Below are 72089 nucleotides of genomic sequence, written 5' to 3'. Positions count from 1 at the left end.
GGGCCCATTTGGGTCGAGAATAGGCTTTAGGCCCATTCGTATTGTTATCTATGTTTAGAATACTTTAGTTTACCAATTACTGAAATGCCCTCGACTTGTAAAATTACCAAAGTACTCCCGATTTACAGAATTACCGTTTTACCCTCAATTTATAGAATTACCAAAATACCCTTGGTTTATAAAATCACCAAAATACCCCGGTTTGTAAAATTACTAAAATACCCTTTGTTTATAAAATTACCAAAATACCAATGGTTTGAAAATTACTAAAATACCCCAGAGGGTAAAATTCTGAAATACCCTTGTGGGGTAAAATTACCATTTGCCCCTAGGGTGTTAATGACTATTTTGCCCTTGTGGGCAAGTGTTGACTTGGACTGTGTGATATAGACAACTTTGGAGGAGCAATGAGGCTTGGAGTATCGACTTGGATAAGCTTGAATCGTATTATTGGACCTGTGAAGGTAAGCAACTTATGGTCAATAAGGGTTCTTTGGTAGAATAAGGTAGGGTGGATTTTGAGTTTGTTAAGCATAACTTGTATGCTAAAATGGTGATGAATAATTGTAGGACATCGTAAGGGATCTCAAGAGCGATCGTCATGAAGCAGTGTGTCTAGAACACCCTTCTTTAGTTCAATTGGCAAAAGTCGAATGCCAAATTCGGCATTTCATAGGCTTGTGAGTATGCGAATGCTCTCAAGACATAGAGTAATTATTAGATCTAGCACCGCAAAGTGGTAAGTAAGTTTGTGTGACGTATCAACGTACTCCGGGAAAAGGGCCTCGATGGGCCAAAATTGGGCCCAATGGGCTTACGGCCCAATATGGGCAAGAGGTGGGCAAAGTAGCCTGTCAGTTAGATGGGAGAATCAAATTGCATAAAACTGATAAAAATTACTGAATTAGCTTGTGTAGTAGCGTAGATCACGAAATTACCCCTGAATTAGCTTGTGTAGTAGCGTAGATCACGAAATTACCCCTAAAGAGCAAAATTACTGAAATTACCCCTAAAGAGCAAAATTACCGAAATTACCCCTAAATAGCAAAATTACCAATATACCCCTAGGGTTTAAATTGGCTGAACTGCATGATTGATTACTACTGTATTTTGTATGATATGCATTTATTAATATCTGTTGCATGGGATTGGGGTATTAATGGAGGAAGTACTGAAAGTGGTTCAACCACGTACTGGAGGCTTTGCCTCAATCGACTGAATTTGAGTGCGTTCTTTGCAACTGTGGTGTGTGAAATTTGGGTGGGTTGAGATATTCCCACATGGTGTGTAGGGCTAGTGCAGGGGTGTAGCGGTTGGTGGGTTGAGTAGTCTCCCGGATGGGCTTGCATTCATTATTTCATTGATACTCATGTTATCGAACGGGCCTATGGGCCGCATGTTATGTAAAAAGGGCTAAGGCCTTGCTATCTGATTCGAAAAGGGCTTGACCTCTGTAATCTGTTATCTGAATAGGGCTTAGGCCCAATGGGCTCGAGCTGAATTGGGCTTTGGATGGGTTTCAGATACACCGAGTTTTCCAAACTCACCCCTTCCTCTTCCCTCCTTGCGGGTGAGCCCTAGTTGGTGGACTTGGAGTCAAGGATTCAGAGTGGCCATGAAGATGGATTGCCAATTTTAAATAAGTTTAGCATTTAATTTGGATTATTTTATTTTTATTATGTTTAAAGTTGTAATAAGGCCGCTCTTTTTAATTATTTTTATTTTGGGGATTATTAAACTGGTTAGCACTAGGGTTCGTTTTATAAAACTACTTGATTTTTAAAAGATCACGATGACGCATAAAGTTTCCATAAAGTAAATTTTTTCCAAGGAAATAAATATTTTAAACAAACGTTTTCAACTTAAACATTTTCTTAAGACGGACATAATCAAACGATTTTCTCAAAATTATACGAGATGTTAGAGTGTGGCAATGGTGGTGTGCATGTCTAGGATTGGATCCGGAAGAGCTTGGTACTTAAGCAATCCGACGGACTCACCTCCTCTTTTTCCGGTTTCCTACCGGTGCATGCTTCTATTCACTTTAACCTACCTTTAAAAGTGTCTTTACAACACCAACTCAGCTTTTCCAAACTAAGTAATGAGAATGTTTTGAACGCATCAATGTGGCGATCGATCCGGTCATAACGTCCGGCCGGGTTTGGGGTGTTATAGAGTACGCACACACAAGGCTTAATACTCGATTTCGCACACTTAGTGCCATGCGATTTAAGCCCGCACACATAGTGCCATACCCTTGAGCTCGCACACCCAAGGTCAGATATTTCCAGCATGCACACTTAGTGCCATATATTTCCAGCATGCACACTTAGTGCCATATATTTCCAAAGACGCACACTTAGTGCCAATCTAAATCACCGTACACACGTATTGTTCAAGACACTTAGTGCCGAAAGCAAACTTTCTACACATTTCACTATTTCTTTTACATTCAACAATTGTCATCACTCCATACACATACATTTTTATTTACACATCAACTCATTTAAACACACTTGCATAGATTTTACAATCATTTAAGCAATATCAAACATATGTGCTTAATGACTTACCTTGTTTTGGGTAGAACGGTTCCAATTCGGCTACTCGTTTGCTTTCTCCTTTCCTTTGTCCGATTTTGTTCCCCTTTGCTCTTGAGCTAAATCAAACAATTTACCTCTCCATCAAACACAAACATACGGCATTCACATACATTATTATGATTATTGCCGAATACTTAACACAACTAAGCTGAAAATTTACTCAATCTCATCTTAATTTATTGCTACCTATTTATCAAAATTTCCAATACAAGGTATTTAACACCTATGCCCATTTATACCCCATATGGCCGAATGTATGTATATATGTATATATATATACAATGTCAACTATAACATCTTTTAAACACCTAATTTCACCTTATGAACACTTAATCAATTTTTTTCCTAATCTAGCATATATTTTCACATCCATTGTATCATCATGTAAAATCACATATAACTCATATAGGTGCAAGGCCGAATTTCAAGGTGTCCATAACCATCCAAAACACAAAATTTAACTATCGTGCAAGAAGCATAAACCATGCTCATGAGCATGCCATGGCCGAATACATCACACACCATACTCCTTATAATTTTGGTCATGGTTAAACAAAGGACTCAATGCCCTACTCAAGAATACTAAAAAGAAATTTTCAAGAGTAGTCAATCCATCATTGCATGCATCATTAGCAAGCTTCACACTTAGCATGCAATGGCTTCAACACAATATCAACCTTGGCCAAATACCATTTCTATGGCATAACAAGGATTTGAACCATGGCTAATCATGAACATCAAGTTAGCAACTATAACATACATGAATCTCATGACACAACCTCATACATACCTTAATCTTGATGCATGTATAGCCAAATCTCCTTCTAGATCTCTTCTAAACCAAAAATGGAGCAAAAATCCTATCTTCTTCCTTAGTATTTTCGGCCAAAAAGGAAAGAACAAGGATGAACAAATTTTTTTCTTTGCTTTTCTTTCACTCATGGCACAAGGGGGGGAAAGGATGAGCAAATTTTTGATTTTTTTGTTTCTCTTCCTACATGCTTAATTTTTTTATCATTTCTCTCATCATCCATTAACAAAACATGTTTCAACATATTTTCTTTGCCCATAAACCATGTCATGGCCGGCCACTAAGCTTCCTTTGGGGAAATTTGACATGCAAATCCTTTATTTTTACATGCATTATCAACTAGTCATCACACATTTCCCCATCATACTTTCAAAGTTTACTACTAGGTCCCTTCTAGTGAAATTCACATTTATAACTCTTAATCGAAACATAAAAAAAAATGTCACACATGAATTAACACATATCATAGGCATCAAAATAAATTTTAAATTATTTTTATGCCTCGGTTTTGTGGTCCCGAAACCACATCCCGTCTAGGGTCAATTTTGGGCTGTCACACGCATGAACGACTCTGCTTAATTATGACAAATGTACTCTTAGACAAGGTCTATTCCTCCTCTGAATAAGAGCTTATCTTAAATCAGTATCATGGGATATCAAAACAAGAATTAAGAACACATAATTAAGAACAAGTTAAATATTTATCATACAATTCAGAAAATAATAACAAGATTCGTCTTAGGTTTCATCCCCCTTAGGTATTTAGGGGATTTAGTTCATAACTAAAAAGAAAAACATCTCTGAAGAATAACGAATACAAAACGTAAAGAAAACCCAAAACTCCTGAAGGGAAATTGAGGGGAGATCTTCAGTCTTGATGATGATCAATCGACTTCCTTTGAGTAATTCCATCCTTCTTCTCCGTGTGTCCCTCTTACTTTCCTCCTCTAGGGTGTATTTATAGGCTTTAGAATGCCTAGAAACCCTCAAAATTGGCCTTTTTCGAATTGGACTCAACTTGGGCATGGTAGGGACACACCCGTGTGAGTCGTGCTTCGAATCTACCAAATTGACACGGCAGTGTGGTCTGCCCGTGTGAGGAGGTCCAGGTTGTGTTGAATTCGTACTTTGGCCCATTTTTCTCTGTTTTTGGCCTATTTCTCGTTCCTTTTGCTCTCTTATGCTCTCCTAAGTATAAAACATGAAATTAAAGCATTAAGAGCATCGAATTCACCAATTCTAATGGGAAATCATCCATAAAATATGTTAAACATGGGGTAAAAATTTGTATAAATTACGGTTTATCAAAACTCATAAAGGTAAGAGAAAAATTTCAGAATGTTGTGTTGTTAATGAATGTTATTTATGTGTATATATGAGAGTCAAATTTAGAGGCTTTACAATCTCCACCCCCTCACCCTCAAAGTCTTATACAACGAAATTTACAAGATTTACGTTGATTAAGTCTGCCAAAGAGAAGCTATAGAATTCAATGATTGAATTAGTAATAATGTGGTTCAGAGTTGAGAAGGGGTTAGCAAGTAAAGAGAGTTCTAGAAAAGATATCATATCTTTTTTTCTAAAAATCATTCGGGATATGCAACGCCACTATTAAAGAAGAGGTTAATCACAAGTATTCAACTTATTCAAGTATGGTATCTAATGAATGAATTAACCGGAATTTCTTCTAAATTGATTTTTTTAGTGAATGGGATAATGTGGGATCCTTGATGATTTTAGTAGTCAGTGAGTTAGTGTCTGAATTGCAAATATATTTGAATGCAGCTGTTATAGTCAAGTATCTTACGAAGATCTCTTCTGGGTAGTCTATATGTTCTTTTATCCTCATAGGCATATGCAATTGTTTATCTTTAGATGTGATTCGATTCATATGAGAATAATGGCTAACTATAACATTAGACAAAGGTATTGTTAGTCTAGTTGATTAATGATCAACATTGCTCTATTTTACTTTGGCATTCTATTCTATTATGTTCGGTAGAAGACTCGACGATAAGACTTATATAAAGCTATTTTTCTACTTCTACTAATTGTTGCAACTGATGTTGTCTCTGTCACAACTGATTTCAATACATATGAGTGATATTCTTCTTCTGGATTTTATTTGAGGTATCATTGATCTCTTTATCATTCAATACGAGTTGTATTCTCAGAAATTTAGTATAGCTTCACATCTTGGATTTCATTATTTTGGTTTTCTTATCAGTCTTATTGTTTAATCTATTAAACATGGTTCATCTGTAAAGGATATTCATTGGCCAAAGGTAATCACATCTATTACAATTATAATTTTTGGTTCGATCATGGGAGCACGATGATTCAAATCTCAGGTTTTGTGAGCTTGTGTTTCTACACTGGCTGGTTTTCGTAACACCCTTAACCCCTCTCCATCATCAAATTAGGGTCACAGGCATTACTAATACTTCATACAATTAATCAATCATAATTACACATTTACACATATACATACTAGCAATTAACAATATAATATACAGGATCAGGTTAGAAACTGTCAAATCATATCATACTAGAATATTATACAATCGAATAATGATTCATGCTATACAATGCTAATCTTGGTCTTCTACTATCTATACTCTTGTCATTATTTATACATTACTAAACTTAGTCTTCCCCTGTCTACACTCAGATCACTATTTATCCCTCCTTGAATGTCAAAATTTGGATATATACAAGACTATTCCAATTATTAGCATCACAGTATTGGTTCATACTCTATCTACAATTATCTTTTTTATTTATCTTCGATGATGTTAGTGGAATGCACTTAATTTAGGTTTGCTAATTCCCCCCAATTCAGAGTAAAAGTTACCCTTACAGCCTCTATTATGAGTCTATGAGACCCTAAAATAGTTTAAAAATAGACAGGGACTAATTTGAAATAATTCTAGAAGTTTACGAAATAATTATAAAAATTTTGATTTCAGGGGTCACAACCCGTGTGGCCAGGCTGTATAACTTTTTGACTTAGGTCACACACTCATGTGTGTTTTCCGTGTGTGACACCCACTAGTGTGGCTAGGCCGTGTGCACCTAAAAGTACCCTCATTAGTACTACATTTTATATGTTCAAATACATCTACAACACATCAAACATTCAAGACTTTCGTTCATATCACATTTACCATAATTAGACTATCACTTAGCTATTTAAGCTACTAAACTTTAATCTAACACATACCAAATATAAACTAGGCTAACATAACAACATAGCCTCAACAACAACCATATACATATTTAAGCATCATTTCACTAGTAACTAAGATAACCAGACTTATAGACAATATCAACAAAAGACTCCCTAGGTACATGCCATTACAAAATGAAATATCACCACACTTGAGCTCAGGATTTGTGATTTGATGCTAAGTCAGCAATAAATAGAACAGTACCTAGCCTACGCACGAAAAACAAACCCGTACGCTGAGTAAAACTCAGTGGTATTTCTATAATCCAAATAAACATAAACTTGATATAAGTATTTAAAATGCAACAATTAAGCTATGTTCATATGTTTCAATTTAATAGTATAATTTTTTCTCATTCCTTATTCACATCTACTAATATTTTCACATGTTCAAATATATAAGTATATAACAATGGCAGTTCATTTAACATTTGAATACATCATCTCATGCAATGGCATGATTCATATCTTTGGTCAATACTTGAATTCATTCAAGTTTCACATCTCAATTCATCATTTCATATTTCATTTCTCATCTAATAATCATTTCTCATATTTGCCATTTCAATATTTTCTAATCTCATATTCATTTCTCATCTTTGTCATTTCAATATCAATCACATAAATTATTATTTTACTTTCCCCTATTAACATGACATGAGCTCGGATCCAACCAACACACCATTTTGGCACCCAATGCCTCATCGGATAAATCTGAAGTAATAACTACACCCAGCGCTATATAAATTAACACCTAGTGTCTCATTGGTTAAATCAAAGCAAATTGGCACCCAGTGTCGCATCGACTCGAGGTCGAAGTAATCCTTGAACTCTTCTTATCCTATGGCATGCCATCTATGTTCGACTCAGCCCGATACAGTTAATAGGGATTCATTTCACTTTTCAATACAACCAATGTCACAATTTCATGAATGTATATCAGCACATATGAGCATATATTCAATTTGATAGTAATCACATTTTTTTCTCAATACACATATATTCATAATCAATATATTTCATAATATACAAAATCAATCCATTTCATTTCAATTATGAATTTAATCCAATCCCAAAGTACCAAAGCACTCACCTCAAATGCGTAGCATATGCAAACAATTATATATGCAATAATCTACTATTTAATTTAGATTATAGAAACACAAACTGTGAATTTCGAGCTATTCGATATCGATTTTATCCTCCCCTTTTTAATCGAGGATTCTGGTATGATGTTAGCTATGGAATAAAACAATTAAATCACATTAATATTACACATTTCAATTTCACATTAAATTTCAATTTTCGCATTATATTTTGCTTATTCTTCAATTTAGTCCCTAAACTGAGACTAATTTTAATAATCACATTTATTTTCATATTTTAAGACTAATTTCACTCTAGACCACATTTAGCTTTCTCTTTTCCAATTTGACCCCTTAAATTTTGAACTTTTCACAATTTAGTCACTATTGCTCAAAATCAACAATTAATTCCACAATTTAGTCATTTTCCATTTCTAACTTAAAAATATATCTATTTAATCCCTAATACTTAAATTATTCAATAATATCAACATCTAAAATCTTGACTAATACTAAAAATTACAATATGGGTTGGGTAGCCCTAACTACTGGGATTCCAAAAATATAAAAATTACAAGTGTAGGGACTAAATTGTACTAACCAAATTAGATCTAAACTTCAAACCCCCAAGTGTCATGAGCTTGTTATCCTTTTCTTTCTTTTCTTTTCTTTTTATTTCTATTCTAATTTGCATGCATACATTTTCATCTATTTTTCTTTCTTTTATTATATCTTTCATTTTAATTATTATAATATATATATACATTACAGTTAACATATATTAAATATATATATATTCATGCATTTTGCTAAGCCTATGTTCGGCCACCTATTTACTAACATTAATTAAGTGGCATAATTGCTACTTTAGCCTATTTAATTTATTTCATTCTATAATTCAACTTTTAACTCTTACTCCCTGTACCTTATTGACTCCTAATTTCATGAAATTCAAAATTTTAATTAGCTACACAATTGACTTCGTAAATATTTAATTAAATATTTATGAGTCCGGTTTACTAAAATGGAGTCCCAAAAATACAATTTCCGACACCCCTGACTACTAGGTCATTACAGTTTTCCTCTTTTATTTCAGAGTGCACTATTGATGGTTGGGGTAGTGTTTTATCTATACGGTTGTAAGGTCGATCTTGTTAAAGTGCTATGGTTTTAATTCATCTGATGGTTATGGCTTCGATATTAATTAAAATAGTTTCATTATATATCCGATTTCTAACTTTCAAGAAAGGGATAGGTAATGGCAAAAGTATAGATGGTGGAAGATCAAGCTTAAACTTGTATATTGGTTCTCATCCCTCAGGTAATCTCGATTTATGTCAACAAGTTAAAACGGGATATTATGTTTTATTTGAATTAATGCAGTTGTAGAGGTCTTTGATTAGTATTCTGAGGGAATTATGATAGACTGTATATTTGAATTATCTCGACAACAAGAAGAAGGAATAATTCTGAAATGTTATTATTTGATTAATAGATCAACTCAATTATGCTATTCAGAAATAGGTTATTCATTTGAAAAGTTAGGTAAATTTTTTATATTCGAGTTTATTTCTCAATTTGGAAATAAATTTTACAAATTCATGGGTAAATTGACTGCCAGTCAGAATGAGGGATTCATATTCTAGAAGACATGATGCAGGCATATATCTATCAGATCGGTTATAATCGGGAAATGCTATTATGGATTACAATTGTCTTGACAGAAACAGTTAATACACTTATATTCAGATGGGATTGTTTGAAGTTTTTCATGAAATGGAATGTTTACCAGTTGAAAGTTATAGATGCAGATGTGTCAAAAACATCAATTTGGGCCTATTGTGAAAATCATGTACTTTAGCTAAATGCCATGAACTATCTAATGTGCCTGGAATCTGATAATATGGGTTTCCTTTCAATTATATTTCATCAGATGATTGCTGGAAATTTCTCGGTAGTTATACTACTAATGATAAAGTTATGACAAGAGAACATCATAGTTGTTCAGTTAAGTTTTGATATAGTATCAAGTTTTATTATGAGTTCTTATACGAGTTCTAAATCGAGATGAGTTATAAATGATTTATCTATGGATTACCATTAAAAAGATGATAGAAATATTTGATGTGCTGACTTTTATCAGGAGAGAAATTTCGAGGACGAAATTTTCGTAAGGGGGGAGAGTTGTAACAGCCCGTTTTTCAGTAAAGTCAGAAACAGTGGTTTTGGGGCCACCAAATCCAATGAGTAAATTCATAAATATTATTATTCAATATTTACAAGTCAAATATGGTTTCAAAAAAGTTTTTTGATTTGATAATTTATGCTATTCAAATAATTAGTTAAGCTCAAATGATAAGACTCTAAGGTCAAATAGATTTAGGAAATGAGGTATCGGGACCTCGTTTCTTTAAAATGAGCCGTAAATATTTTTATAAATATTTATGAAGTGTCATTAAGGTGGTATTAAATTTTTTTTGAAAAATTTTAACGTTTCGGTAGTTAATTAATTAAAAAGGACTAAATCGTAAAAGATATAAAATTTGATCACTATTTGATTTGAGAGATTAAATGGCTTATGGAATAAAGGAAAATGGACTTAAATGGTAATTAAACCATTCAAGGAGTTAGTGGACAATTATGAGCATGAAATTGGTGTTTTATTTATTTACTAACAAGGTTAAAATGGTAATTTGATAATTAATTAAACTAAATTAAACATAAGTAAAAGATAATCGTTGTCATCTTCCTTTCTCATTTTTGTTTTAACTAAAATTCATGGCTATAGAGAAGCTAGGTTTGGCCATGTTTCATTTCATGCATGGTAAGTCATTTGTCACCCGTTTTTAATAATTTTGTGTTTTTTAGATCGTTGCAACTAGGTCCAGCTAGTCCGTACCTTCGATTTTGGAACTGTTAAATATTTTTAAAGTTTTCATTGATGAATCTATGTGATTTTAGTTATTAAATGATGAGTTTGAAATGTTGTTTGATAATTAAAATGCATTTTGTTAAGTGATTTTGATGAATTTTCTTATTAGGGACTAAATTGTTAAAATAGAAAAAGTATAACAATTTGATGTGAAATTATTTCAAATGTGCACTATTTTGTGTGCCATGAATATTCAACTAATGTGAACTGGCATTAAAAATGGTTAATTTGCATGTTTTAGTCCCAGAAACTAAATTGATTAAAAGTAAAATTTTAGGGGTAATTTTGTAAAAATGTCAAAAGTGACTAATTTGCATAAAATACATTTTTTTACTGTCTAAATTAATAAATTGAATGAAATTATTAATTTGGATCAAGATCGAGTGGAAAATAGAGGAGAATGGAAAATTACCAAAAATGCCCTTGTACTTTGTCATTTCTACAATTTAGCCAGGTAAGTTTCGTACATTTAAATGGTGTTCTAAATTGTTGTTTTAAATGCTATTATGTTATGTTATCATATCATGCCTCAACAGAAAAATCAAACGAAGTATCGACGAGCATCGATTAATGAAAATGGATAGTTTCGACTATCGACTATGAAAAGGGATGGTGATGACCATCAACTATGAGAAGGGGTGTGACGACCATCAAATATGAAAAGGGATGATTTCTACTATCAACTATGAAAAGGGATGGTGATGACCATCGACTATGAAAAAGGATGGTGACGACCATCAACTATGAAAAAGGATGCTGACGACCATCAATTAATGAAAAGGGATAGTTTCGACCATCGAATATGAAAATGGTTGGTGACAACCATTGAATACGAAAAGGGATGGTTACGACCATCATGCAGCACACTTGTGTGAGCTCCAGTAAGAGTTTCGATTGACTTCACTACGACAAATATGGAAAAGTATGATATACGAATGATTAAAGTATGAATATTCACAATTATGAAAGGTATGATGTAAGTGATGCTATGTTTACGTAACATATCTTACCATGTAATGATATTGCTAAGTTATGTGTTTAATCACTAGCTTATGACTACGGTAAATGTTATGTTTATATCTTTTGTGTTATGAAAATGAAATGGTAAGTGCTCAATATGAACCAAGACATGTGTGTATGAAACTTATTGAAATGATGATACATGGAAAACATGATATGTTATGATGAATGATAAATCCAATTCGATCATGCTCAAGTGTAATGGCTATCTATGTTAAGTTCACATGAATTACATTCGGTTATGCTAACATGTGTTGTTGGTGGTGCTTAGGCTTGTGCCAAGTTTATGATTGAATTATATCATGTTTAATCTTAATGAAATACAAGGAAATGATAAGTACTCAATTGGTAACATGCTTATGTCCATGAAAAGGTGGAATAAATCAAAGTATGTAATTTCTTATGCAATGGTTAATTATGTAGTTGATTCCAAAAGAGCTATGTTTAAATGCACTTGCTTGTAGTCATGGTTGATGTTATGCTTATAACTTGTGTGTTATGCATATGAAATGGATAAGGAAAGGTAATGAAATGGTAAATTCATAGTTGAAATGAAATTTGATGAAATGGAAATGATCAGTTTGAATGATGTATATGTAAGAAATTTACATATACCATGCAGCAATATACTTATATCATGGATAAATACACCAAGTCGAGAATTGATAATGTTGTTTAGGCTTAGGATAAGCATTGGGAAAGGAATAGAAAGAAAGTAAATTAAAAAGTGTCAATATTATAGAAAGGTTGATGATTATCTATTAAGTTCTATAAAATCCTATCATGTGATAAATGATAAATATATGTGATATTAATGAATTTACTCATTTGTGTGTAGATGATCATATAGATTTATGAATCTTATGGCATTGGAATAGGTTTATGTTTATTCTAAAGTTTATTATTGAAATGGAATGTTACGTTTAAAGTTAATATGAGCTTACTAAGCATTTATTACTTACGTAGATATTTTTCTTGTACTTTACAGATTATTGGAAGCTCGATCGGGCTGGAAGCTAGTCAGAGATCCATCACACTATTCATCAATTTTATTGGTAGATCTTAATGCTTTTTTTGTGGTTATAATGGCATGTATAGGTGGACTATGTCTAATGTTTAGTTGATGATATTGGCATATAATATTGCTTTGAATTGTGAAATTTATGTTATTTTGATTCCTTGATGGTTGGTATGCTTTTGGCACTTTGGTGTTTAATGGTTAGTGTTTATAGGATCAAATTGATGCATGGTTTTTGTGGTCAAAATGCTAAGTGTTGGCATGTTTGCAAAATGATCATTTCAGGCATGATTTGGTAAAAAATTTAGTGAAGTATAATTGGTTGAATTATGACCCATTTGGTATGTTTGAATGTGAATTTGGTTTGTTGTCAATTATGGTATAATATGGTATAGAATAAAGCTCCATATATATGGATGAAATATGGTCAAATATATATAAGTTAGATATATGTGTATTTGGGATGGATGAAAACAATGATTCAAATGATAAGTTATAATGACATGGTATAAGCTAAATATGATATGTTTTTAAATGGTAGCAATGTGATTAATTATACATATGTGTTTTTAAGTTGAGTGATTGCTTTTGAAGTGTCTTTTGGGCATATTGGTTGTATAGATAGATACCATATTGATCTAGCTTTATTATGAATGTTTTAGGTACATTTTTGAATGCTTGAAATAGGTGCAAATGACTTGTATGTATGAACATGTTTTGGGTGAGAGAAATGGCTTCAAAATGACCCATTTCTTGTCCACACGACTTGAGACACGGGAGTGTGTCTCAGTTGTGTGTGACACATGGACATGCGACATAGTCGTGTGTCCCCTATAGGTTTTTAAATGTTAGATTTCGAGAGTTGCACGGCCTAGCACACGGCATGTGGCTTGGCCGTGTGACCTAAGTCTGAGAGTTGCACAGGCATGGACACGGGCCAGGACACAACCGTGTGTCCCTACTTCGAATGCCCATACAGCCTGAGACACAGGTGTATGTCTTAGCCGTGTGAGTCACACGGTCTGGCTACATGGTCGTGTGACCCCTGCAGTGTGAATATTTCCATCTTTTTCCATAAAGTTTTAAATGTTTCTAATTTAGTCCCGAATCATTTTTAAAGTGTTTCTAAGTCCTCGAGGTCTTAAATTAGGAACATTATGCATGTGTTTGGTTGGATTTCGAAATGATTATGAAATGTTTGGAATGAATGATTTGAGTGACATTTTTTATGGTAATGCTCTATAACCCTATTCTGGAGATGAATACGGGTTAGAAGTGTTACAAAAGCCAACATGTAACACCGCAAACCCGGCCCAGACGTTATGGCCCGATCTGACGTGTCACATGGACTTACGACTTAGTATGCATTCACTGGTTTAAGTGATTGGGGTGGTCTTTGTAAAAACAGCGGTTGAATGAAAAGTCGGTTTATCAATCTTTAGGCTATCCATTTGTTGTGCTTGTTGAGTCTTGAAAATGTTCATTAATTTTGAAAACCCGCACAGCCTAACACTAGCAGTTTCGTCATAGTATAAATATAATCAGAAAATAAAACCATAGCGGAAAAAAGAAATTTAAATAGTGGCCTTATTACAAATTAAAACCCAAAATTAAATCAGAATATAAAAATAATAAAAATAAGCTAACTTAGAAAAACTAACTTTGCAGATGATGTGGCCACTCCGAATCCCTCACAGCTCTAAGCCCACTATGGTTGGGGATTTCCTGCAGAGATGAAAATAAAGGGTGAGTTTGGTAAACTCAGTGTGTAACATAACCCAACCATAGCCCAAAACAGATTAAACCTTAGAGTTAGACTTATCTGGGCCTTGGCCCAAGATGTAAATCGAATGAAACCCATAGGCCCATAGCAGATACAGAACAAATATATCATGAATGCAGAAATCCCAACCCAGAGCCATCCATAACACCCCCGTACCAGCCTTACACCATGTGGGGAGACTACTCAACCCACCCAACCGCTACACACCACAGAAATTGCAACGAGGCTGCCAGATATTGTGACGAAGTCACCAGATACAAATATTGTGGCTAGGCCACTAGAACATATATATATATATGTGGTGAAGCCACCAGATTACAGCGAGGCTGCCAGATATTGTGACGAAGTCACCAGAATAGATATATGTGGCGAGGCCACAGATTGCAAATGAGGTCGCTGTAACGCTTCCTCCATCAATATAAACCTATGTCCCATGCAATGAAATAATATGTCATGGCATACGATACGTAAATGTAACATCATGCTTTTTAAAAAAAATAACCCTAGGGGTAAAATCGTAATTTTCCATGCATAAGGGTATTTCAGTAATTATTACCTATTGCTAAGGTTTCATGCTCATTCTAACGTTTACCAAGTAATCAGAAGTACTTACCTCGTCTTTTTACCAAAGTGGGGTCGTTGGCTCTTTGGCCTTCTTTTGGCCCATTAAGCCCAAAAATACCGTTGTGCACGAAAATGCACACTCTACACTCTAATCATCCAAATGCACCATATTCGTTAACAATTGTCTCACGAGCGCTCGCACGCTCGTGAGTTCACAAAATACCAACATAAATTCTAGGAGATATCGTAGGATTATCACGTAGGAGATATCGTCATCAATCATCATCAAGTAGGTGTGTAAACGACACCCTCCCTTAGACTTATGAATTAACGATAACTAACATAAATCCACATCAACTAACCCAATCATCACACAAGTTAGTCATTTACGCATGAGGGGCAAAATAGTCATTTTACCCTCCAGGGGTAAATCGGTAGTCTTACCCTACAAGGGTATTTTAGTAATTCTACAACTTATCCACTTGGGCCTACGGACCTATTGGGACCACATGGCCCATTTCAGCCCATCGTGGCCCGAAATAGCCGTCCTACTGCTAGAGTAATGAGAAATACACACCTGTTAGTAGACTACAGTTAATCCGCGCTCCAAACACTCTTAGCTGACGCCCAACCCAAACGAGCACATCACAAAGCGAAAGGGATCAGCCAAGAAGGGTATGCCTACTCTCCTCATGGTTTGCTCTATTTAAATCCAGCTCTCCATCTACTCTTATGATAGCTTCCCGATGTGGGATCCCTCCATCACCAGAGTTTAAAACCAGCACCAACTCTTACCGTCCCAACATAGTAAAATAATCAACCTTTGCGTGCCAAGGGATTCGAACCAAAGTCCTCTCACATGCCAACTCACGCCACCACCACTAGGCCATCAACTCATTTGTGTCATAAATCCAACACATTAAACTTTAAAGCGCACCTACTTGCTTCCAGATTTATTGAAAAGAAAAACTAAAATATATTGCAAGAGCCAAGACTTGAACCTTGGACCCTTGCTTCCTCTATGACGTCACTTCCTTGTCCCTAAGTGGCGCCACCTTGCCACTACACCACACTCCTTTTGTGTCATCTTTACCCTTTACTCTTAAAAGCCCAAACGCCAATTGCATCACCTGTTCATAAAATTAAAATTCCAAAGGCCCACTAACCTACTAAAATATATATTTTAACCAACCAGAACACATACAAATTTTAAAAATCACAGAAACACAGAAAACCCAAAAATTGGGACGTTACAACTCTACCCTCCTTAAAGAAATTTCGTCCTTGAAATTTTACCTGAATCAAACAGATGAGGATATTATTGATGCATCGCCACTTCTGGCTCCCAAGTAGCTTCCTCTCTGCCATGATTACGCCACAGCACCTTTACTAGCGGAACTAATTTCCTCCTCAAAATCTTAACATCTCAACCCAAAATCTGCACAGGCTCTTCCTCAAAAGTCAAGTCTGTTTGGACCTTGATCTATGCAACCGGTACAACATGAGTAGGTTCAGAACGGTACCGCCTTAACGTGGAGACGTAAAAGACATCATGAATCCTATTCAACTCTGGAGGTAGCTCCAACTAATAAGCCACTGGACCCACTCGCTTAAGAATCCGATAAGGCCCAATGAACCGCGGACTTAACTTGCATTTCCTCCCAAACCTTAATATTTTCTTCCAAGGTGAAACCTTCAAGAAGACTATATCACCCATAAGTAGTCAATTTCCTTGCACTTCAAATATGCATATGACTTCTGTTTATCAGATGCTTCCTTCAACCGGTCTCTAATCAACTTGACCTATCCTCAGTATCTGCCACCAACTCAGGTCCAAAAACCTGTCGTTCACCCAACTTGGTCCAACAACTAGGTGTACGACATCTTCGCCTATACAGTGCCTCATAAGGAGCCATTCGAATACTTGTCTGATAACTGTTGTTGTATGTAAACTTTTCCAACGGTAAGTAATCCTACCAACTGCCTTGAAAGTCGATAACGCATCCCCTTAACATGTCTTCCAGAATCTGAATAACCCTTTCCGACTGACCATCAGTCTGAGGATGAAAGGCTGTACTAAAGTTCAACCGCATACCCAACGCCTCATGCAACTTTTGCCAAAACCGAGATGTGAATCTAGGATCTTGATCAGAAATAATCGACATTGGCACTCCGTGAAGTCGCACTATTTCCGCCACATACAATTTGGCTAACTTCTGAAGTGAATAATCAGTGCGGACAGGTATGAAATGAGCAGATTTAGTCAACCTATCCACAATTACCCAAATCAAGTCCTTCTTCGACGGTGTCAAGGGTAACCCACTCACAAAATCCATGGTTACCCTCTCCCACTTCCAAAGTGGTACTTTCACTGGCTGCAAAAGTCTGGAAGGTAATTGATGTTCAACTTTCACTTGCGACAAGTCGACATTTTCCCACAACTTCGTACCTCTCGCTTCAATCCAGCCACCAATACAACTCCTTTAAGTCGCGATACATTTTACTCCCTCCAGATGCATAGCACACAGACCTCCATGAGCTTCTTTCGTAATTGCTTGCCTCAAGTCAGAGTCCTTCAGAATACAAACTCTACCTCGGTAACACAAAACTCCCTCATCGTTCAATGAACTCGAAGTATCCCCATTCTTAACCTCATCGAAATCGAGAAACCAGGATTCATCCTCATCGTTTTTCCTTAATCTCATCCACCCAAGTCGGCCTAACTTGCGCTCGCTAATGAGTACCATCATCATATGAGACTCAAACGAGCAAACATGGCTCTCGGATCGACATAGCTGATTTACGACTTAGGGCATCAGCCACCATATTAGCTTTGCCTGGGTGATACTTAATCGCGCAGTCATAATCCTTAAGCAACTCTATCCAATAACTCTTGAATTTGGGCTTTCAGCTCCACCAACTCCTTCGGTGCCATCCTACAAGGTGCAATGGACACCAGTGCCGTTCCAGGAAACAAATCGATTCCAAACTCAACCTCTCGGTTCTGGGGCAAACCCGAAAGCTCCTCTGGAAAAACATCTTGAAAATCCTTGATGCTTCTAACTTTATCCACTGTCAGATCCTCAATTTCCGATTGGCTTACAAATGCCAGATAAGCCTCACATCCCTTTCAAATCCACTTCTCGACTTTCAATGTCGACACCACATTAGACAGATAATCTCTACACTCGCCTATCACCAAAACCTCCTCATCTTTTATGGTCTTTAACATTATTCGCTTAGTAGCACAATCCAGAGTAGCCCTATGCTTAACAAGCCAATCCATTCCCAAAATGAGATCGAATTCTCCGAAAGGTAGCTCCATCAGATCTCTAGAGAAAACTTTTCTTTGAGTTTCTACAGGCACATCTATATACAGTTTATCTACCCTAACCGAGTGACCCAAAGGACTTAGTACAGATACCCCACTCACGGTCTCCTCAGAGTGCACACCCAGCGACCCAGATATAGCACATGCAACATATGAATGGGTAGATCCAACATCTATCAACGTAGTGTATGGCATACTAGAAATCAAAAACGTACCAGTTATGACGTCAGGTGCATCACCCTCCTCTCAGCGACGAGCTGCATACACCAACACCGGTTGACGAGCCTCAACAAATCCACCACCCCTTCCAGGCGCTCCTCTTCCTCGACTATTTCCATTACCACCTCTGCCTTGCCCACGCCCTCTTGGAAACTATGCTCCAGCCCTTACTGGTTGAGCACCCTCTACTCTAAAACTTGAACCTGATCTGGTTCCTGGGGACAATCCTTAACCCTATGCTCCATAGATCCGCATCAGAAGCAAGCACCAGAACGTTTCTGACACTCGCCTATATGCATCTTCCCACAATTCCTACAACCCTGCGGTCTAACAACATTCATCCAGTCGCTTTCGAATCGGCTCCATTACCCTTGCTCTCTTAACATTCCTATTCATACCACCGAAAGTCTTGAATCTCTCCTAAAACGGTTCCGATCTTTCTCACGATTCGTCTTTTCAGATGCTTCACTTCCTCACTATCTTAGCTTTCTCCACTAAAGCGGTGAAGTTACGCCCCTCCGTGGAGCAATCAAGACCCTAAGTTCATCTCTCAGACCATCCTCGGCGACGCTATGCTCATACTCAGAGCGACAATCCCGAAGCATACCGGCTCAGTCTCAAAACTCAGACTCATACTCAACCACTGACTTACTCCCTTGGACCAAGTTCAAAAATTCTTTCCGGCGAGTGTCCACGTAACTAGCCCCAACATACTTTCCTTTGAAGGCTGTCTTAAACTGCTCCCAAGTCACACTGTCAGCAGGAGTTCTATCTCTCACCGTGAGCCACCACTGATAAGCCTCATCCCTGAGTAACGATATGGCTCCCTTCAGCTTCTACTCCACAGAGCAGTCCAGATCATCCATAATCCGCTCTGTGGCTTCTAACCAATACTCAGCCACATTCGGAGCTACACCAGATACGCCCCTAAATATCTCTGCTCCATTGGCCCAGAGCCGCTCAGAAATAGACCCTCAAATTTCGTTTCCCGTACTTGCCCCAGCAACCCTTTCCAAAACTCGAAGCATTGCCTGGGACAGAACATCGCCTCCGGCACCTTGATCATGAGACTCTACCTCCGTTGCCGGTGGTACCGGTGTATCTACTACCGGTACATGTCCTGAAGACGAAGATTTAGCCTGAACATTACCTTGGCCACGTCCACGGCCTCTTCCACGAGCTGCTCATGTACTCATTTCGTATTATCTGATTGAGAATTTTATGAATCAGTTTAATATTTCAATGTTTATTATAGATGTCTTATGAATAACAATAATTCAGAGTTTGAGTTTGTTTCCTTTTGCGATAGCCTAGCTCCAGTCTCAGTCTACTTATTAGAGTTTCTATAGTTCCAGTGTTACCCTAACTAAAGTACCATGATAAGGTTTTATACAAGCATATAACTGATATTTGAAACAATCGTAAAGGCTCGTAAAACTTACAGACTTGGGTAGGAGATTGTGTGCCACCTTCTAAAAAACCTAATTTTAGAAAATCGATTTTAATCTTTAAAATCATCTATTTGTAAAGAGAAAATATTGGAAACATTCTCAAAAACAATTTATAATCAAGTTCCAAAAAAAATGATTTTCGAAAACCTTTATTCAGTGTTTCTTTACAAACTCTCGTTTTTAAACCCGTTCTACAGCCGAGTTGTTGCAACTTGGCTCTGATACCACTAAGTGAAACACCCCAAACCCAGCCCAGACATTATGGCCCGATTTGACGTGTCACATGGACTTACGACTTAGTATGCATTCACTGGTTTAAGTGATTGGGGTGGTTTTTGTAAAAACAAAGGTTGAATGAAAAGCCGGTTTATCAATCTTTAGGCTATCCATTTGTTGTGCTTGTTGAGTCTTGAAAATGTTCATTAATTTTGAAAACCCGTGCAGCCTAACACTAGCAGTTTCGTCATAGTATAAATATAATCAGAAAATAAAACCATAGCGGAAAAAAATTTAAATAGCGGCCTTATTACAACTTAAAACCCAAAATTAAATCAGAATATAAAAATAATAATAAACTAACTTAGAAGAGCCAACTTTGCAGATGATGTGGCCACTCCGAATCCCTCACAACTCGAAGCCTACTATGGTTGGGGATTTCCTGCAGAGATGAAAATAAAGGGTGAGTTTGGTAAACTCAGTGTGTAACATAACCCAACCATAGCCCAAAATAGATCAAACCTCAGAGTCAGACTTATCTGGCCCTTGGCCCAGTACAGAAATCAGAATGAAACCCATAGGCCCATAGCAGACACAGAACAAATATATCATGAATGCAGAATATGGTGACCTTAAGGACTGAGTGAGGCCTAAAGGTGAGCTAACGTATTTAGTAAGTGTAAAGGAGACCATTGAAAGGCATATGAGCTCAAAGCTAGTCGTTGTGTTCTAACACAGGTAGCTAGATGTGGTAACATAGAGAGCAGAATGCTAAAATTGTTATACTTCATTGAGTGTCGCAACATAGCCAAGGTATGTCACGACACACCCCTGATACTACCCTTGAACCATACAGATTTCCTTCAATGTCGCGACACAAGGACTAAAGTGTCGCGACATCAATCTTGTACAGGAAGTGCTTACGAGCCAGGGGCAGTTTGGTCTACACAATGGAAATTAAAACAAGAGAACAATAGCTGACCTAGGGTTGAGGATGACAACAACCCTAACACTATAAATAGGCCTCAAAACTCTTGTTGAATGACAACTTTTTTAGACTTTAAGTTTTTATCTATAATTTTAGTTTGTAGTTTTAGGCTTAGGTTTATTTTTAGTTTTTTTCTTTTTTTTCGGAGAACGTGGTTTGTAAATGCGATCAAACGATAGTGGATTTTCTATGCTTCATCTTGAAAATACAAAATAGGATTCTCTAAACTCTACTCTTGATTTGTTATTTATGTTCATCTTTATATTCAAGTTTATTGTGTTCATGAGATCCATGAGGAACTAATCCTCTTATAGGGGGATTAGCGAGTGGAGGTGTGATTAATTGATTCTTATGTAGGGTTTTCCTAACATATCAGCTATTTGGGAGAGGAAGAACTTAAACCCTAGGCTTGACGACCCTCGGAAGTCATTTAGATGGGAATTAACCCAAGATTGGTATGGTCTATCCGTAAACACCTTAGCTCCAAACCGATCTGGATTGTGAGGTCGAAAGATAAGTAGTTCTTACCGACTCATTAGTTTAGTGGAAGATCGAGAGATCTTGCTAGGGTAATGACTAGTTGATTGAGTAGAAACCCGAAATAGGAATTAGTTATGACCACCAAAGCAAGCTAATCACCCATGCCTATAATTGATCAAAGTCTATAAATTAGGTTTTCCGAAGTTATTTATGTTTAAGTTTTTGCTATTTCTATTTTTATTTATAAAAAAAATTAAAAATATTTTATTTTATGTTTCATTGTACTATAATTCATTCAAATTACTAAGTAGATCTATTTGTTCTTAGGTTAGAATTAATTTAGTGATAGCCTCCATTGGGTACTATAATAGCCTTGTTATTGCTAAATCAGAATAGTGTTTTCAGAACCACAAATCCAAGGTCGTAAAATTATTTTAATATTATTTTTGGTGTTTATAGCATGTGATTATATATGTGTGAAAATTTTGTGAGCTAATTTTATCGTTTAAGTGGTTAATTCGAGAAAATGACTAAATCGTGTAAAATGCAAAAGTTGCATTCTATTTTATTAAGGTGTCTATTTGCTATGGCTTATTGAATGAAAGGTCCTTATGTTGATATATGACTATTGATAGTGGAAATTGACATAAATGGGCATTAAATGGATGATATTAAATGTTTTACATTAAGGTTAAAATGGTAATTAGTATATTAAGTTAATATTAACTAAAAGAAAGTGAAAATCAGCAAAACGAAATAGGTTTGAGCTTTTATCTATTTGGCTAGCTTGTTCTTTGATTAAAGTATGTATTTTACTCAGTTTTTGATGATTTTTATGTTTTTGTGATCGTTGCTTTGAGTACTGGCTAGCTCGTGCTTTGATTTTTAAAATTGTTGATGATTTTGTTAAGTGCCATTGATAAATGCTTGAGTTATTGAATGTTTGATGATGGAAAATGAGTATTTGTTTATAGATTATGATGTTTTGTAAAGTGATTTTTACTGAAATTGCATAAAAGGGACTAATTTGTGAAAAGATGAAAATGTGTGGTTAAATGTGTGAAATAAATGAAAATATGGGCTATTATGGAGCCTATAGAAATTTGGCTAGCTTTGGTTAAATTTAAATTGTTGTAAATTGTGTTTTTATGAAATAAGGATTAAATTGAATAAATGTGAAACTTTAAGGGCCAAAGTGTAAAAATATCCAAATATGTAGTTGTGGATTAAATTGAATGATTTGGTAATTAAAATGGTTTAATTTTGAATACATTTAGATTAAGAAAGGAGGAATTCGGATCTAAATCAGGGGAAAACTAAAGTTATCAACTAAACGATTCGATTCGTCGTTTTAGTATCCGGGGTAAGTTCGTATGTGATAATTTCATTATAAATGAATGTTATATGCTTTGATATCACATAAACTGTGATTATGAGATTTTGGATAATGATGAATAGTGAAAATGACTACAAATATATTCGATGATATATATACAAAAGGTGTGAAAGCTCGGTTGAACCTTAGGTATAGAATTGGATAGTTATGAAATGTTATAAGTTGATATACCAATTTGGCTTCAGGCCATGCTTATCGGATGAGTTGGCTTCAAGCCATGATATCAGCACTTCGGGTGCGAATAATACCTTGATTTGGCTACGGGCCATGGTATAGGTATTCAGAGAGGAGTTACCTTGATTTGGCTACAGGCCATGGTATAGGTACTCCAGGATAATTTACCTTGATTTTGCTATGGTCATGGTATAAATACTTATCGATTGAGATCTTGAGTATTCGACTTCTATTCCAAATGAATGATGTAGTTGAGAAAGAGGTTAGTATGAGGTGGTACAGGTATGTACGGAACCTATTTGAATATTACATTGAGAAAGTTCAATGAGATTATATTGGATCATATTTGAGACATGAGAAAGGTTTGTAGTTAATGTGATTTTGATTTGGTAAGGTGAAAATGGTTGAATTATATTATTTGATGAATACTTACGAGCTTACTAAGCTACGAGGCTTACTGTGTTTTAATTATCTATGTTTTATAGATTATCGAAGCTATCTTGGATTCGAGGATCGTCAGGAAACGTCATCACACTATCGATCAACTTGTTGGTACTTTTGAAGCTTTGTATATATGGTATATGGCATGTATAGGCTAGTGCCATTTTGGTATGTTTTGAGTTATGATATTAGCCATGAGATTTGGCTTGTAAATGATGATGTATATAATGTCTTATATGTTGGCTTATTTTGGTATGTTTGCCATAGTTGTGGATATAGTTAAATGGTTGTTCATTTGGTTAGTTGTTAATGCTTGAAAGATGATATGTTGTGGCTTGATTAAGATGTTGTGATGGAATGTTTTGTGATGTTAAAATAGGTGATAAAATGCTAAGGAAATGCATAGAGAAGATAAATGTAATAGTTGGTTTTGACATAATGTTTCAATATGATTTTGGTCATGGTTTTGAGTATTGAATTGGTTGTGAATAAGATGACATGTTTTGTGTATTAAATGTCATGTCTTGGTTGCCTTTGAATGTATATAAATGATGCAAGTTGTTGTGGCTTAGGTGTGCTTGAGAAGGGTGGCAAATTGGCTTTCCAAATGGCCTATTTTTGTCCATACGGGCAGAAACACGGGCGTGTGTCTCAACCGTGTGTGACACACGGTTATGTTATATGGTCGTGTGTCCCCTAGGGTACCCTTTCTAATCAATGTAGTATACCCTACAGTTTTGACACGGATTAGACACACGAGCATTTCTACTAGCTGTGTATGGTACATGGACTGGCACATGGGCGTGTGGTCGGCCGTGTGATCCAAGTCAGTAACCCCTCCAGTTTTCCCACGGCCATGGCACACCGGCGTGTCTTCATCCGTGTGGTACAAGTCAGTATGTATGCCCTGTTTTCACACGGTCTGTGACATAGGTGTGTGTGGTGGCCATGTGAGGCACACGGCCTGTTCACACGGGCGTGTGACCTTTAATTGCAAGAAAATTTTCTATGTTTCTCAAAGTTTGTTAATATTATCGGTTTAGTCCCGAACCTCTTTTAAGAATGTTTTAAGGTCTCGTAAGGCCTTATAATGGACAATATGAATGTGTTGAATGGACTTTGATTATGAATGTTTGAATGGACAATATTATCGGTTTATCCTGTAATGCCTCGTAACCCTATTCTGGCGACAGATACGAGTTAGGGGTGTTACTGGTATGATCCTCAGAGTGCTTACCTACTTCGTTGTAACTATATTACAACCTGACACGTATACTTACGGATACCGATTATTTCATATATTTTGTGCAGGATTCTTACTTTGGACATTGGTACGTCTGGAGGTGGGCATGGGTACTTCTTTCATTGTGCTAGATTCTTACTATTGCGAATTACTTTAATTTGAGTAATGTTGTAACTATTGCGGATTCTTACTTATGTTGTTGAAGTTTACAAACTACAATGCACATATAATGTTTGGAAATCAAATTCTCACCTGTCCCATATGAAAGCATGTGGCCGCCTACCTCGAACGCTCCTTTCGAGTTGGTATCAGATATTAACTTGCAACGAAATATAAAAGGTCAGCCAAACTCAACTCAGATTAGAGACAATATGGATATTCAGGAGTGGACAGGCCAACCGAGGTTATCCAGTTATGACTGCCTCCAAACGTGCAAACGTTTAAAGTAAAAATCATGCAAATAAAATATGTAAAATTAAGTGTAATATCTGCAAGCGAACTAGTCAAATTGTAATATAGATTTGTGTTACAACGGAACATTGATAACTATTCTAAGGATCGTACCCAAGGGATTGCAGATTAGAGAAATCTATTATTAAATTAATTACAAAAAATAATTACTAATCTAATTGGTTTACAAGTTAGTAATGCAAATTCAATAAAATATTAATTAAACTAATTATATTAATTATCTTAAATTAACATAATTAAATTAATTAATCAAAAAAATTAATGGAATTTCTTATTCCTGGTGTCAAATATGCAAGTTCCCAACCTATTTCCGATTAAATCGCTAATTATCAATTAAGTTGCTAATTACCCTCGATTGAGTTATTTATCATCATTAGCTAAGAATATCCTCTCGATCTCATCTTCACTAAGGATTACCACCTAAATCACCTTTTTGGACTCTTCCTAGGCATACATATATCATCTCGGTCTCACCGCATGGCACAAGTTATACTTGACAAGATAGTCTGTCGGTCTCACCTGTCTAGTTATTCTATTAAGGTCGTCACTCCCTAATATACTAAGCACTATTGAATAAAAACTCAATTTTAGATAAATAATTACTTAATTAATAAATCAGATCCATAATTGAAAGATACCAGATATGAAATAAACACAAGATTTATTTTAATATTCATACACATGTTAATTGGCAAGAGAAATAGAATATAAATAAAAGAATAAAATATAAATAAAGAAATTGTTCATTGATAATTAATTGAAGCGTAGTTCTGGAGCAATCCCCGCTCACAATCGTCTTCACATTGAAACATAAAGAATTTTGACTAAGAAAGCTTAAATAAATTACAAATAAAATAAAATGTAACACCCTATTCCTGGTTTGGTCACCCGACCCGAGCTATAAGGCGTTTTGACAATAAACTTTGAACATCTTTCATAATTTCTATTAATAACAACCAAATAATTCATTAACAATCATTCTAATCAATCAATTTGGAACCTAATTCAAGCTTACGGAACATTTAAAACAAACCGAGATCAATTCTGGGTTAAGTTGAAACTTTTACAAAATTTTAAGTAAACTGTGTAAATAGGGGTCACATGGCCGTGTGACCAAGCCGTGTGATAGAGCTCAACCTTTGTGGCACCTAAACATGGTCGTTTGGCCAAACATGTAATAATTTTTTCTTGTGTAACTCAGGGTTACATAGTGTGTCGCCAGGCTGTGTAACTCTCTAAAACTATGTGAACAATCCTGCACCAAAAATTAAAGAGGCCACATGGTAATGTTATACAACTGTGTGGGGCACATGACTGTGTGGTAGACCGTGTCAAAGGTGTAACGCGTAGGTTTGTGCAAGTGTACACAATTGTTATTAAGTAATAAGTAAGTATCAAGTTATCGTCTCCACAGGGATTGTATTTGTGCTAAGTCACCTAATTTGTAAAGTTATATTAACAATTTGGTAAATAAAAACACAATATAGTTGAGAAGTGATGATTAAAATATATTAAACTAAATGCAATGATCCCTAATGAAAATTATCCTAAATATTCAAACTATATGAATGAAATAGATTTTAGAAAAAATGAACACAATTTGCAACAATTATAACATAAATAAACTAGGACAATTACTTTAATTAAATTCAATTTATTATCAACATGCTTAATAACATTCAGAAAAACATTCCATGGCAACTCAATCTTTCATGAGTTTGGAAACCACATTAGGTCCTTTTGAAATCCTTTACTTATTAAATACGCATATTATTGATCCTTATTTACTAAGGGTTTCTTAACATTCGTGTGAGGTAATAGGGACGTGTTAGCTTTGAAACAGTTTGATCACACAAATCTAAAAACTATGCAGATAACAGAGCTTGGTTAGAGTTGTTATGCAACATGCAATTTAATCGAGTCAGGATCTAAATTGAGCATGCACATTTAAATTATGTGTCCACTAGCCGTCGTCTGGTTAGGATCACTAAGCTAATTCAGGTGCATTTCAATCACGTATGAACGAAATACAGACTTGATTTTAATTGGAAACATGATCGATTGAGGCACAAACATTATAAGCATGAATCAAATAAATATTATTTAATCAAAGCAATCATCCTAGCTTAAATAAAATTAAGCTAACATTGTTGTAAACAAGAACAAAGAACACATAACAAACATTTTTAGATTAAATTAAAGAAAGGAAAGATTAAACCCAAATCAAAGTGGCTATCACCCAAGACTCTAACTGACTAGGCTCATTCGTTTCTTTGCTTTGCTCCTTTGCTTATGGCTCTCCAAGGTGGCTGACCAAGGGCTCTTTAAGAGGATTTAATTGCTAAAATCTCTGTAAAGAGATAATGCTAGGCGTGGGAAATGGAAAAGGCTAAGAGAATTTGGAGAGAAGAGGGAATGATGAATGATAAGAGATGATTTGAGGGGATAAAGGGGTCATATTTATAGGTGAAGGGAGGAGGATAGTTTGCTAAAAATAGGAGGTTTCATCTCTTCAAGCATCTTCAATAGGTGGTCGGCCATGAATTGAGGAAATTGAGCTGATTTTTGCTTTATTTTTGCTTAATTTAAATGCCACAACAACTCAGGACTGAGACTCAGTCAAGTGCAAATCTTCAGGCAAATCTCTGATTTCTTCAACATTGCAAGGACCTTATGCAATTAAAAACAAAAAGTGGTTCATATGGACAGCAAAGTGTAGCCGAAAATTGGGTTGACTTGATCTCCAATTTGGACAGTTTTGTAATCCAACAAAGCTATCAAACCTGTCCAAAATAAATCAATAAATTAGAGGACCAAAGACTAAAATTTATCCAATTTAATTAATTAATTAATTAAAATCCAAATTATTAATGAAATATTTTAAAATGAATTATTAAATATAATTTTATATTTTATTAATTAATTTAATCATGCATGGCTCATTTTATGTCTTAAAAATATAATATGCTCAAATCAATAAAAAAATAAGCTATTTTATGCATGAAAACTATATAATAAAGCATAAAATCACATTTTAATAATTTCTATGTCCTAATTTCATATTTTCACATATTTCATTAATTTATTAAACAATTACTTAGTTTTAACAATGGATTTAAGTAAAAGGTGATAAATTATATAGGAAAAATCTTATATATTTTTAGTTTACACACCCCCAAACTTAAATCATTGCTCGTCCTCAATAATGTTTATGCACAGCAAAAGGTCTTGCTAAGGCAAAATTGCTAATTGTGTAAGAAGCATCAATCTTTGTCCCATAATCATGCATTAATAACTTCATGCTCATCAATCTTTTTTATTAACAAGTAATTCATATGCAAACATTTTGAGAATTTTATACTAAGTTTCAAAATATGCCAACATGAATCATAGTTTGTATGTATGTCACAGCCACAGATAACATTCTGCATTCAACATAATTTCTTATCAATCAAGCAAACAATCATAAGGCTTATTTATGATCTTCATATGTTGAACTTGGGACTTCCTCTCCACTAATGTAGATAATCATAAAATCAATAGGTCTTTTATAAGGTTGTAATGGGGCTCGGTTAAAGGTAGGGATTTTAAGAGATGGGACATTTTGGTTTTAAAAATCTTAACCTTTAAAATTGTCTTGGTTTTCTCGTAATACAACCTTTCTCTTTAAGTGAACCTTTGGAATGCCTCCAAACTTATTTTAAACTCAAGATCATATATTTTTCCTTTTTGGAGACTGAGCAAACTTTTCTTTGCTTTTTTTTTTTAGCATAAGCACATACATCTTTTTGAAAATTTCCTCAAATGTTGATTACCAAGACAACTTTAGTTAAGATGGGTGCACAAAATTAGGATAACTCTAAAATATGGTAATATGGCTTATAATGTAGGTTCATTGCAATAAAATTGCCTTTAAGCTCAAAATTACAGTTTCAAGGGTCTAATATCATAAGGTTGGCTTGAAAAGGCTCAAACGATCCAAAGAAATAGTGCCTATATCATTTTAGATTTTTATGTCCCCTAGGATTTCGCCTCAAGAAAGTTACTAAGTCAATTCTAAACATATAAACTTTTATGCATGTCTAATCTCAAGAGAAACTAAGTTTTCATGGCAAATTTTACTAAGGCTAAGATCATACAAGCATTCCATTCTTCATGATACTTTCACTCAGGTGAAATCATCATTCATACTTGCATACAAAATATCTCATTAACAAAAATATCTCTAAACATTCATTTATTAAAACATACTTATGAAAGAAATGATTGAACATACTTAAAAAAATTTTGAAAATTAGAGCAATTTATTTGCCTTACCCTCCTTTAAAAAGAAGCAATGTCCTCACTGCAAGAACAAAGTAATGAATGAAAATTGAACACCAGGTAGGGTTGTAAAGAAAGAGAGGTGAGCCATTAAAATTGCTTAAATACCAAGTCTTTCCTAAAAATTGTAACACCCCTTACCCATATTTGACACCAAACAGGGTACGAGGCGTTACTGGACTCAAACATAAGCAAGCAGGTTAAAACCGAGATATAATCTCCATCCAATTTAAAACTTTTTACATACATTCTTATCATCCTTGTAACAGGCCTACAAGCCCAAAACATGCATCGGGGGTGATTTAGGGCTAAACCGTGATTTTTGGAAAATTTTTCATTTAACAGGGTCACACACGTGTCCCTTTGGCATGCCCATATCCCTAGGCCATGTAAATCTCTGTTTATGATGTCAGGATCAATTTAAGATCACACGGCCAAGTCACACACCCATGTGCTAGGCCTTGTGGCGAATTTAATTTTCGCATTTAAGGTGCAAACTTCATACGGCCTGGGCACATGCCCATGTCCTAAGGCCATGTCCTCTATACAGCTGAGATACACAGCCGTGTCTCTACCCGTGTGTTTACTACCATGCATACTGACTTGAACAATTTGGGTGCAGGGGACACACGATAGGACAACACGCCCATGGGGCTGGTCGTGTGTGAGACACACGTTCGTGCATCTACTCGTGTGGACAACTTTGAGGCTATTTTCCAAGCCCTTTTGTCACCCTCAACAACCTATACACACACTCATGTGACAATGGTGATTATCATGGCATAAATGGACTACTTAGACATCCATAACCTGTTAGGTTCATTCAATCCCACTCTTTTCCTTTATTCATATTATGACCATGCCAATTAACACCCTTTATCCATCAAGCATAAATTCCACATTTCATTATCCATTGTTAACAACCAACTAGGCACACACCACAAGAATAATAGCACATTTCATGCATGTATCAATATTTAGGGATTTCAACCCCATAATCAATATGAGCCATATTTCTTGGCCATATAAAAAATGGAATAATATACCAAAATGATCCATCACTTTGGCTAACAAATATGACACATATAAAAAAATACTAAGTCCTCTATACATGCCATACTTAAATGTATCAAGTCAAATATACCCCAAAAGAGTCATTGATAGTATGACTTGAACTCTGACGTCCACGATCCACGAGCTAGCTTGGCGATGCTATAAGAAAGAGGAAAAGAGAGAAGGGTAAGCATATAGCTTAGTAAATCGTGTGCAAATAATAAACATCTTAGGTCATGAAACTTATGGATTACACATACTATCAATTACCACCATATTATTATATTACACATAATGAACATAATGAGAATTGATAATAAATGTATTTGAACATCATGCTTATCTTACTCTTTCATACCCGTACCAAATTTCCTAACATGAATCGAGTCCAAAACTTATGAGGTTTATGTAGATACTCGTACCATGCATTATTACTCATTCTACCCCACATTCTTAATCATAATCTTGAATGGTCCGTTGAATTACTCAGAATACTAAAGGACGTTTGGAATCATCACACACCACATGAAATGCCAAAGCCATGTCCCTGACATGGTCTTACATAGGTCTACATATCGATACCATATCCCAAATATGGTCTTATACGAAGCATCATGTTGGTGCCGATGCCATGTCCCAGACATGGTCTTATACGGAACCTCATATCGATGCCATGTCCAAGACATGGTCTTACATGAAATCTCATATCAACGCCATATCCTAGATATGGTCTTACATGAAATCACATACCGGTGCCGATGCCATATCCCAGATATGGTCTTACACTGGCACACATATCAACACCGATGCCATGTCTCAAACATGGTCTTACACTGGCACACATATCAATGCTGATGCAATGTCCCAGACATGGTCTTACACTAGCACACATATCAACGCCGATGCCATGTCCCAGACATGGTCTTACACGGGATCTCATTAATCATGGTGTCATGATATCTGAATCCCAAGCATTCTTCAGGGTCATCCGGGACTTCCGAGATACAAAGCTATCACCAAACTTTCATTAAATCATCACAAACCAATTTCATTAGGGCTTTCATACATATAACATAGAACATCAATTATTAAACGCATGATAATAGAATTGTTAAATTACTTACACACAACTTACCTCGGTGCAAAATATGACAATTTGCGCTTTAATCTACAACCTTACCTTTTCCTCGGTCAGGGTCTATCCCTCGTCCCTCTTGATCTATAATAGCACATTTAGCTCATTTAATACACACATTATTCAATTTAGTCCAAAACTCCTGATATGGCAAAAGTACAATTTTCCCCTAAATTTTCATAAAATTATGAAATTACTCCTAGGCTCGTAAAATGAAAAGTACCCAATTTTCTCATTATTCAAGCCCAGCCACATCATTTTCTCTCTTATACCAACCCACATTTTTCATTTATTCACACATTTACACATAGTTTTTACAACTTTTACTATTAGATCCTTTTTATCAATTTCACCAAAAACAACATAGAAAAAATTGTTTATCACCCATCAAACTTTCATATTCATATTCTTCCATTAGACATCAAAGCACAAGCATGTCATTCATGGGTATATTTCTAAACATGAACCGTAGCTCAAATTAAGGGTAGAAATAGCTAAATCGAGCTACAAGGATTTCAAAAATATAAAGAACATTAAAAACGGGACTAGGATCACTTACTTTTAAGCTTGAAGATGAAAGAAACCCTAGCTACGATTTCCTTATGATATTTAGCCAAGGGGGATGAAGATGAACACAAATTTTGACTATTTTTCCCTTTAAATTCTTTTAATAATCAATGGACCAAAATGCCCTTCCATTAAAAATTTGATATTTTATCCCTCCTATGTCCATTTTTGTCCATAATGGCATATAATGGTCTAACTACCAAATAAGGACTTCAAATTTCAAATCTCATCAAAATTAAGCCCTTAAATCAACTAGAACCTTGTTTTTCACTTATTGCAATTTAATCCTAATAACTCAATTAGGCACCTTACCGGTAAAATTTCTCATCGATATTTTCACATAGGCATGCATATATATCATGGACCTCATAACATCCATAAAATAATTATTTCGATCTTAGATTTGTGGTCTCAAAACCACTATTCTGATTATGCCCTAATTCGGGATGTTACAATTAACCCAATTATAGACATGTTCATTCTGATTACCATATCACTTAGTCTTTTTCTTTCTAAATAAGTGTTAAGTTTATTCATGCTTGCTATGTTTTAGTCTTCAGAAATTAAATCCTAATTACGAAAGAAATAAATTCCTAAAGATCTAAAAATAATTAAATAAATAACAAGACAAGAGCCCCCTTCTATTTTTTTGACTCAGTCCCCTTGTCTTTGCCAGCTCTATCTCCGCTTGCATAGTCAGTACCTTCCATCCATGTCTCAAAGATAGCATCTGGGAACTCAGGAACAAAAGTATTAAAGATATTCCTAAAAGTATTTTGAATTGCGTCATCTTTAATTTTTGCATATTTCCAGTAAGTTTGTTGTTGATTGTGCATGAACTTGCACATATCCATCAAAATTGAAAACTCCGATTTCCTTGAAGCACTTGTAGAAGTCGGCATAGGAGTTGTAGGTTCAAGTTCAACACTTAGCCTGATTGGTTCTTCTTCTGGCTCAACCCTTGGTTCATGGTTAAATCCTTCTACTAGTTTAGGACTGTTCGGTTCCTTATCAAATTCTTCATCTCCAGTGTCTGTAACTAAATTAGCTTCAGTCTTAGTTCCATCTGTTGACTCCTCAGTATCTAGCTCAATTGGCTCTTCTTGCTCGCCTTGATTTAGCTCATGCACCTTCTCTACTAACTTTTCAAAATCATAATTTGTAATGCATCCTTGAACATATTACCCCTTCAGATTTCCTTATGTTTTAACACGGGCACTTAAGCAAAGTGAAGTGATTAATGATGGGAAATAAGCACTTCCTGCCTTCTTTTTAGCACAATCATGAATCTCCTTTAGAATAATTTTCCCAACATTAATGAACTTTTCTGTCAAGATTGCATATAACAAAAGCATTTGTTCCATTGAAATAGTGGACCTATGTGAGATAGTCATAAAACTGTAGCGAACAAAATAAAACCATACCTTTGCTACTGGTTTTAAGTATTTCTTTTGACAAGAATGGCTCCCATACTTTCTTATAACCTATTGGGATCCCAGATTTGTCACAACATCAAACACTTGTTGAAGAAAATCCCAATTGATATTGTTCATCATAGGGTAGTACTCATCTTCTTCAACACCAGGTAAGTTAAACAAATCATTGATGGACTTAGAAGTAAGAGGTGCCTTTTTCTTTTGAACAATGACTTCAGTAGAATCTTACGTAGTCAAACTAGCATAGAATTCTCGAACTAGTTCATCATCGGGAAGTGAACGAGCATCACAAATTCGTTCCCACTTGAGAGCATTGATTTTCTTTCTAATCAGTATAGGAACAACCATCAAATCATTACTCTTCAAGTCAAAACCTTTTTTAGCATCATAGTTTGATGCTTAAAGATTGAAACAAATCTCTCTTTCATTTCTTCATCGATCAAAATCGGGTTTTCAGGAGTAGTCTTTGCAGATCTAGTTCTTTTATGAGACATGGTATCTTTTCTTGAAAATTGGAAAAGTTTTTGCACAAGGAGAAAAAGAAAGAAATCGGCAAAATGGTAAAGACTTGCTTTGGCAAAAATCGTACGACTGCAAGGATGGTGCGGTGGCAATGACAGCGTGTGATAGCAACAGTAGTGTGCAGCAGTGACAACGGCAATGCGCAGTAGCAAAGTTGGTGCTTCGAAAATCTTTTTACGGTGATAATAGGTGATTTCGACAAAAAGGGAAGCAAACTAGGGTTTCTTTCGGGATTTGAGGCTGACAGCACAAAAGGGAGATTTAGGGATTTTTAGGGTGTAAGCAAATTGCTTTGAGGGATATGAAAAATAGTAGAATGAAGAGGGGTTTATATAGGAAAAATTAGGGCAACATGTAGCAAAAATTTAGCTACATTAGGGTTACTTGGGCGGCAAGCAATGGGAGTGGTGGCAAGGTATGGATTTTTCTCTCTTTTTTACTATCTTGAACCTCAAACTCAAACTGTCTTGTCTCAAGAAAAAAACTTATTATGTAACACCCCAAACCCAGCCTAGACGTTATGACCGAATCTGACGTGCCACATTGGAGTTGAAAACCCACGTTCCGTTTTAGTGTTTTAAAACCATATATTTTGTTGAGTTAACAAAGTGTATAGAAGTTGGGCACCGGTAGGTATCCGAGACAGAGGAGGTGAGCCATGAAGGTCGCTAAGTACCAAGCTCTTTAATTGGATCCAATCCTAGACATGCCCACAACCATAGCCACACTTTGTTATATCGAGTTTAAATTTGTTTAAGTGGACGTCTTTGATAAATCGATTAATCGTGGTCTTTGAGATATTTTGAAAACAAGTATCATTTTGAAAACACGTCCTAAGTCTAGCCCATTTGAATAATTATTAACCAATTTAAAAAAATTAAAATAATTCAAAAGAAATAAAAGGAAAGTTAAAATTGGCCTTATTACAACCCAAAAATAAATAATAATTAAAGGAAATTAAATGAAAACCAACACTTATTTAAAAGCCCAAAGATGATCACCGTGGCCACTCAATCCTCTCCGCCCAAGTCCCCACATCAAGGCTCACTGCAAGGTTAAGGAAAGGGGTGAGTTTGGAAACTCGGTGTATCTGAAGCCCATCCAAAGCCCAATTCAGCTCGAGCCCATTGGGCCTAAGCCCTATTCAGATAATAGTACAGATGAGGTCAAGCCCTTTTGAATACAGAGCAAGGCCTTAGCCCTTTTACATAACAATGTGGCCCATAGGCCCGTTCAAGAACATGAGTATCAATGAAATAATGAATGCAAGCCCATCTGGGAGACTACTCAACCCACCAACCGCTACACCGCCTGCACCAACCCTACACACCATGTGGGGAATATCTCAACCCACCCAAATTTCTACACACAGAGTTGCGAGTATTGCTCAAATTTCAATCAGTTGAGGCAAAGCCTCCAAGACGTGGATGAACCACTTTCAAGATTTCCTCCATTAATACCCCAATCCCATGCAACAGATATTAATAAATGCATATCATGCAAAATACAAGAGTAATCAATCAAGCAGTTCACCAATTTAAAACCCTAGGGTATATCGGTAATTTTGCTCTTTAGGGTAATTTGGTAATTTTGCTCTTTAGGGTAATTTCGTGATCTACGCTACAGCACAAGCTAATTCAGATAATTTTTATCGGTTTTATGCAATTTGATTCCACCATCTACCTAATGTGCTAATTTGCCCATCTCTTACCCATATTGGTGCAGTAAGCCCATTGGGCCCAATTTTGGCCCATCGAGCCCCTTTTTCCAAATACGCCAAAACATCATGCGAACACGCTTACCACCTTGCGGTGCAGATCTAACAATTACTCTATGCCTTGAGAGCATTCGCATACTCACATGACCGTGAAATGCCGGAATTTCGGCATTTAAACTTTCTTTAATTGAACTAAGAAAGGGTGTTAGACACACTGCATTTCATGACGATCGCCATTGAGATCCCTTACGATGTCCTACAATTATTCATCACCATTTTTAGCATACAAGTTATGCTTAACAAACTCAAAATCCACCCTACCTTATTCTACCAAAGAACCCTTATTGACCATAAGTTGCTTACCTTCACGGGGTCCAATAATACGATTCAAGCTTATCCAAGTCGATACTCCAAGCCTCATTGCTCCTCCAAAGTTGTCTATATCACACTTGTCCAAGTCGGTCACTTGCCCACAAGGGCAAAATAGTCATTAACACCCTAGGGGCAAATGGTAATTCTACCCTACAAGGGTATTTCGGTAATTTTATAAACAAAGGGTATTTTAGTAATTTTACAAACCAGGGTATTTTGGTAATTTTGTAAACCAAGGGTATTTTAGTAATTTTACAAACTAGGGGTATTTTGGTGATTTTATAAACCAAGGTATTTTGGTAATTCGTAAATTGAAGGTAAAAGCAGTAATTACAAACCGAGGGTAAAACGGTAATTCTATAAATCGAGGGTAAAATAGTAATTACAGAACCGAGGGAAAACAAGAATTTCAGTAAATCGAGGATAAAATAGTAATTACAGAACCGAGGGTAAAAGCAGTAATTACGTAAATCGAGGTAAAATAGTAATTACGTAAATTGAGGGAAAAGCAGTGATTTCGTAAATCGAGGATAAAATAGTAATTCTATAAACCGAGGGTAAAAGCGGTAATTTCGTAAATCGAGGGTAAACAAGAATTACAGAACCGAGGGTAAAATGGTAATTACAGAATCGAGGGTAAAATGGTAATTTTACAAGTCGAGGCATTTCAATAATTGGTAAACTAAAGTATTCTAAACATGGATAACAACACAAATGGGCCTAAAGCCTATTCTCGACCCAAATGGGCCCACACTCGTGTGGCCCTTTTAGCCCAAATCTAGCCACAAATATGAGATTCACCTAGCCTAGCCCAATATTTACTACACAATCAAATAACTTATCCAATTGGGCTGTGAGGCCCATTAGGCCCACATGACCCCTTTCGCCCATCGCGGCCCGAAGTAGCCATCCTACAGCTAGAGTAGTAAGAAATACACACCTGATAGGAGACTGGAGTTAATCCACGCTCCGAGCACTCTTAGCCGACGCCCAACCCAAACGAGCACGCCATACAGCGAAAGGGATCAGCCAAGAAAGGTGCCTTTACTCTCCTCATGGTTCCCTCTATTTAAAGCCACTTCACATCCACTCTTATGTTAGCTTCGGATGTGGGATCCTCCATTATCGAGTTTAAATTCAACACCACTCTTGCCACCCCTTGTTAGCAAAATAAATGCTCTTCGCTTGCCATGAGTTTCGAACCCTGGACCTCCTTGCCACCTCTATAACGCAACCTTCCTCCCTCTTATGTGGCGCTACTTTGCCACTAGACCACAAGGCTTTTTGTGTCACAATATCTCCAACAATATTCTTAAGGCCTACCTACTACACCTGTGGTTTGATTCACCTTAAACCAAAAATTTTTTGCTAGAGTCTAGGTTTAAACCGGGACTTCTCCAACACTTCTCAACATATTTAACCACTAAAACAAGCCTTCATTAGCGAAATTTACATGCACAACAAAATATTATAAGTGCCTTCAACCACTCCAATGCTCAAGGCCCAAAACTTTTAGGCCCAAATTCAGGGTGTTACATATTAGTACTTGGGCCAATTTGACCCCTATTATTAACATAAAAATTTAAAATTTAAACAAATGAAACTTACAAAATTTTTAAATCTTAATTAGAAAATTTCTTCTTAACAAATTACATTAAATTAATTCCCAAGAAAGGTTGGAGGCGTCACAGCAGTCCCGCTTAAGTTCCAATCTCCTGAGACAGAATTAATTAAATGTACTAAGTTAAGAAAATAAGTTCTAATTATTTATTTATTTACAAAATGAGTTCATAAAAAAAATCAAAGGTCTGTTAATTGGAACGAGGATTCAACTCATTCAACTTCACCATCCCCATAGTGTTTGAGACGTTGACCATTAACTTTAGACGTACCTCCGTAATTTTTGTTTAATTCAATAGCTCCATAAGGATAAACTCGGTAGATGGTATAGGGTCCTTTCCATCGGGATTTAAGCTTCCCAAGAAATAACTTTAACCTTGAATTAAACAACAAAACCTTCTGACCTTCTTTAGACTCGCAAGGTTGTATATGACTATCATGCCATCTCTTTGATCTTTCTTTACATATTTTGGCATTCTCATAGGAAAACAACCTCAACTCTTCCAAATCATCAAGTTGTAACATCCTTCTCTCACCAGATTGCTTAAGATCAAAGTTCAACTACTTCAAAGCCCAGTAAGCTCTATTCTCCAACTCTAATGGCAAATGACATGCCTTTCCAAAGACTAACCAATAAGGAGTCATTCCTAACGGTGTCTTAAATGCTATTCGATAGGCCCATAATACATCATCGAGCCTTCGATACAATATTTTCTGCTAGGCCATACCACTCTTTCAAGGATACATTTGATTTCACGGTTCACTCTTTCAACTTGCCCATTAGATTAGGGGTGATAGGCAGTAGAAATCTTATACTTCACATCATATTTGTCAAAAAACAACTTAAGCCATTTGTTCACAAAGTGATAACCTTCATCACTAATAATAGCTCCTGGTGTCCCAAATCATGTAAACACATGCTTATGTAAGAATCGTATGACTACATTAGCATCATTTGTAGGGTATGCTTCAGCTTCAACCCACTTGGATGCATAGTCCACAACAACTAAGATGTATTTGTTCCTATACGAAGAAGGAAACGGGCCTAAGAAGTCAATGCCCCATACGTCGAACAATTCAATCTCCAAAATGTTTTTCGAGGGCATCTCATTCCTCCTTGATAAATTTCTAGTCCTTTGGCATTTATCACAGTTCTTCACATAAGCATAAACATCTTTAAATAGTGTAGGCCAAAAGAAACCTGTTTGCAAAATCTTAGCTAAAATACGTGAAGCACGAAAGTGTCCCCCACATAGAGATGAATGGCCATGATACAAGATCTCAGCAATCTCACCTTCAGCTACACATTTTCAGGTTATATTATCTGCACACTGTTTAAACAAAAACGGATCCTCCCAAAAATAATACCGACTATCATAAAAGAATTTTTTCCTTTGTTGGTATGTCATTTCTCAAGGAATTATTCCACATGCAAGATAATTGGCAAAATCAGCAAACCAAGGTGCTTCATGAATTCGACTTACCTCAAATAAGTGTTCATCTAGAAAATTCTTGTTGATAGGCACAAATGATTGAGTTACCTCATCTTGTTCCAACCTCGACAGATGATAAACTATTTGATTTTCGATACATGTTCTGTCTTGGATCTCAAGGTCAAATTCTTAGAGTAATAGTATCCAACAACTTAGCCTCGGTTTTGTATCTTTCTTCATGAGCAAGTATTTAATGGTCGCATGGTTAGTAAATACTGTAACTTTGGTACCGTATAATTGAGTTGGGCTCCAGTAAAAGTTCTACTTGCATAGTGAATAGGGTGAAACACTTTGTTTCTTCTTTGAATTGCATCGCACATCAACTCAAAAGGTATGCCCCAATCAGGTGTAACGATTATTGGGGCTGAGATTAACCGTTTTTTCAGATCTTCAAAAGCTTCCAAACATGCTTTGTTGAAATCAAACACTATATCTTTCTCTAACAACAAACACAATGGTTTAGAAATTTTTTAGAAATCTTTAATAAACCTTCGGTAAAAATCGGCATGGCCTAAGAAACTTCTGGCTCCTGTCACATTAATTGGGGACGGTAATCTTTCAATTACATCCACCTTTGCTCTATCTACTTCAATTCCTCTCTTTGAGATTTTATGCCCTAAGACAATCCCTTCCTTAACCATAAAATGGCATTTTTCCCAGTTAAGGACAAGATTCGTCTCTTTGCATCTCTTCAGTACCTTAGTCAAATTACTCAAACAAATATCATAAGTGTTACCAAAAACAGAAAAATCATTCATGAAAACCTCAAAAAAAATTCAACCATATTAGTGAATATTGCCATCATGCATCGTTGCAATGTTGCAAGTGCATTGCATAAACCAAAAGGCATTCGCCTAAAAGCAAACGTACGTATCGACAAGGTTGTTTTATGGTGGTCCTCCAGAGCTACGACTATTTGGTTATATCCCGAATAGGCATCTAAAAAAATAGAATTCATTACCTGCCAGTCGATCTAACATCTGATCCATAAAAGGTAATGGAAAATGGTCCTTCCGAGTGGCTTTATTCAATTTTCTGTAATCAATACAAATTCTTCAACCAGTAACGGTTCTCATTGGAATCAACTCGTTATGCTATTTTCAACAATCGTGAATCCACCTTTCTTCGGCACACACTGCACCGGCCTTACCCACAAACTATCTGAAATAGGATAGATGATTCCTACATCTAACCATTTGATCACTTCCTTTCTCGCAACTTCTTTCATAATAGGATTGAGCCTTCTTTGCCCATCAATTTGAGCTCTTTCACCTTCTTCTAAAATAATTTTATGCATGCAAAAAGAAGGGCTTATACCTCAAATATTAGCTATGGTCCAACCAATTGCTTTCTTAAATTTCTTTAGAACAGTAATTAGTTTCTCCTCTTGATCTTTCGTCAGTTCTGCTGAAATAATCATAGGCAAAGTGGAACAGTCACCTAAATAAACGTATTTCAAATGAGAAGGAAGTACCTTTAGTTCGAGTTTAGGTGGTTCTTCAATTGACGACTTAAGTTGCACAAATTCTCTGACTTTTAACTCTAACAGTTCAAATCATGTGGATTAAATAAAATTCCTCGGATTGGCTTCCATCAAAGCCATGTTTTCTTTACCATTTTCATCCTCCAAAGGGTCAAGATCTAAGGCTTTCTCTAATGAATCTTCTTCAAAATTGTTTTCTATAGAGACCAAGGTTTCTATCTCTTCCATAACTGAACACTCTTCTGCCAAATCGAGAAATTTCATTGCTTTAAGAATGTTAAAGGTTACCTGATCGTATTGAACTCGTATGGTGAGTTCACCTTTTTGTACATCAATTAACGTTCTTTCTGTGGCTAAGAAAGGTCTCCTAAGGATGAACGGCACTTCCTTATCTGCTTCAAAATCAAAGACAATGAAATCAGTAGGAAAAATAAATTTATCGACTCTTACCAAAACATCCTCGATCTTTCCCTCAGGATATGCTAAAGATCGATCCACTAGTTGAAGTGTTACAGTTGTATGTCTTACTTCACCTATCCCTAGTATCTTGAAAATAGACTTAGGCATCAAGTTGATACTCGCTCCTAAATCACACAAAGCTTTACCACAGTAAGATTCACCAATGTTACAGGGTATAGTAAAGCTTCCTAGGTCTTTCAATTTCGATGGCAGTTTGTTCTGTAGGAATGCACTGCACTCCTTCGTTAAGGCAACAATCCCATACTCACCCAGCCGTTTCTTCTTCGACAGTATATCCTTCATAAACTTCACATAATTTGGCATTTATTCTAAAGCCTCCACCAACAGAATATTGATGTGTAACTATTTTAGAACATCCAAAAATTTCTTGAATTGCACCTCCTATTTCTGCTTGTGTTGCTGCAATCTTTGTAGATATGGAGGTGATGGAACTTTCAGTTGAATCGGATAATTCTTTTGAGTAGGTAAATCTGCATCCAAAGAAGATATTAAAGTATCTGAATTTACTAAGTTAGGATTTACCTTATCAGTCTTTGTAGATTCTGATTCCTTTAGTGTAGGAATTTCAACAGCTGGTTGATTCTTCTCAACGGACTTATCTTCGACATCAATTAGTCGTGGTTCTAGAATTTTACCACTTCGCAAAGCCACTACCGTGATATGTTCTTTACCCAAATTTCTTAGATTCTCAGTATCGCTCGGCAAGGTTCCTTGCGGTCTATTATGAAGCTCCGTAGCTAACTGACCCATTTTGTTTTCCAAAATTTTCAATGTTGCTGCTTGGATTTGGATCAAAGCGTCATTCTTTGCCATGTACGCTTTCAACAAGTTCTCCAAACTGTTTAATGTCTTAGCTTGATGGTTTTGGAGCTTGCTAATTAAACCTTTGAGATTGGTTGGGTCTATGTTGCAAAAAGTTGTTGTTCAGTCCATTTCCTTGGCTGCTCCAAGAAAAGTTAGGACGATTACGCCATGAAGGGTTGTAGAAGTTGGACTGGGGCCTTGTCCACTCCTATTTTGATGTTGGTTCCCCACATAGTACACTGACTCGAGTTTTGATGGACAATTCTCAAAAGAATTACCTTCCCCACAGTACATACAAGAAACTACTTTAAACGGACTTAGTGGCTAAGCTGTAAAATTATAAGCACTATAAGCGGTAAACTATTTTAGCATAGAGGAAATAGATGATACCTGAGCTGATAACGAAGTGAGGGTGTCAACTTCATGAACTCCTGCTACACGTCTTCCTGAAGCTATTCAATTTGTTGGCCATTGATAGTTATTACTCGCGATCCTCTTGATAATCTCATAAGCCTCATTATAATACTTAAACAAAATTGTACCATTCGCAAAAGCATCTACCATCAATCTTGTATGTGCATTGAGACCATTATAGAATGTCTCCAACTGGATACAATGAGGAATCCCATGATGAGGACACTTACGAAGTAATTCCTTGAATCGCTCCCAAGCCTCATACAAAGACTCGTCATCTAATTGTTGGAAAGTTGTGATCTCGATCCTCAACTTAGCGTTTTTTTCTAGGCGGGATATACTTAACCAAAAATCTCTCTACTAATTCTTTCCATGTAGATATGGAACTTGGTGGCAATGAATTGAGCCATTCTCGTGCTCGATCTCATAACGAGTATGGAAACAACTTCAACCTCAGTACGTCTTTAGTCACACAGACTATTTTAAATGAATCACTTACCTTCATAAACAATTGAAGGTGGAGATGTGGATCTTCTGTGGGCATACCACTAAATTGGCCCACTGTTTGGAGCATTTGAAACATTACTAGTTTCAATTCAAATTAGGTTGCCTCAATATCTGGCCTTCTAATTCCTATATTTAACTCACTGAAAAGTGGCACAACATATTGTCTAATGCATCAATCTCTATCGTCAGCAATGAGGAATGAATTTCATATACAACCAGCTTCATTACCTTGGTCCTGATTCTGATTTCCAAGGTCCATCTCGAATTGTCTTTGAGTTGTTCGTTCACGTCTTCTTTGTCTGAAAGTTCACTCAATTTCAGGGTCCATAGGGAGTAAATCGATAATCTGATCTATGCTCTTAAACACCTAAAAAGAAAATCAGAAAAATTAAAAAGAAAAAGTTAGTAATGTTAGAAATAAACCAAATTGGAAGTAAATAATTTCACAAAAATTACTATGGCAATAGTTAACAATCCCCGGCAATGGTGCCAAAAACTTATAATGCGTAGGTTTATGCAAGTGTACACAATCGTTATCAAGTAATAAGTAAGTATCGAGTTATCTTCTCCACAGGGATTGTATTTGTGCTAAGTCACCTAATTTGTAAAATTATATTAACAATTTGGTAAATAAAAACACAATATAGTTGAAAAGTGATGATTAAAATATATTAAACTAAATGCAATGATCCCTAATGCAAATTATCCTAAATATGCAAACTATATGAATGAAATAGATTTTAGTAAAATTAAACACAATTTGCAACAATTATAACATAAATAAAATAGGACAATTACTTTAATTAAATTCAATTTATTATCAACGTGCTTAATAACATTCGGAAAAACATTCCATGGCAACTCGATCTTTCATGAGTTTGGAAACCACATTAGGTCCTTTCGGAATCCTTTATTATTAAATATGCATTTTAATGATCTTTATTTACTAAGAGTTTCTTAGCGTTCGTGTGAGGTAACAGGGACATGTTAGGTTTGAAACAGTTTAATCACACAAATCTAAAAACTATGCAAATAACAAAGCTTGGTTAGAGTTGTTATGCAACCTACAATTTAATCAAGTTAGGATCTAAATTGAGCATGCACATTTCAATTATGTGTCCACTAGCGTCGTCTGGTTAGGATCACTCAACTAATTCAGGTGCATTTAAATCACGTATGAACGAAATACAGACTTGATTTTAATTGAAAACATGATCGATTAAGGCACAAAAATTATAAGCATGAATCAAATAGATATTATTTAATCAAAACAATCATCCTAGCTTAAATAAAATTAAGCTAGCATTGTTGTAAACAAGAACAAAGAACACATAGCAAAAATTTTTAGATTAAATTAAAGAAAGGAAAGATTAAACCCAAATCAAAGTGGCTGTCACCTAAGACTCTGATTGACTAGGCTCCTTCACTTCTTTGCTTTGCTCCTTTGTTGATGGCTCTCCAAGGAGGCCGACCAAGGGCTCTTTAAGAGGATTTAATTGCTGAAATCTCTATAAAGAGATCATGCTAGGCGTGGGAAATGGAAAAGGCTAAGAGAATTTAGAGAGAAGAGAAAATGATGAATGATTAAGGATGATTAATGAGAGATTGAATGGGTCATATTTATAGGTGAAGGGAGGAGGATAGTTTGCTAAAAATAGGAGGTTTCATCTCTTCAAGCATCTTCAATGGATGGTCGGCCATGAATTGAGGATATTGAGCAAATTTTTACTTGATTTTTGTTCAATTTAAGTGCCATAACAACTCAGGACTGAGACTCAGTCAAGTGCAAATCTTCAGGCAAATCTCTGATTTCTTCAACATTGCATGGACTTTGTTCAATTAAACCAAAAAGTGGTTTATGTGGACAGCCAAGTGTAGCCAAAAATTGGGTTGACTTGGTCTCCAATTTGGATGATTTTGTAATCAAACAAAGCTATTAGACTTGTCCAAAATAAATCAATAAATCAGAGGACCAAAGAATAAAATTTATCCAATTTAATTAATTAATTAAAACCTAAATTATTAATGAAATATTTTAAAATGAATTATATTTTATAATTTTATATTTTATTAATTAATTTAATCATGCATAGCTTATTTTATGTCTTAAAAATATAATATGCTCAAATCAATATAAAATAAGCCATTTTATGCATGAAAACTATATAATAAAGCATAAAATCACATTTTAATAACTTCTATGTCCTAATTTCATATTTTCACATATTTCATTAATTTGTTAAATAATTACTTAGTTCTAACAAGGGATTTAAGTAAAAAGGTGATGAATTACATAGGAAAAATCCTATATATTTTTTAGTTTACAACTGGCCCTATGTGCCTAAAAATAGCTACAAACACAAGCTAAATCAAATACCATTTTTTAGGTTCCAAGTCATGTGATAGCTCTAAATTGACCCTAGTCGAAAAGTGGTTTCGGGACCGCTAAACCGAGTCACCGAACTATTTGAATATAATATTTATTGTCTAAAATATGTGAATATGAATGTATGAAAGTTTTAAGCTTCGATTTAGTTGATTGCATGCGAATTTAGTTAATAGGACTTATGTGTGATACTTTTGAAATGTGATAGGTTAATCTATAAGGATCTATTAATGCATGTTAGAAAATGCTTGTACTTGCATGTCAAATTACCCAAAATTTTAGGTAGTGGTCGGCCATGCTATGGGTTAAAACATATTATAAACATTTTGTGTTAATATTTTGTGTTAGAAATAATAAAATAAAAGGTTAGTAATAAAGTAATGGAAATTGGGGGGTGATGAAAAAAAAGGGAGAGTTTGGTTCTTCTTGGCCGAAAAACCAAGTAAAAGAAAGAAAGAAAGGTTTGAATAAGTTCGGCCATGCTTGTAACTAGGTTGAGGTATGTTTGATGTTATTCCATGAAATTCATGCATATTTTTAGTTGTTAGTTTGAATTCTACCTAGCCCATGGTTTAAATTTTTGCTATTTGATGGAGATGATACTCGGCCATGGATGTTATTTTTCTTGGTTGGTGTTTGATGTTGTGGTGATGAGGAATGAAGATGATTGAGTTTGAGTGCTTAATAAAAAGGATTGGGTGTGAGTGTGTGTGAGAATTTGAAAAGGATGGGTCTTAGCAACTTCATGAGGTGTTCGGCCATGGTGCTAAAATGTTGTATTTGTGTTTAAACTTAAAATTATTTAGTTATATGGTTAGTATAGGTATGGATGACCGAATATGAGAGCATGAATAGATGAAGATTTTTGTAATTATAAACAAAATTGGTTAATTGATATGTGGTAAATGTTAAGTGTTAAATGAAATGGAAATGATATCATATTGGAATATGTATATTCGACCACATGAATGAATACATAGATTGATGTTGCATATATTCGGCCTTTAATTAAGGATGTAGGTGATAGTGATAGATTGATGTTGCACATTCGGCTATAGGTAAGCATATTGATGATTTTATCTTGACTTAGATAATCGGCTAAAGGAGAATATTGGCTAATATGTTGAATTTGATTCATGATTTCATATATATATGACTCTAATGTCTAATGTATATATGGGCTAAGTACCTTGAGTTTCTCTTTGATGTTCAAAATGATTAAATCAATTTATTGTTAAATTAAGCTCAAGAGCAAAGGGGAACTAAATCTGATAAAGGAAAGGAAAAAGTAATTGAATAGCCGTTGAAGTCGTTCGACAACATCCGAGGTAAGTCTTCGAGTAATGGAACTTAGTTTATGATTTGATTAAGTCGTGACATATAAGCATAACAAATAAACGGTGATATAACGATTCTACTTGAATTATATATTGAGGTAATTGGCTTATACTTATGACGGGCAGCCGAATGCGTATAGAGATCATGTTATAAAGCGAATCAAAATCATGCCCTTTGTATGTGGCTATTGAGCCGAAAATGGTAATGGTTGATAAGTGTCTTGTGTTTGAATTCTAGTAATGAAAATGAAATATAGATGTGTTATGATTTATTGATATATGTGCATGATTATTCGGATGATAACCGGACTAAGATCCGAAGGCATTTGTGCTAGTGACTATATCCGGGTTAAGTCCCGAAGGCATTTGTGCGAGTTACTATATCCGAGCTAAGTCCCGAAGGCATTTGTGCGAGTTACTATATCCGGGCTAAGTCCCGAAGGCATTTGTGCAAGTTACTATATCCGGGCTAAGTCCCGAAGGCATTTGTGCGAGTTGTTATATCCGGCTAAATCCCGAAGGTACTTGGGTTTGGAAATGAGCGATCTTGCTGTAATAATTTCAATTAATACGCTCATAGAATCCAAACGATAAGGTATGTTTCGTATATGCATCGGAAAGTTGATTCCTTTTAAATAGTATTCGCTCAATTGATTAACAAACTTCCAGCCTTAGTTAGGTTTGATCCCCTGTGTATGAATATACTAGTTGAAGCGTGAAGTAAGTATGATTTTGGGAATATGCATATATGCAATTATTCATTTAGTCATATGAACGCTATACTTTAGTCGTAAATAACTTCATTACTTAAACTTACTAAGCATTAAAATGCTTATTCTGTTGCTTTGATTCTCTGTTTTATAGATTTTGTTCGTCAGCTATCAGACTCGGGAGTGTCAAAGTCGAAGTCGTCCACACTATCAAAGCCCTTTTGGTACTCTTTTAGTTGAACTTTGATAATGGCATGTATAGGACTGACCTTTGTTGTTAATCAAGTACCTTTTGGTAATGTATATATTCGGATAGCCATGCGAAAATGGCTTATGTATATTTTGAGTATATCATTATAATCATTTTGTATATTGTTCATTGAGTGGTATGGAAATGCTTGGTAATGATTAGCCATTGGAATGGTTAATCACGATCATTTTGGTGCTATGTATGACAAATGGCTAGTTGATTCATGGAAAACTATGAAATAGGTGAAATTTACCTTAAACTAGATGCTTACAGCAGCAGTAATGTGAGTTTGAAAAATTACTAAAAATAGTATAAATGTAATTAAATAATGAATAAATTATGTAATCGAATCTTGATGAGTCTATTTTCATATGAAAGAAACGGAACGACCATATGAGCCGTATCTTATGAGATGTTTAAGTTTTCGTGAAACAGGGCCAGAGCGATTTCTGGATCCCCTGTTCTGACTTTGGAAATTCACTATAAATTAACCAGAGATAATTAGAAGTCATGCTCTATATTTACAGATTCCTTTTTGAGTCTAGTTTCATTAGAAACAAATGGAATAAGTATTGAATCCCTGTACAGGGAGATATCTAAGTCATAATGCATGAAGGTCAGAGTAGTCAAACCCTGAAATAGGGGAGAATTTAATTAATAAACTGTACTAATTGGCCCGACCAAAAATTCTAGAAAAAAATTTATAGATGGATATATGAGTCTAGTTTCAGGAAAAATTTATGGAATCGGTTTTCGAGTTTGGAACTCGAGATATGATTTTAAAGTGACTATGATGCGATTAGCCGACTTGTCCGAAATTTTAAAATGAACTGTGTAAGCAAATGAATTAAGTCCGTTAACACCCCGTGTTCGACTCCAGTAACGGTCTCGGATACGGGGCGTTACAAGTCATGTATTAACCAATATTCAAACCTATTGAAACTATACCAAATCATGCTAAATTATACAAACTCACAATCAACCTATGAGCCTAACCAATATACCCTCATTAGCACCACAATTCAAACATAAACAACCACATAAAGCAAACAAAATCAACATGTCAACCTTATTCAATCATCAAATAAGTCATCATAATATCATGTTCACATTCATGAAACTAAGTTCACTAAATGTATAACACCCTAAATTTTGGGTTTAGAAGTAATGGGCCTTGAGTTTAGGATCGGTTAGAAGGTGACTTGAATAACTTAAATGTGTTTAAATATTTTATAATTGCACGTTTAGTTTAATTGTTAAGTGAATTAGGAAGGGTTGGTAGTGTGGAAACAGTCCTGGGTTCGATCCAGGGCTTTAGCATAATTTTGCATTTTTTTAAAGACCTTAAGCATTAGGTGGAAGGCTTATTAATAAGGCTTGGTAAAATTTGACACAAGGAAACGCTTGACCTAGCAGCAAAAGGTGTTGGTAGTAGGCAGGAAATCCAGGGTTCAAGTCTTGGCCTTGGCGAAAATTTTTATTGCGTATATGATTAGTAGGGAAGCTAGCATTCAGGCTTTATAAATATGTTTGGTGGAAATATGGCACAAGAGAGCCTAGGGGTAGTGGCGAGAAGCATGCTATGGATCTGAGAGGTTGCAGGTTCGAATACCAGGCCTGGCAAAGTTTTAAATTTTTATTCTTTAAGGAAACTGAGACTTAGGCATATAAGCCTTATAGTTAATTGTGATCGAATGGTAGCACAAGATAGGTGATGTTGCAGTGGCCAGCAGCGTGTTGGGAAGTTGAAGGGCTGGAGTTTGAGTGGTTTCATGCGCAAAAGGAAATTCAATTTTTCTGTGCAAATGCAAGGAAGGATTTCCATTCGGTGGAAGCAATTTGAATGCAATTGTTGGCTAAAATCAAGGTTACGGTGGAGATAAGGATAAGGATTAAGTGTGGATATGATGGTGATAAAATTGGAGAAATTGAAGGGAATTTAACTTGATGAGTTTAAGTCGATTGGGGAGTGTAGGTTTGTATTTTTTTTAGTATATATACATGTGTCATATGGGCAAGTAAAGGCATTTGTTGTTTTTGTGTGCTTCAGTCGCATATTCTTGGGGGAAATTTCTTCCAACCTCTTGACTCTTTTGTTCCCTAATTTAATCAAATCAACCTCTTCCCTCTTTAACTTAGCCGGTTGCTTTTTTTTTCATTTAAGAGTCGATTCATACACTTTGGGGGTTGATTTCTTATTGGCAAGTGATCTTGCAATCGGTAAGTGAATTAGATCTTCTTCGACTTTTGTTAAATATTTCTAAGTTATTTCATTTCTACACTCTTAAAAGCTAATTTTTCTTTATCCTTTCCAATACCATTACTTTCGTTAATCTATGGTTTCTCCATTTATTTCTCTTTCTCCCTCTCATTCAAGAGTGTGATTGCTGGCTAAGTATTAGTTGATGGAAAAAGGGGGTTCTAGCAGAGAGGTTGGGATAGAGGCTCCCAAGTTTAAGCGACATAAGGTGTCAGCCGTTATGGACTTTTTGCCTGGATGCAGAAGGGGGACTACGTCAGATTTCTAGTTACGTAGGCAGACCACAGCCGATCAATCTAGTCAAGGCAAGTATAGGTTGTTCTTCTGTAAGTAGTGGATTTATTTTGAATTAATGGGATGTGACTAATGGAGTATAATGTTGAATATAGGTTCGGGCGATTATGAATACTTGGTACTCTAGGTGATAAGGTGTGTACTTCTACCCTATGATAGCTTGATATAAAGCCTAAGGTGTGTACATACACTGCACACAAGTTAGATTGGCAAATCCCGAAATGCCAAAAAGCCGAAATGTCGAAAAGCCGAAAGTTTGGATACGACAGTCTTGCGAGTGCGCGAACACTTGTAAGGGGGAAATCGATACGTTGACAGAGGCCCCATAAGCGATCTCATGGATCTGGGCCGTACTTAGGCCATCTGGGCCGGAATGGGCTAAATGGGCTCGACGGGCCGTGGGCCCAAAATAAGCAAATTTGTTGATTTGATAATAAGTGATGAACTAGTCATGTTGGTTACATGGCTTGGAATTGATTTGGGTCAGATGGGTCATATGAATGTGATTTGGGCCTAATGGGCCATATGAATGAGATTGGGCCTTGTGGGCCATATGAATGAGATTGGGCCTAGTGGGCCATATGCATGTATGTAGACTTATTTGGGATTTGTAATGGGTTTTGGGCCTAGTATCTGATAACTGCTTAAACAAACATAAAAATTAATTAATTAATTAATCGTGACTGTGGACAAGTCATAGGGATAAAGTGTGGCAATGGGTATATGCATGTCTAGGATTGGATCTAGGAAAAGTTTGGTACTTAAGCGGTCTTAATGACTCACCTCTTCTTCGCTGGAATCCTACCTGGCACATAATATCTGTTCACTTTAGCCAACGGGGACTTATTAACGGTCCGAGATAGATAATAACCCATAATAAAGAGAAATTATCGAAATGCCCCTAAAGGCGAAAAATGACTCAAATACCCCTATGTGTTGAATGTAAGATTTATGGATGTTACATGTATACCTGCTGCATTCATATGATATTCTGTTTAGGTTGCATATGGGTTGGGAATTATGGAACGGAGGAAGTATATGAGGATCGCATGGTTGCTTGGCGACTGTGGATCCATCGATGGCTATTAAGCCCAATATTTGATTAGCAGCTCGCTGCAATGAAGGTAGTACCTCAACCGGGCTACCATTGATGTGTATTAGATGGGTGGGTTGATATTTATATCCCCACATGATGTGTACCGGGGACGGAGTTGGTGTGTAGTGGTTGGATTATTGGGGTGGGTTGTACAGCATTGCATGTATGATATTATTGTGATATTATTGTGATGTGGGCTTCGACCCAACTGAGGCTAATATGGGCTAAGGCCCAAAGGCCACCATTATTGAATTGGGCTCAAGCCCAAAATGACTGATGATTGCTTTATACTCATTGAAGGTTGAACACACTGAGTTTTCGAAACTCACCCCCTCCTTTTAATTTTTTTCAAGTGATCCTCAGTAGGCCATTCGATGGATGGAAGGACTCGGAGGTGGCCAAGTAGCAAAAAGTTTAGACTTAGTCTTTTATGTAATTTTTAATATTTTGATTTTAAATTATTATTTTTTATTTAGGGTGTAATAAGGCCTTTCCTCTGGTTATTATTTCAAATTAGGATTATTATTATTATTATTTTTATGATTTATATTTGTTAGAAGTAAAATAAGGTTTTTCTTAAACCATAACTGTTTTTTTAAATACTACATTTCTGCAACTCAATTTTTAAATGACAAGTTTTCATAGATCATCTATTTTAAATAAAGCTTCCGTAACTGAAAAGAGATTTTACAAAGTAATTATTATCATACAAGAAGGAATAGTTTTTTATTTTTTAAAATACACCTCGCTTTGAAAGCAACAAATACAAGCTGGGATTTTACTCAAGGTTTTTATTTTAAAGAAGGGTTTTCAAAGAAAACAAGGTTTTTGAAAAACCCTTCAATGTGACACGCCAGATTTGGGATGTTACAAAATGACCAAAAACTATCCACATTTCTTTGCCTAGATAGCATGAGTAACACCAAATAGATTTATACCGTTACAACCATCAACACAATTATTAAAACTTACCATTTATACATTATTTCATATACCAAAAGGCTCAAAACATAACCACATACTTATAAATATATTTATACCAAAACCCTATTACATGTCACTTATGATTGGGCCAAAATAAACGAATAGATACCGAAAGAGTTGTCAGATAGTGTGATCTCCAACGATAATCCAATCGACAGCATGAGTCAGACAATCTACAAAGAAGAAAAATCAAATAGAGTAAGCTGATGTAAAGCTTAATAAATTCGTAAAACAAAACATTATATACCAGTCAATTTAATTTGCAAATCATACTTATAACATAGAACTAACAAACCTTTGTCTTGTTTCATCACTCCAACTATACGAAATGATTAAACCTAAATCGTTCACATTATCAATACATAACATGTTAAGATTCACATAATAAAATATAATCAACCAAATATAATTCAACATATCATCTCATTTCATTTCCACTTCAATAGTTAACTATTTTACTCAGAAAATAATAGTAAATTGACTTAGGATACACGGAAAGGTAATGCTCACATAAGCTAACAAAAGGACATTAACTTATACATGATGCTGCTTACACAAACTTCAGAGAATTTGCAACACATGTAGGATCTCAAGCCATTGGTATGGTATCCATCAGCGATACATAGTACCTGCCAAATATAACACCAGCACGGAGTTCCTACTACTACAACACTGGTACAAAGTACCTGCTATTGAAATCACCGGCAACTAGTGCCTGCTAAATATAACACTGGCACAGAGTGTTTGCTACGCCCTAATGACATTTCATTGTATCCCAACTATTCACTAAGTTCACATGGGCGACCTCTATACTTTTATCCTTTCATGAACTATATAACAAGATCAATTTAATACCATCTTTTTATGACATAACATGTTTCAAAACGAACAAATACAAAAGTCATATTTTGTTATTCAAATCTTTGATCACATTTGCAACTTACCTTGATCAACCACGTTTATTATACATAAATATACATATAAATATATTCAACTAGAATTTAAAAATTAATAATCATAAGAACATTTAATACGAACTTACCTAAATGAAGCAGCTACCAGTACTAAAACGATAACTACTTGACAACTTTTCATTTCCCGTGATTAACGAACAATCGATCCTTTTCTTGATCTTTATATAATAATTTAACTCAATTAATCAATTCAAATATCTTAGAATATTTAAATCCATGTATTTGATTCTTTATCAACATTTTACTATTTTATCTTGAACTTTTATATTTTATTCAATTTAGTCCCTGAACCCGAAACTTACACAGTTATCACAACTAAGCCTAAAACCAAGCTAGTTGAATTTTTTATTTATTCATCTACAAACCATAATTATTGAAATTTCTCAAGAATCTCATGCTGAAATAATTATTTTCTCAAATTAGTCCCTAAACTTAAAATTAACCAAAAATCACTTTACAAAATAATCCTATTTAACAACCAAGCTTATAAATCTATCATTTAACTTCAAGAACATAAAAATTCATCAATGACACATATCCAAATATTTAACAATTTTGAAAAGCAGAGATACGAGTTAGCTATACCTAGTTGCAACGATTTCAAAACCATAAAAATCATATATTTTAATTAAAAATTAAAATATTATACAATCATATTTTAACTTAATTTTCCTCCACTAACCGTCCATTAACTTTCAAAATGTCTAATTACCATATAAGTCCTCCCAAAATTACTAAATAAACCATTTAATTAATAAAATTCAATAGCAATTAACTTTTACAATTTTTACGATTTAGTCTCTTTTCCTTAATTAACCAACCAAATAATAAAATTTTCAGACCAAATTTCAATTTACTTATATAAAAACTATAAATATTTAAAAATAATAGTTACAGGTTTGATTTACAAAAATGAGGTCCCGATACCTCATTTTCCAAAACCACTTGACTTTAGGGTCAAATCACTTGACTATTGTTAACTGTCCAATTAACAAATTTTACCAAATCAAAATTTAATAAAACACTATAATCAACTCGTAAATATTAATAAATACTATTTATGAACTCACTTACTAGAATTGTGGTCTAGAATTGTGGTCTCGAAACCATTGTTTCTGACATCACTGGAAATTAAATTATTACATAAAAGCTATTTAATTGTCTAGCTTTCAACCCACCAACCTCTAATGAGATTATAAAAGTGTATATAGGCAAAACATAGGGCAACATTAAGGTAATTTATTCCTAAAATAACCCTCATTTAATAACCCAATTATAGCTTTAAAATTCTGATCACACGGCGCATGATGTCATCTTTTCAGTCACACTTACGTCTCGACATCAACCTTATTTTCAGCCTTTAATGCTTTAAAGTTTAGTTTCACGACGGCAGATGTTGATGTCACAACATGACCGTCGTTCCTTGCATACTTAAGCCCAAATTAATGCCCTACACACTTAAATAACCCATTAGTCCTACCTGAGGCTCGAGTTGGCCTTATAGATTGTCGAAATACCAAAAACTAAGTCAAAATGCTTATTCTACCAAAATTAAACCTAAGCAAATAAAAACAAAAAAAAACTAAAAACATATAAAAACACTTTAAAATAAGCTTGTTAAGTTCTAGAAAGACCTTAATTTGCCACAACGAATTGTGGCAGATCAAGTTACTGTAGGAACCTAGGGCATACTAAGTCAACATGTCCACACTTGGAGGAACATTAAGGAGATCACCTAATTAAAACACTAACTCATTGTCATTGATAAACATAGAAAAAAGCAAACATACAAACAAATTTTAGAATCACCATATGTTCGTTTATTCATTTATTTTTCCTAGAAATTGTAAGTTGGTATTAATTATTGAAGTAAGATATATTACAATGTGAAATATTTTTTTTTTAATTTTTTTCTCGTACCTTGTGAATAAATCATTAATGTTTGAAAGTATTGTAGTAAATAAATGGAGGGAGAGAAACTTAAATAAGAAAATAACACAAATAAAAAAATGATTGAAGCTAACCATACGATATGGAACAATACAAACTAATTTAATAAATTTGTTATCTAGATTGTAAATAAGTTCACATTTGGGATGTAAAATAAAGAATACAATTTGGTGTCAATAAAAGTGGAACAAGTACATTATGAGCGGAAACATTTATTACAACACAAATTCAAACTTAACAAACTAAAGAATGAAGTATTTGAGAAAAGAAATTACAAATAACATAATCCTCAGAGTCCCAAATGTATGCCATAATTAGGTGGGTGTCGGGTATACCAAGGGTTCCATCGAACAAGTTGGGGTGGCGGCTCCTCATATTCATCTTCACCTCAACCTCGATGTTGATATCCATCTTCATCTCCTTCCTCCATGGTTGAGTGCATTTGGGTCATAGGTGCCCATCATACATCCCTCGTTGTATGACTAGGCGAATGCGAAGATGACCCGCCTCTGTAGAATAACGATGCTAGGGGTGTTTGCGACACTATCAATGGATAATTGTATAGTATCGCAAAACCCGATTAAGGATGAAAGGTGGGAATTGTCAGCGATACCGAATACGTCAGTGTTGTTGGCGACATTGGTGTGTAATATGGTATGGTGGGTGGCGGTGATGTGAAACATACACTTAGAGAAGGTGTTGATACTGTGAATGATGGTGCTTGTTGTGGTGCTTGTGTAAAAAAAATTAGGTTAGCAGCAGAAAAATATGAACCATACTGACTGAGAGGTTGCACCCCCATCAGGCCCTCGTGTAGAGCTAGAACATATGTTAATCCTACTGCGGCATGTTCTCCCAACCTAGGATTGTTAGGCAGATGTCTTGGCCTCTTATGGCGATGTTGTCTACTCCTTCCCACATCCAATAATAGATGCAACTTTTCATTATTCTTGAACCAATTCATATGATTCGAAGATGTTGCCAACTTTGATGTGAGTAATGGTTCACACGTTGGCAAGTAATCATACCTATGCCACCATATCTCGATGTAGTTTTTGTGGAATTTTGGCCAATCTTCCTCGAGTCTTGATAAACGGTAATTTATACATATTTTTATCCCATACTTAGTACATTGATGGATGATTTCTCCTTAGATTTGGTGAATTCGATGCTCCTATTTCTTTAATTTCATGTTTTATACTTAGGTGAGCATAGAAGAATAAAAAGAGCGAGAAACGGGCCGAAAAAGGAGAAAATGACCTACATGAGAAATCAACATGGCCTAGATTTACTCACACGGGCGTGTCACACGAGTGTGTCTCTTTGGTAGGATTGAAGCACAACTTACACGGGTAGACTACACGCCCATGCATATTCAACAGCCTTGACCACAGGCTGGAGTAATCGCACACAGGCGTGTCCCTGCCGAGCCCAAGTATAACCCTATTCGGAAAAGGCCAATTTAGAGGGCTTTTAAGCGTTCTAAAGCCTATTTAAACACCTGAGGAGGCATTTAGAAGAGGGAGGCAGAGTAGGAAGCAAGAAATTACTCAAGGAAAGTCGATTGATCCATCTCAGAAGCCGGATTCATCATCAAGGCTAAAAATCTCCCTTCAAGTTCCTTCAAGAGTTTTGGGTTTTCTTATGTTTTGTTATCTTTATTCTTTTGAGATGTTTTCTTTTATAAGTATGAACTAAACCCCCTAAATACCTAAGAGGAATGAAACCTAAGACAGATCTTGTTATTATTATCTGAATTGTATGATAAATATTTGACTTGTTCTTAATTATGTGTTCTTAATTCTTGTTTTAATATTCCAAGATATTGATTCAAGTTAACGCTCTTATTTAGAGGAGGAATAGACCCTGTTTAAGAGTAAAACTATCATAATTAAGTGGAGTTAATTGCGCGCCTAGAGATAGCGTGACAAGATTTTTCTGGATTAAGGTGAAACCTAATAAGGGAATCCATAGATCGAGTTAATGCAAGTCTAGGGTGTTAATTAGAAAGAGATTTCAATTATTCAACCTAGGGTTAGACGTTATTAGTCTCAAGAGAGATAATAATATAACTTATGGATTCCTACGGATCAAGTCAAATGAATAAATCGTCTGATTCAGAGTCAAATAACAAGTGAAGTCTAGGTTTATTTTTCCTTAGGTATTGTCTTAATCAATCGAATTTTCCCAAAAGTATTTTCCCAAATTTTCTTTCTGTGCATTTTTAGTTTAGTAATTAGTTTAGATAACCAAACCTCTTAATTTTTAGGCTAGATAATAAAAAGGAAGTAAATACTAGTTCTCGTGGTTCCTTTGGGTTCGACAATTCAGTTTTGCTGAACTATACTACTATTCGATAGGTACACTTGCCTTAAAAGTCTCAAGAACGATTCATTCATAAATCTTTAAAACCTGTTGCGAATATCACATATCAAGTTTTTGGCGCCGTTTCCGGGGAAATAGGATATTAGAAACACTCGATTTTTATTACTTTAGCCATTTTACTTTATTTACAATTTAATTTTCTCTTTTCTAATTTTTCTTTTATTCAGTCCTGACAGGTTTTTATAGTGTATGACTAGAAGAAAGTCATCGAGACCATTACTGTTTGATAGTGAGATCGATGGCACAGTTCGTAGAAATCAAAGAGAAATAAGGTGAAGCTTACGATACACAGAGGAAGAGCAAGAGGACGATACTTCTACCACAACCGAGGAGATGGCTGAAAACCAAGAAAATCTGCTACCTTCTGTGATTGTTGTTAATCAGAATCCTGCTCCGCACACTATGTATGATTATGTTAAACCTTCTTTAACAGGAACTGAATCGAGCATAGTTAGACCTGCTGTAGCTACAAATACTTTTAAACTGAAACCTAACACAATTCAAATGATACAACAATTTGTTCAGTTTGATGGTTTACAAGATGAAGATCCCAACGCTCACTTGGCAAACTTTTTGGAACTATGTGATACTTTTAAAATCAATGGCATTTCTGATGACGCCATTCTCCTTCGGTTGTTTCCTTTTTCGTTGAGGAATAAGGTTAAACAATGGTTGAACTCGTTACCACTAGGGTCAATCACTACTTGGGAACAAATGATCAAAAAGTTTTTATTAAAATATTTTTCACCGGCTAAAATAGCCAAATTACGTAATGATATCTCTTCTTTTGTGCAGATGGATTTAGAAACACTCTAGGATGCATAGAAGAGATACAAGGACCTTTTAAAAAGGTGCCCTCACCATGGGTTACCACTTTGGCTACAGGTTCAAATGTTTCATAATAGCCTGAATCCTTCGACTCGATAGATGATCGAAGCAACTGCTGGCGGAACCATCAATAATAAAACACCTGAAGATCCTTATGAATTTATAGAAGAGATGTCACTGAATAATTATTAGTGGCAAGTCATGAGGACAAAGCCAACAAAAGCAGCCGACGTTTATAACGTCGATTCGGTCACCATGCTCTCTAATCAGGTAGAACTCTTGAATAAGAAAATTGATGGTTTTCTTAGTTCTTCATAGGTTCACTCAGTAATGCAGTACGAAGCAAGTGGAGGTGGATCAAGCAATTCAGAATACCCACCCTATGGCCACAACATGGAGAACGAGCAGTTAAATTACATGGGTAATAATCCTCGATCTCAAAATAATCCTTATAGTAATACTTACAGTGAGGTTTGTAATATCCCGAATTAGGGCCTAATCGGAATAGTGGTTTCCTGACCACAAATCCGAGATAGAAATAATTATTTTATAATTATTTTGATGATTATGATATGATTGCATGATTGTGTGAAAATTTCGTGATGAAATTCTATGCCTAAAGTGCTTAAATTGAAAGTAGGGACTAAATCGAATAAGTTGCAAAACTTGCATTCTAGAAGTTTTTAGTATGAAATTGTTTTGGAATATTAATGAGGAGGTCTTAAATAGCAATTTGACCAATTTTAACTTCATGGACATGTGACAGCCCAAAATTGACCCTAGTTGGGATGTGGTTTCGGGACCATAAAATCGAGGCATAAAAATAATTTAAAATTTATTTTGATGCCTATGATATGTGTTAAATTGTGTGTGACATTTTTGATGATTTGATTTAGTGTTATAAATGTGAATTTCACTAGAAAGGGCCTAGTAGTAAACTTTGAAAGTATGATGGGAAGATGTGGGATGACTAGTTGATCATGCATGCAAAAATAAGGGATTTGCATGTCAAATTTCCCCAAAAGAAGCATAGTGGCCGCCAAGGTAGGTGTTGATGGGCAAGGGAAACATGTTTCCAACATGTTTGGTTAGTGAGTTATGTATGAAGAAATAAAATAAGAATTAGCATTAAAGAAATGAACAAAAAAAAGATGAGCATGGATGCCCCCCTTGCCGTGAGTTGTAGAGAAAGAAAGAAAAAATTTTGTTCATCCATTTTTCACTTCTTTGGCGAAAATACTAAGGAAAAGGAGGATTTTTGCTCCATTTTTGGTTTAGAAGAGATCTAGAAGGAGATTTGGCTATACTTGCATCAAGATTAAGGTATGTATGAGGTTGTGTCATGAGATTCATGCATGTTTTAGTTGCTAACTTGATGTTCATGTTAGCCATGGTTCAAATCCTTGTTATGCCATAGAAATGGTATTTGGCCAAGGTTGATATTGTGTTGAAGCCATTGCATGCTAAATGTGAAGCTTGCTAATGATGCATGTAATGATGGATTGACTCCCTTGAAATTTCTTTTTAGTATTCTTGAGTAGGGCATTGAGTCCTTTGTTTAACCATGACCAAAAATTTAAAAGGAGTATGGTGTGTGAGGTATTCGGCCATGGCATGCTCATGAGCATGGTTTATGCTTCTTGCATGTTAGTTAAAATTTGTGTTTTGGATGGTTATGAACACCTTGAAATTCGGCCTTGCACCTATATGTGTATATGTGTTTGCACATGATGATTTGGTTATGAAGTAAATGATAAATATGTTTGTTTAAAGAAGAAATGGTTGAAGAATGTTTGTGAAATTTGCATGTATATTCGGCCTAGTACTTATATGGTGTGAAAATCTCAAATTTATTGTTGATTTTGTGCAAGTATGACTAAGTATAATCGGCCATATGAGTGCTTCATGCTATGTTATAATTATTGAGCTTAAGTATGTGGATGTAAGTGTGTGCGGCCTTATAAGGGCTAAGTACCTTGGATTCCCTTTGATATTCAAAACGATTAAATCAATTTATTTGTTAACATAAAGCTCAAGAGCAAAGGGAACTAGCTCCAATAAAGGAAAAGAAAAGGTGATTGAATAGCCGTTGGAAGCGCCGATAATCTCCAAGGTAAGTTTTCGAGTATCGAAACTTAGATTTTGATTCGATTGAACGAAGTAATAAGCAATCGAAATTGTGCCCTTGTATGTGGCCATTGAGTAGAAATGATATTCTTGATTAAGTAAATTGTGCATAAAAGTTTGTTATGAAATTGAAACAAAGATGTGTATGAATGTGCGAATTATGATATCCGAGCTAAGCAGAAGGCAATTGTGCGAGTTGTGATATCGGGCTAAGCCCGAAGGCAATGGTGCGAGCTATGATATCGGGCTAAGCCCAAGGCAATTGTGCGAGTTGTGATATCCGGTTAAGTCCGAAGGCATTTGTGTGGGTTACCATAACGGGCTATGTCCCGAAGGCGTTTGAACGATTAGCTATATCCGGTTAAACTCAAGGTATGTGATTTGAAAATTATAAGCTTGCTGGAAAATTTTCAGTTAATGCACTTGTGAAATTCCCAACAACAAGGTATGTGTTGTGTGTGCTTTGCACACTAGGAGTAAGTGCGTATGAATATTTGCTCCAATGATAAACGAGCTATCGGCCTTAACTAAGCCGTTATTTGTGTATGAATATAAGAGTTGGGATTGTGAAGTAAGCATGTCATTGAGAAATTGTGCATATGAATTATTGTTTAGCTACTTGAATGCTATGCTTTGGTTGTGTGTAAATTATGGCTCAAACTTACTAAGCATAAATTGCTTACTTGTTCCTTTGTTTCTCTGTTTTATAGATTTTGCTCGTTAGCGATCGGATTCGGGATCATTGAAGTGAAGTCATCCACACTATCAAACCCCTTTTGGTACTCTTTTGGTTGAACTTTGGGTATGGCATGTATAGGACTACCCTCGATTGTTTTTAAGTTCTTTGTGATGTATATGTGTACGGCCATGCGAAAATGGTTCGTAAAAGTGGAGGATGGAATTTGACCATTTGTGCTTTGTAATTATATTTGGTTTCATGATGTGATTATGGTTTGGAATGAGAGTGTTGGTCACATGATCAGCCATTGGAATGGCTAAATATGATCATATGTGGACCTATGTATGTCAAAATTATAGTTGGCCCATGGAAACCACAAGATAGGTAAAGTTTACCTTGAAAATAGATGCTGGCAGCAGCAGTGGTGCGGATTTGAAAAATCGCCAAAATTTGTAGGAATGGTATTAAATAGTGAATAAGTTATGTAAACGAACCTTGACGAGTCTATTTTCATATGAAAGTAACGAAATGATCATATGAACAGTATACCGAGAGATATTAAAGTTCTCGTGAGACAGACCCAGAACAGTTTCTGGGTCCCCTGTCGCGACTTTGAAAATTTACTATAAATTATCCAGAAATAATTAGAAGTCATCCATTATATGTACAGATTGCATTTTGAGTCTAGTTTCATTAGAAATAAACGGTACCAGTATTAAAGCCCTGCACAGAGAGATATTCAAGTTGTAACGCATGAAGGTCAGTGTAGTCGACCCCTGTAACATGGGTGACTTTAACTAATAAACTGTACCAATTGGCCTGACCAAAAATTCTAGAAATAAATCCATGGCTGGATATATGAGTCTAAATTCAGGGAAAATTTACAGAATCAGTTTCTGAGTTTTGAAACTCGAGATATGATTTTTAAGGCGGCAGTGACGCAGTTTTCTAACCTGTCTGGAAATGCCAAATTGGTCGGTACTTTAAGAGGATTTGTCTCGTTAACCCCTCGTGTCCGACACCGGCGATGGTCTCGGGTTCGGGGTGTTACAATTTTATTGGTATCAGAGCCACGGTTTAGTCGATTCTAGGACTACCGTGATATGTTTGGGGTCTAGCTATACATGCCATTAAGTGATAATTGATAGTGTGGTGATTTCTGACATTCTGAATTTGTGTTTGTTTATAGCAATGGATCCCGATCCCAACCGAGCAATAGCTGATGATGTGGAGAGTGTGGCGCTGCTCGCGCAAGGGACAAATGGCGGACTCTCAATCTATGGCCACAATCCGAATGATGGGGCTAGGCAAGCCTTTTATAGCGTGATGAATGATTGGTTCAACCAATACATTCGAACTAACACTACTGTTCCACAACCTCCATTCCCGACTAATGCAACCCCGCAGACCTACAATACCTCCCAGAATCGACCAAATAAGGTCAAGTAAGCCCCATCGACAGGATTCGAAAACATGGGGCCACTGAATTTAAAGCTACGGATGACGACGATGCCGAGCAAGCTGAATTTTGGTTGGACAACACTATCCGGGTGCTCGATGAGCTATCTTGTACACCCGATGAGTGCTTAAAGTGTACTATCTCCTTGCTACGCGATTTCGCCTACTATTGGTGGAGTACTCGACTTCGGTTGTGCCTAGGAGCAAGTAACTTGGGAGTTTTTCCAAACCGAGTTCAAAGAAGTATATCAGTCAGAGATTCATCGACCAAAAACGAAAGGAATTTCTTGATCTTAAGCAAGGCTCTATGTCCGTTACTGACTACGAGCGAAAATTTGTTAGACTTAGTAGATACGCTCGGGAATGTGTTTCGTCTGAAGCTATTATGTGTAAACGCTTCGAGGATGGGCTGAATGATGATATAAGGATGTTTGTTGGCATTCTCGAAATACGAGAGTTCGTAGTACTTGTTGAGCGAGCTTGTAAAGCCGAAGAGCTTAGAAAGGAGAATCAAAAAGTTAATGTGGGAACTGGAGAATTTCGAAAAAGGTCCTCGGGAAAGTCTCTTCAACAGGCATCGAAGAGATTTCGAGAAGATGTGAGCCGGTCTAGAGGCACTTCAGTCTCCGGTGTTGGGAATGATCGTCGAAACCGAATAGAGTGTCAGCATTGTGGCAAATGGCATTCGGGGAGCTGTAGGTTCCGTGATCGCTCCTGCTATAAGTGTGGATCGGCCGACCACTTTATCAAGGATTGCCCGAGGTTGCTTGAACAAAATGTAAGTCAGAGTGGAAACTCGGGTGCTACCACTGCTCGAAGTAGGCCATCCAGAAATATGGGCAATGCTAGTGGCGGTCAGAGAGGGTCGAGAGATGCTACAACAAGACCCGAGGCTCGTGCTCTGCTAGGACTTATGCCATCTGGCAAGACGCGAGGATCTTTGCCTCACCGATGTCATTACCGGTACTTTCACTCTTTTCGACACTAATGTGATTGCTTTGATTGACCTGGTTCTACTCATTCTTATATATGCGAAACCTTAGCATCCAAAGAAGACTTTGCCTATTGAGTCTATTGAGTTTGTAATTGGTGTCAAACCCCTTGGGTCATTACGTGCTTGTCAACAAAGTGTGTAAGAAAAGTCCCCTAGTATTTCGAGGTTCTTGTTTTCCGGCAGACTTGATGCTTTTGCCGTTCAACGAATTCGACGTTATTCTTGGTTTGGATTGGTTGACCATGCACGATGCTATTGTAAATTGCAAAAGCAAGACTATCGATCTGAGGTGCGTGAATAACGAGATAATTCGGGTTGAGTCTACGGACTTAAAGGGGTTGCCGGTGTAATATCGCAATGTTGGCCCGAAATATGTAAGAAAAGGGTGAAGCGTACCTTGCGTATGTGCTCGATGACAAGGAGTCGAAAAGAAACCCGAATCTGTGCTGGTTTATGAATACCGGATGTTTTCCTGAAGAATTGTCGGGTTTGCCACTGTTCGGAAATAGAGTTTGGCATCGAATTGGTACCGGTACCACTCCAATTCGATAGCTCCGTATCGTATGGCACCAACGGAATTAAAGGAGTTGAAAGCTCGGTTGCAAGAATTGGTGGATAGAGGTTTTGCTCGTCGAGTTTTTCACCTTGGGTGCGCCGGTGTTGTTTGTGAAAAGAAGGATGGAACCATGAGGTGTGCATCGACTATCGTCGACTTAATAAAGCGGCGATAAAGAACAAATATCCGTTATGCGTATCGACGATTTGTTCGATCAACTGAAGAACCTCGGTGTTCTCGAAAATTGATTTGAGAACGGCTATTATCGATTCTGAATTCGAGATGCGGCGTACCAAGGCGCCTTGAGCGAGATATGGTCACTACGAGTTCCTAGTGATGCCGTTTGGGCTTACAAATGCCCTGCGGTATTTATGGATTTGATGAATCGAATCTTGAGACCATATTTGGATCGGTTCGTAGTCGTGTTCATTGATGACATCTTGGTCTATTCAAGAAATGAGACCGAACATTTGAACACCGAGGTTAGTCTTTGCAAATTTTACGGGATAAGCAATTATATGCTAAGTTCAACAAGTGTGAGTTCGGTTAAGAGAGGTTAGCTTCTTGGGGCATGTGGTATCTGCATCGGGTATTTGAGTTGACCGAACAAAATTTCAGCCATACTTAGCTGGAAGCCTCAGAAATATTACCGAGGTTCGAGCTTTTTGGGGCTTGCGGTTATTACCGACGATTTGTAAAGGTTTCTCAACGATAGCCACGCCAATGACGGCTTACTCCACAAGGATGTTAAGTTGAATGGACAGAGAAATGTTAGAAAAGTTTCGATCAACTGAAAACTTATTTGGTGAAGCCCCAATTCTAGTGCAACCCGAATCGGCAAAGAGTTTGTCATCTATAGTGACGCCTCCTACTTGGGTTAGGTTGCGTATTGATGCAAGAAGGTCGAGTTGTGGCCTATCGTCGAGGCAATTAAAGCCACATGAGAAAAATTATCCCACCCATGATCTCGAATTGGTCGCCATCGATTTGCCTTAAAGATATGGCGACATTACTTAGTTGGTGAGAAGTGCCATGTGTATTCGGATCACAAAAGTCTCAAATATTTGATGACTCAAAGAGACTTAAATCTGCGACAAAGATGTTGGCTCGAGCTGTTAAAGGATTATGAGCTGGTCATTGACTATCACCCGGGAAAGGCTAATGTGGTTGCGGATGCCTTAAGTCGTAAATCACTATTCGCTTTACGAGCGATGAATGCATGCCTGTCTGTTCTACCCGACAATGTGTTAGTGGCTGAATTGAAAGCCAAACCATTATTGATACGTCAAATTCGTGAAGCTCAGAAAGTCGATGATGAGTTGGTTGCAAAACGGGCTGAGTGTGTTCCGAACAAGGACTCGGAATTTTAAATCGATGATGACGATTATTTGAGGTTCAGAAGTCATCTGTGTGTTCCAAAGAATTCGGAACTTATTTCGATAATTCTGAACGAAGCCCATTGTAGCCGAATGGCAATCCATCCGGGGAGTACGAAGATGTACAACGATTTGAAATGTCGGTTTTGGTGGCATGGTATGAAATGAGACATCTCTGACTTTGTTTCGAGATGTTTAATATGTCAACAAGTGAAAGCGGAACATCAAGTGCCTTCAGGATTACTTCAGCCGATCACGATACCCGAGTGGAAATGGGATCGAGTCACAATGCACTTTGTATCCGGACTGCCATTGTCAACGAGTAAGAAGGATGCGGTTTGGGTCGTGGTAGATAGATTGACTAAGTCGGCTCACTTTGTCCCCGTACGTACGGATTTTTCAATGGACAAACTAGCCGAATTGTACGTTTCTCAGATTGTGAGATTACACGGGGTGCCTATTTCCATCGTGTCGGATAGAGATCCGAGATTTACCTCACGATTTTGGAAGAAGTTGCAAGAAGCTTTGGGTACCAAGTTGCATTTCAGCACCGCCTTTCACCCCCAAACCGATGGTCAATCCGAGCGGATAATTCAAATACTTGAGGATATGTTGAGATGTTGCATCCTCGAGTTCGATGGTTCATGGGAACGGTATTTGCCTTTGATTGAATTCGCTACAACAATAGTTTTCAATCAAGTATTAAGATGGCACCCTACGAGGCTTTGTACGATCGTAAATGCCGTACACCATTGTTTTGGACCGAGCTCGGTGAAAGCAAAATTTTCGGGTGGATTTGATTAGAGATCTTTGAGCAGAAAGTGAAAGTAATCCGTGAAAGTCGAAGATAGCCTCCGACCGCCAGAAGTCGTACGCGGATCTGAAGCGTAAAGACATCGAGCATCAGGTGGGGGATAAAGTGTTTCTCAAGGTTTCACCTTGGAAAAAGATACTCAGATTCGGCATTAAGGGCAAGTTGAGCCCGAGGTTCATTGGGCCATATGAGATATCCGAGCGAGTCGGTCCGATTGCATATCGTTTGATTTTGCCCCTCGAACTCGAAAAGATTCACGATGTCTTTCATGTTTCGATGCTTGACGCTATAGATCCGATCCATCGCACGTGATTAGTCCATCGAGGTTGAAATTCAAGCCAATATGAGTTATGAGGAAGAACCGATTCGTATCCTATCACGTGAAGTGAAAGAGTTGCGAAACAAGGGGTTCCGCTAGTGAAAGTGTTATGGCTCAAACACGGGATAGAAGAAGCTACTTGGGAAACCGAGAACTCTATGAAAGAGCGATACCCAACCCTATTTACGGTAAGATTTTTGGGACGAAAAATTCTTAAGTGGGGAGAGTTGTGACACCAAAATTGACCCTAGTCGGGATGTGGTTTGGGACCACAAAATCGAGGCATAATAATAATTTAAAATTTATTTTGATGCCTATGATATGTGTTAAATTGTGTGTGACATTTTGATGATTTGATTTAGTGTTATAAATGTGAATTTCACTAGAAAGGGCCTAGTAGTAAACTTTGAAAGTATGATGGGAAGATGTGGGATGACTAGTTGATCATGCATGCAAAAATAAGGGATTTGCATGTCAAATTTCCCCAAAAGAAGCATAGTGGCCGGCCAAGGTAGGTGTTGATGGGCAAGGAAACATGTTTCCAACATGTTTGGTTAGTGAGTTATGTATGAAGAAATAAAATAAGAATTAGCATTAAAGAAATGAACAAAAAAAAGATGAGCATGGATGCCCCCTTGCCGTGAGTTGTAGAGAAAGAAAGAAAAAATTTTGTTCATCCATTTTTCACTTCTTTGGCCGAAAATACTAAGGAAAAGGGAGGATTTTTGCTCCATTTTTGGTTTAGAAGAGATCTAGAAGGAGATTTGGCTATACTTGCATCAAGATTAAGGTATGTATGAGGTTGTGTCATGAGATTCATGCATGTTTTAGTTGCTAACTTGATGTTCATGTTAGCCATGGTTCAAATCCTTGTTATGCCATAGAAATGGTATTTGGCCAAGGTTGATATTGTGTTGAAGCCATTGCATGCTAAATGTGAAGCTTGCTAATGATGCATGTAATGATGGATTGACTACCCTTGAAATTTCTTTTAGTATTCTTGAGTAGGGCATTGAGTCCTTTGTTTAACCATGACCAAAAATTTAAAAGGAGTATGGTGTGTGAGGTATTCGGCCATGGCATGCTCATGAGCATGGTTTATGCTTCTTGCATGTTAGTTAAAATTTGTGTTTTGGATGGTTATGAACACCTTGAAATTGCCTTGCACCTATATGTGTATATGTGTTTGCACATGATGATTTGGTTATGAAGTAAATGATAAATATGTTTGTTTAAAGAAGAAATGGTTGAAGAATGTTTGTGAAATTTGCATGTATATTCGCCTAGTACTTATATGGTGTGAAAATCTCAAATTTATTGTTGATTTTGTGCAAGTATGACTAAGTATAATCGGCCATATGAGTGCTTCATGCTATGTTATAATTATTGAGCTTAAGTATGTGGATGTAAGTGTGCGGCCTTATAAGGGCTAAGTACCTTGGATTCCCTTTTGATATTCAAAACGATTAAATCAATTTATTTGTTAACATAAAGCTCAAGAGCAAAGGGGAACTAGCTCCAATAAAGGAAAAGAAAAGGTGATTGAATAGCCGTTGGAAGCACTCGATAATCTCCAAGGTAAGTTTTCGAGTATCGAAACTTAGATTTTGATTCGATTGAACGAAGTAATAAGCAATCGAAATTGTGCCCTTGTATGTGGCCATTGAGCGAAATGATATTCTTGATTAAGTAAATTGTGCATAAAAGTTTGTTATGAAATTGAAACAAAGATGTTTATGAATGTGCGAATTATGATATCGGGCTAAGCCAAGGCAATTGTGCGAGTTGTGATATCGGGCTAAGCCCAAGGCAATGGTGCGAGCTATGATATCGGGCTAAGCCGAAGGCAATTGTGCGAGTTGTGATATCCGGGTTAAGTCCCGAAGGCATTTGTGTGGGTTACCATAACCGGGCTATGTCCCAAAGGCGTTTGAACGAGTAGCTATATCCAGTTAAACTCCGAAGGTATGTGATTTGAAAATTATAAGCTTGCTGGAAAATTTTCAGTTAATGCACTTGTGAAATTCCCAACAACAAGGTATGTGTTGTGTGTGCTTTGCACACTAGGAGTAAGTGCGTATGAATATTTGCTCCAATGATAAACGAGCTATCGGCCTTAACTAAGCCGTTATTTGTGTATGAATATAAGAGTTGGGATTGTGAAGTAAGCATGTCATTGAGAAATTGTGCATATGAATTATTGTTTAGCTACTTGAATGCTATGCTTTGGTTGTGTGTAATTATGGCTCAAACTTACTAAGCATAAATTGCTTACTTGTTCCTTTGTTTCTCTGTTTTATAGATTTTGCTCGTTAGCGATCGGATTCGGGATCATTGAAGTGAAGTCATCCACACTATCAAACCCCTTTTGGTACTCTTTTGGTTGAACTTTGGGTATGGCATGTATAGGACTACCCTCGATTGTTTTAAGTTCTTTGTGATGTATATGTGTACGGCCATGCGAAAATGGTTCGTAAAAGTGGAGGATGGAATTTGACCATTTGTGCTTTGTAATTATATTTGGTTTCATGATGTGATTATGGTTTGAATGAGAGTGTTGGTCACATGATCAGCCATTGGAATGGCTAAATATGATCATATGTGGACCTATGTATGTCAAAATTATAGTTGGCCCATGGAAACCACAAGATAGGTAAAGTTTACCTTGAAAATAGATGCTGGCAGCAGCAGTGGTGCGGATTTGAAAAATCTCCAAAATTTGTAGGAATGGTATTAAATAGTGAATAAGTTATGTAAACGAACCTTGACGAGTCTATTTTCATATGAAAGTAACGAAACGATCATATGAATAGTATACCGAGAGATATTAAAGTTCTCGTGAGACAGGGCCAGAACGGTTTCTGGGTCCCCTGTCGCGACTTTGAAAATTTACTATAAATTATCCAGAAAGAATTAGAAGTCATTCCTTATATGTTCAGGTTCCATTTTGAGTCTAGTTTCATTAGAAATAAACGGCACAAGTATTAAAGCCCTGCACAGAGAGATATTCAAGTTGTAACGCGCGAAGGTCAGTGTAGTCGACCCCTGTAACATGGGTGACTTTAACTAATAAACTGTACCAATTGGCCTGACCAAAAATTCTAGAAATAAATCCATGGCTGGATATATTAGTCTAAATTCAGGGAAAATTTATGGAATCAGTTTCTGAGTTTTGAAACTCGAGATATGATTTTTAAGGCGACAGTGACGCAGTTTTCCAGCCTGTTTGGAAATGCCAAATTGGTCGGTACTTTAAGAGGATTTGTCTCGTTAACCCCTCGTGTCCGACACCGGTGATGGTCTCGGGTTCGGGGTGTTACAGGACAAATTTAGGACATGGAAGGAATTTTTTGAAAGTTTAGTAGTAAGGGTATTTTGGTCATTTAGTTATTAAAATGAATTAAAAACAAAATTAAAAGCCAATTTTTGTCCATCTTCTTCATTAGGCCGAAATTTCAAGGGTTCTCCATAGCTAGGGTTTGTTTCAAGCTTCCAAGCTCCATAGTAAGTGATTCTAAGCCCCGTTTTTAATGATTTTTACGTTTTTGAGATCCCGGTAACTCGATAAAGCTTATGTTAGCAATAATTTAACCTAGGGTTTATATTTGGAAAAATACCCATAGGTGAAATTTGTGTATTTTGATGTTTTATGATAGAATATGAAGTTTTAAATTATGTTAGACAACTTGTACTACTCGATTTTAAGCAAAAACGAGAAAAAGGGCTTAATCAGTAAAAATACCTAATAGTCATAAGTACATGTTAGAGTGAGAATTTGATGTTGCCATAGAAGAGAAAAGTGATCAGCATGTTGTAAAACATAAGAATAAGGAATAACGTTTAATCCCGAGCCTAGGGGCAAAAATGTAAATATGCAAAAGTTTAGGGGCAAAATTGTAATTTTGCCAAAATTTGAGTTAAGGATTAATTTGATAATGTGAGTATTAAATAAGCTAAATGTGTTATTTTAGATCAAGAAAGACGTGGAATCGATCTCAATCGAGGAAAAGAAAAGATTGTGGACTAAATTGCAAAATCTTTGTATTTTGGTACCAAGGTAAGTTCATGTGTAAATAAAGTAGCATAATTGTTATTTTTAAGTTATTGATGTTAATTATATGTTATGCTGAATTTTATTATGAAATGTATGCTTTGTGGTTAATTTCAAATAATATGTAAATTATGTGAGCTACTTGTTAAATATAATTGTTACAGAGTATTGATTTGGCATTCTACGGAAGACGGCAAGGATAAGTGTTCGAGGAAAAGCCCGTTTGAACCTTAGGAATAGATTAGGATACAAGTGACATGTCACTAGGATGGTTGAGCATCCGAACTCGTTGAGTTGAGTCCGAGTTCACTTATGGATGCGAATGTCCGAACTCGTTGAGTTGAGTCCGAGTTCGTGAGATGTAACTAGGCATCCGAACTCGTTGAGTTGAGTCCGAGTTCACTTATGGATGCGAACGCCCGAGCTTGTTGAGTTGAGTCCGAGTTCGCTTATGGGCGGGTTACATGATTGCTTGATTGAATATGTGGCACTTATGTGCAATTTATCCGTGTATCCGAATTATATTCCGATGTGTTCAACGGGTAAAGTTCTACTCAATGGAGGAATATTCGAGATGTAAAGAGACGTATTGGTGAGTGATGTGAAATGGATATTTTGGACAGGTATGTATTTAATCCTCGGGTTGAGTATTGATACAACCACTATAAGGTAATAAGATAATGAAAAATGATCAGAAATGTGATATGTGTTTTAGTGATGTATGCTAATGTTGATTGGTATAATTGTTTGTTATGTTACTTATTATTTGCATATGAACTTACTAAGCATTTATGCTTACTCCCTCCTTCTTACTCATTGTAGTTTTGGACAAGCCAGCTCAGGAGTCGAGATAGGTCGAAGGCTCAATCACACTATCCGG

The 72089-nt window shown here is 36.1% G+C and overlaps 2 non-coding genes across 2 annotated transcripts; one reads left to right on the top strand and one right to left on the bottom strand.

Moving 5' to 3' along the window:
- The first annotated feature begins 43082 nt into the window (after nucleotides 1–43082).
- On the top strand, nucleotides 43083–43189 carry LOC128279991 (small nucleolar RNA R71). The gene has a single exon (XR_008270174.1). It is a non-coding gene; the product is annotated as a small nucleolar RNA R71 (small nucleolar RNA).
- Nucleotides 43190–58769: 15580 nt separating this feature from the next.
- On the bottom strand, nucleotides 58770–58876 carry LOC128279548 (small nucleolar RNA R71). The gene has a single exon (XR_008269750.1). It is a non-coding gene; the product is annotated as a small nucleolar RNA R71 (small nucleolar RNA).
- Between the last annotated feature and the right edge of the window lie 13213 nt (nucleotides 58877–72089).

Source organism: Gossypium arboreum, chromosome 8, assembly GCF_025698485.1.
Source record: "Gossypium arboreum isolate Shixiya-1 chromosome 8, ASM2569848v2, whole genome shotgun sequence".
In the NCBI taxonomy this organism is placed as follows: Eukaryota; Viridiplantae; Streptophyta; class Magnoliopsida; order Malvales; family Malvaceae; genus Gossypium; species Gossypium arboreum.
The sequence above is the reverse complement of the archived record's forward strand: the minus strand, read 5'-3'. Positions and strand labels throughout refer to the sequence as shown.